Raw genomic sequence first — 58,785 nt, 5'->3', positions numbered from 1 at the left:
TCAGCTCGTGTCTGAGAGTCCCTGCCTGCCCTTCCTGATGGCCTGCCCTGTGGATTTCAGACATGTGTAACCAGCCTCCACAATCACATATGTCCATGCCTTACAGTAAATCCTTTAATATACATCTCCTACTGGTTTGGTTTTTCTGGTTGAACCCTGAATCGTACACCACCCTTGGGGAAGCAAATGGGTGGTACAGTTTACGCTGCCACTTTTAAATAGCATTGCAATATTTCCAAGAAAACATGCCCCCAAATTGTTAGACATAAACATGTAACTTTTTGCGTACACACACAAAAAAGCTTTGAAACGTATCACAGGTGCCTCCAAGAATACACAAGGAGATTCGTCAAGGTGTGGAAAGAAGTTATTAGAACTTACATTAAGCGGGGATTATTTATAAAAGAGAAATTACATTTCCTTTATTTAATATACAGACCAAAACTAATACTTTATTCCTGGCCTCTTAGATGGCAGTCACATATCGCCCAGGTAAGTGGATACGGGAGCTGCTCAGACTCACTATCAAGCAGAGAGGATCTGGTGAAGAATTTCACTCTTGTATCAAGATGTCGGTGAGGAGGGGCAGATAGCACCCAGTACAATTTTGATTATCCATGAGCAAGGAATTTCAGAATGCAAAATGAGTTCCCAAAGGGGATAGCAAAATCATTTCTGAAAGATTTTAAGAAAAGTCAAGCATTTTTAAAAGTGCCAGTGATAAGGCTCTAAGTCCTATCGTTAAAAAATCTATGTTATTTCCCATTTGAGATTTTTTTCCCCCTAAATGCATAGTTGTTAAGTTCCAGAATCTCTTAAGCCAAGTGAATAACAACTATAAAAAGGAGGGGCTGCTATTTCCTTTTCTAAAAAGCTAGTAAACGTAGAAAATGCAATTATTTTCAAAAATTTATCAAGAATTTCAATGAATTCAATAGAAAAGGCATTGCCTTCCCTTTGGTGTGCAGTAAACAATTGTTGAATAATTGACAAATATAATCGTACATTTTTAAAACTTATGATGTGATAACTTGATATACATTGAGAAATGATTACCGAAATCAAGATAATTAACACATCCATCACCTCACATAATAATGCTGTGTGGTGTGTGTGTGTCTGTGTGTGTGTGTGTGTGGTAAGAAGCCTTAAGATCTCAGCAGGTTTCAAGTATACAATACTGTATAATTAAGCTATAGTCACAGCGTTGTACTTTAGAGCCTCAGAACTTATCTAACTGAAAGCTTGTACCTTTTGACCTACATTTCTCTGAAAAAGATATACAAGTGCCTAATAAGCACATGAAAAGATGATCAACAGTGTGAGTCACTAGGGAAATGTAAATCAAAACCACAATCAGAGGAGTTGTGGAAGAGGAGAGAGATTAATAAGCAGAGCACAGGGGATTTTTAGGGCAATGAATCAACTCTGTATGATGCTACAGTGATGGATATGTGTCAAACATTGTCAAAACCCAAGGAGTGTAAAACACCAATCAAGAGTGAACCTTACTGTAAACTAGGGACTTTAGATAATAATGATGTGTCAGTATAGGTTCGTCAATTGTAACAAATAACAAACTGACCACTCTGGTCCAGGATGTTGATAGGGTGGAGACTGGAGGTACAGGGCACAGGAGGTATATAGGAACTCTATTTTCTGCTTAATTTTGCTGTGAACCTAAAGCAGCTCGAAAAATCAAGTCTATTTTTAAAAATTACACACAATGAGATGCCATTTCACAGCCACTAGGATGACTATAATCAAAAGACAGTGACAAGGTTGGTCAAGAATATAGAAAACTGGATCCCTCATACACTGCTGGTGGAAATGCAAAATGGTACAGCCACTTTGAAAAAGTTCGCTCATTTCTAAAAAAGTTCTACACTTACAGGCTATGCTACCTCTCTATATTTACTTAAAAGGAAAAAAAAAAACTAAATCTATACAAACACTTGCACATGAACAGTCTGGTAGTTCTGCGAATTGTTAAACACAATTACCACATCACCCAGCGATTCTACTCTTAGGCATACACCGGTATTAGTCAACTCAGGTTGTCACAACAGAATACCACAAATAAGGGGCATAAACAACAAAAGTTTATTTCTGTTGCGGAGGCTAAAAGTTAAAGGTCAAGGTGTTGGCACGTCCGGCTTCTTATGAGGTCTCTCTCCTCGGCTTGCAGACGGCTGCCTCCCTGCTGTGTCCTCACGGTCTCTCCTCTGTGTGCATGCACCCCTGCTGTCTCCCTTCCCATGAGGACACTGCAAGGTAAGAAACGTCTAAACCTGTAGAGAATTTTTATGATTTTATTTCAGCCAAACTGATGACAATTGCCAGGAAGCAAAATCTCAACGAATTGAGAAAATGCTCCAGAGAATGGCAATTTCGCAACTTATTTTATACATTAGAATCACAGGAGGAGATGTAAAGAAGGTTACATTGGTGGTTGGTGAAGGGGCAGAGAAGGCAAAGAGGGAGGTCCCTGGGATTGGATAAAAAGTGAAATGGAGAGACACATACTTCTTTCACATTGGTGGGTACAGAAAAGTTAATAATTAGCATTTACAGCACACAGAGATGGTGTGCAGGGAACAGGATAACAATGAGGGGTGCTGTCTTGTGCCTTGAGGGGTCTGGAAAGGATCACTCTGACATTTCAAAGGTGTGTTATCTGATCTAAGAGGCAAAATGACAACAGACAGTCTCATTTAGGGTAAAGATTGACTTTCGTCAAGGAAGCAACAGGCCTAGGACTGGACTACCCACCACAAGTTGCTTTCACTTAGGAATTTTTATGTTCAGGCCATCTTGTGTGGTTAGTTTCAGTCTCTGAGTTTGTAGAGCCCACCATGCGGGCCTCCCTCAAGCTTGTCAGGTTTAGTGTGTGGCCTCTTTTCCATCCATTACACCATCATATCAGATTAGGGACCCACCCTAAAACTTGTTCTTATCAGCATTATTTATGGTACATAAAAGTAGAAACAACCCAAATGTCCATCAAATAATAAATGGTTAAACAGAAGGTAGCATACCCTTACAATGGAATACTATTTGCACATAACAAGAAATGAAGTACTGATACATGCTACAAAGAATGAATCTTGAAAACATGCTAAGTGAAAGAAACTAGTAAAAAAAATACTACATGCTTCTATTTGTATGAAATGTCTAGAAAAGTCAAATCTGTAGAGACAAAAAGTGCATTAGTGGTTGCCTAGGCCCAGGGGAGAGGCAGGGGCTTGTGAAGCATCTGCTAACGGGTGTGAGTTTCCTTTATGGAATGATGAAAATGTTCTAAACTTAGATCGTAGTGATAGATAGTTGCATGATTCTGTGACTATTCTAAAAAAACATTGAACTGTACACTTTAGATGACTTGTTTTTGTGATATGTGAATTATATTCTGATAAAAATATTTTAAAACATTTTTTAACAGCACTGTGTGTGTATGTGTGTGTGTGTCTGTGTGTCTGTGTGTCTGTGTGTTTAGTCATTTGGCATGCAAAAGCTTTGGCAGAGCCTATTCTAGATTAAAATGAGACAGATGGTCTTCAAAATATCACATTGTAGAGAATATTGTACTCAGAGCCTGTGAATCTCATTGATATCCCGCAGCCATAGTTAAAATGTTGTAGCATCTGGAATCACTGTCTGTAACTGACAGTTAGTTGAACAGAGTCAGGGGACCAGAATGACAAAACAATGCATAGAGGCAATAGACATAAAACAAAGGTCACTGTTATCTTTCAAAACTCATTAATCCTCATAATATCTTTATGTAAAGCCATAATCTGACACACTGGTTTCCAATGAAGAATCAAATGGTCTTCCAATGCAAGTATCAAAGTCGTATGCTCTTCCCATCCTAGATATATAGTGTCCATCTTCCTTTGGCACTCAAAATTGAGTTGAACAATTGAACAGTAAGGCTCAGTTAAAGAAATGCAATTGGAATGGACTGTGAGCTGTGGCGTGAGACAGATTGTCAATCTCAGCACTCTCAACATTTTAGGCCAGATAACTCTCTCTTGTGGGGACTGTCCTGTGCATTAAAAATGTTTAACAGTATCCTTGGCCTCTGCCTACTAAATGCCAATAATATCCCCCTGCAACCAAGTTTAGGACAACCAAAAATGTTTTCAGACATTACCAAATACCTCTTGCGGAGTTTGGGAGGGTACAAAATTGAGAACCATTGGCATGTATCAAGGAGGACTTAACTATTTTCCATTAACCAAACAATAGGAAAAATCCATACATTTGATTTCTAATTCACTTGTATAAACTATGTTGATTGGAAATATTCAGAATATTGTAAACAAAGCCGTTTCATTGATCTTAGTAAATTTAGGTGATCATATTCTCTGCCAAATTTATTTGGAAGATTTTTATATTTTGCTCTGAAATTGGAACCGTGTATTGAAATGCCAGCTTGGAGCCACAGAAGAAACGAGTTATTTGTATTAGAGTAAAAAACTGTCCTTGGACACTTATAAATGAAAACATTTCAAAGGAGTAGAAATGTAATTTTATAATCAATCTCGCCACATAGTAGAAGATTTGCTATCTCTTGAAAAAGAGTGTGCAAGGGCACTCAATGTATTTATCATTAAGAACACCAAGTCAGCATGGTAGAATCACCTTCATTATCTTTGTGGCCTATCATTTAAATCACCTAAGTATGAAGGATGCAGTCACTTAAGTTTTGACACATTGTACTTCAAGGTTTTCAATGATAATTTACTGCATTCTGAAACCACGTGTGGATGGCATCTGCCCACACATTTTGATATGTCATCACATTAATATGTCACTTTGTGACATTAATTTTCCCACTGAAAAGTCTTCACCTGCTTCAAGAGGACCATAAGTAGACCTGACGCCTTTGCCTTTCATTACATGGTGTTAAATGGTTCTTAACTTACATTCCTCCCTCCCTTCTCCTCTCCTTTCTTTCCATCTTTCCTTCCTCCTTTAGCAAGCATCACTGAGAAGCTAAAGTACTATCCCTACCCACCCTTTGCAACTACACTGCAGAAATTGCAGACATGCTAGCTTCTCAGTAACAGCATGGGAGGCTTTACCATGAACTCTCCCCAAAGTTCGAGTTCATGATATTAGCTACAGATGCCCACTAAAGGAACATATGATCGTAAGCACTAGAGTCTTCTCCCAGGACTTGTTAATTGGAAGTTTTGTTGCTAATGGCATAAGAATAAATCTACTGGCTGTTTTCTGGATCTCAATAAATGGCACTCCATCTATCCCTTGCTTGACTCAAAAACCTTGGAATTATCCTAATGCCCTTTTCTCCTCTGAATTCCAACAATTTTTCATCACCTCCACAGCTACCAGCCACTCCCTGCCATAATCACTCTTAACTGGGCTATTGTGACAGCCTCCTAGAGTCTTTTCCAAATGCGAACACCTGAGTGGTGTCCTTTTAAGATGTATGGCAGATAATGTTCTACCTCTGTGCCAAATGCTCCCATGGTTATTCAACTCCGAGAGAAACCTAAGTTCACATGAAGGCAGGCTGGCCCCGGCTGAGCAGGCTGTGCTGTGGCCTGTCCTCATGACTCACGCTCCCCGTCTATGCCTTCGTTTCAGCCCCAGGGTGCTTCTTGTACCCAGAACATGCCAAGCATCCTTCCTCGGGGCTCTTGACATGTCTGTTCCCTCTGCCCCTAGTGCTTTTCCCTAGATGCTCTCTGGGCCCACTCACGGCCTTGCTTTTTTTGAGCCTCTGCTCCAGTGCCGCTTATCAATGACGACTTCTCAGACATCCCGCACAGAATCGCACCCCCCCTCCCACCACTGTCACCCTAACCCTCCTAGTACTTTCTTCTCTCCAAGCTCTGATCACCATCTGACGTTATATTCATCTCATACATTTTCTCTGTCCTCCTCAGTAGAAATAAACTCTATAAGAGCTGAAATTTTATTTTGTTTACTTCTATAGCCCAGTGCCTGGTAAACAGCAGGAGCTCAATAGATACTTGTGGAAAGGATAAATGACTGAGATCTCATCCTACCATATTATGGATGGAGTGAAGATTAGCACAGTTCTAAAGACGTTCCAAAGAAAATTTTTCGATAATATTAAAAGCTTATAATTTATCCCATTTTTCTTTAAAGTAGAATGTGCGTTACAATTTAGATACCTGTATGTTTCCGTGTTTTGGGCTAGTTGCTGCTAATCAAGGCTATGTCATAGAATTATGGCTTCAGTTTCAGCTATGATATTTATAAATGACCCTTATTTCTACTCCTTAACTCTCTTTATAGCCCCAAACCCTTAATTCTAACCTGCCTTTGAATTGATCCGGCAGCATCTGAGCCTGGAGGAAGGCCATCTGAGCGCTCAACTTAAACTGCCTTTATCACTAATAAGCTGGGCCTTTTTGAACAAAACATTTATTCTTTTAGCTTCCTCGTGTGTAAACAGAGAATTGAGTTAGCTCAGCAGCTCTCAACAACATATTGGTGTGCTTCAGTAACTTGAAAGGGCATTGGGATGGGATCAGAATTAGGTCTAAACAAAACCTTTATCTTCTGTACTCTAGCTAGACACCCTAAAGATGCATGTGAGTGCAGTCAGTAGTCACAAGGGGTAAAACGTCTCTGGAGTAGAGCATCTCTGACTACTCTAGCCTAGAATTCCATGATTCCTCCATTCCAGACAAAATCTTCATCTTCTTCACCCTGTTTGCCTTTAGAGTTAGTTCTCTTCGTCTCTCACCATTTATCAAGGTTCCAGGCTCTTTATAAACCTTTTTATTCCTTACTCCCTACATAAATTCAGTTGATTTTATGTGCAAAAGATGTCTCTCACATAATCATCATCATTCAAGTTCACATTTTCATTTCTTTTCATCTCAACCTCCTCCATTCTTCCCATAAACGAATTCTTCTAAATTATAGCTCCAAACATGACCAACAGTTCCTACCTATAGAATAAAGTTATAATGCCTCAGTTTAGGGTTCAAAGTGCTCAGCGATGTGGTCCCATGCTCCTTTTCCAACAAACTAACCCATGGTATTCGCTGTTTCCCATCTGCCTCTCCAGCTCCATTTGCGCCAGTGAGCTCACTGGTCTTGCTTCTCACTGGGCTTGGCTCATGGAAAGCTTGAGCAGGAGATGAGAGGGAGGAAGGAGAGAGAGGTCAGGACATTTCTCCTCCCATCCCTGCAGGGTCCACAAGGGTTAGCTGTGCTCCTGTACCAAAGGTCACATCTCTCCTTCAATCCTATCTGGTTTCCTGGAACTGTCCCTTCTTCTTTCCCCTTCAGGCTTCATTCAGGATTTTTTTGTTTGTTTGTCTTATTATACTTTATTCTCAATATTTGGAACAATATTTGGCAGATAGACATTAATAAATATGTGTTCAATGAATGATGTGTTTAGAAATTCACCCCCATTAAAATGCAACATTTCAGAACTCAGTCAATCTTTTAAAAAGTATGATGTCTTGTGAAACATATAGAAGAGGCATTATTATTTAAGAAGAATAAAAACTTTTAGGATGTAAGAATGTTTTGCTTTCTCTCAAAAATGACCCTGATAATTCATTGTAGTTGTTTGTTTGTCCCAAAAGTAATTTAATATTTCAAGAAATTTCAAGAAATTGGCTATAAGAGTGGTTGCTTTACATCAGACCTATTTTTTTTTTTTTAGCATTGTCATGATCCTGACTGCTGAGGCTCTACTTCCTTTAGCTTCAGGTTGAATTTACTAAACAAGAAACCAGAGGGGTGAGGTGTAAAAAACAGATAGCTACATTATCTTCTCAGATAGCTAGGTACATTATCTTCCCTTGTTTACTTTTCGTTGGACTCTACATTCTGAAGTATAAACATTAGAAGTTCAACTATGTCATTTTGCCCTTAATTTCGCAATGTTCTCTCCTTTCCATGGACTGTCTTTCTGTGTCTCAGTTAACTTTGGTATCCTTGCCTCAGCCTGACTGAAAACTGGTGACCTTATTAAAACTTTCCAATAAGAAATGATGTTCAACAAAAGTTCATTCTACTCAAAACAATTATTGTTATTATTATTATTATAGTACTCAGTAAAGGAGTCAGAGCAATCTGATTTCAAATCTAAGTTCCTAGACTTATCAGCTCTGTGACATTAAGCAAAGTTTTGGGCTCTGGTTTTTCCTCATCGGTACAAATGTTTGATGATGATGTTACCTTGTTTTATGGACTGAATTGTCTCTCCCTCAAAATTCATATGTTGGAATCCTAAACTCAGAATGTGGCTGCATTTAGATATAGGGTCTTTGAAGAGGTTTTTAGGGTATAATGAGGTCATATGGTTGTCTTTAATTCAGTATGCCTGGAGATAAACGAAGTGATCAGGACTCAGACGTCAGCACACATGGAAAGAAGACCGTGTGAACACACAAGGAGGAGACAGCCATTTATAAGACAAGGACAGAGTTCTCAGAAGAAATCAACCCCATTGACACCTCAATCTAAAACTACTAGCCATCAAAGCTGTGAGAAAATAAATTTGTGTTGTTTCAGTTTCTCAGTCTGTGGTACTTTGTTACATGAGCCCTAGCAAATGAATATACTTGGCAAAGGTTTTTTTTTTTTTTTTTTTTTTTAACACTCCATACATGAGACTCTTTGTATCTTTGTGCAAGTATCTGTATTAGTGTCTGGTGGCTACTATAACAAATTGCTACGTCGGTGGCTTAAAACAATATAAATTGATTCCCTCCCAGTCTGGATGCCAGAAGTTTGAAATCAGCTTCACTGGGTGAAATCGGAGTGTTAGCGGGGCTGCGCTCCCTCTGGAGGCTCAAGGAGAACGCCCTTTCCCTTTCTCATCCAGCTTCTGGGCTGCCCGCGCTCCTTGGCTTGTGGCCACATCGCTCTCTTTTCTGCCTTCCTGGTCTTAGTGGCCTTGTCTCTTCTGGTTTTGTCAAATTTCCCTCCACCTCTCTTATAAAATGTCACTTGTGATTGCATTCTCACTCCATTACTGTTAATCTAGATAATCTCCCTTGTCATGATCCTTTACTTATTCACTTTTATAAAAGACCCCACTTCCATATAAAGTGATTTCTTCGGGATCCATTATTCGGCCTGTTATAGTATCTAAAAGAGGGAAGCTTTTGGATACTCAATGAACACGTTGCCTTCCCGTGAACCCGTGAGTTAGGAACGTTTGATGAACAACTATTACGTGTACCTGCTCATTTTGGAATCAAGGAAAGAGAAAATGTGAAAGAGCGAAGGTAAGAATCCTGAGACTTAAAATCATCACAGAATAGTTGTAGAGAGGCCTCAATTCTGAACATTAGCTTTCTATTTTGAAGTCTTCGATTTTATATTTTGGAACGGAAATAAGAAATTCAAATGTTAAAAAAAAAGGTAGGATACAGATCCAATCACTAAGTCTCAGCAAGCTTTAAGTGTTGTGAAGAATCTTTACATGCCCTGTAAGATTTCACATACCTGCTCTCTGCCCAGTCTGTGTATTGTCCCACCTCAGCCAGCACAGGCAAAGGCCAGGAGGAATGACAAGTAATTGTGTGTTGGAGCAGCTGGTATTTGCGTGGAGAAAGCACCTCTAATGGCCAGGGGCCCAGAAAAGTAGAGGCCACTCAGAGTCACCTTTAACCCTTTTCTGCCACCAGTGGCCTCTTCCCTGGAATCAGAAACCGCCAGTGTACCCCATGTCCCCATTTGCCCTGCACGTGACCTCTCCACCTTACACTCTTTGAGGGCTACCTAAGATGAACCGTCCAGCCACTACCCAAATGAGTCAGAGGTTGCTGACTCCCGAGCTCCCAAGAAGATCTGATAATAATAACAATACCTCCTATTAGTCTAGCATTTTATTATAGAGAGCACTTTGGTACAGATTCTCTTTCCCAGATACCAGGAGTACAAAAGGAAATAAGACACATTTTTAGTCCTCAGGGATCATTTCAACCCGGTTCATTATAACTCATTCAATCCCCGAAACTCAGAGAGTAAAGTAAGAGAGGTATTATTATGCTCATTTTTCAAATGAGGAAGTTGATTGTTAAAAGCTAATTTTCAAAGAAAGGTAAAATTATGACTTTCACAGAGATTTTTAAAAAATGAGCATGCGTTAAAGATTTTGGTTAACTCATTAGATGAGAGTAAATAGATGCTATAGCTGATTTGAAAAAGAAATCAAGAAACACAAATACATTCAGAATAAAAGAATATTGAGGGGAATTGCTAATGGCAATCCCCGCCCCCTGCCCCCAATATACACACACTCTGGGATGAGGGGCAGAGGGAAGTCAATAAAACTCATGCCAGACAGGACAGAATTCGTACAGCTGTCAGTCACTTACAATGAACAGAGTTGTAAAATAGCTCCCATGTAGTCAAAATAACTCAAGGAAAGATGTATAGATCATATATGGAGTTTCCCAAATAGAGCCAGGCTGTGAATCTTATATTCTCTGGCAACCAAATTCAGAGTTTGTTCCTTTCCACTAGTGGTCTTGGCTTCTGACAAAAGCATTCCATTGTTAGGTGAAATACACTTACCCCACAAAATTGCAAAGAACATAAAAGGGGAACCAGTTAGAGACTTCTTGCTATTCCCACTCAGTCCTGCTTTGTCTTGAAGTGCTCATTGAAGCTGCCAAGGAACCAAGGAACAGCTGAATCCGGCTTTGGGGGAGGCTGCCTAGAGCTCCCCTCATATAGGGCACAACTCGCCAAATGAGGGGCTTTGCGTTTTGCTCGGATGTGTTTTGCTTTTCAGTGCGGTTGGAACCGTGGCTTGAATTGGAACAGAAAGTAACCATCTGTTTCCTTCCACGTTCAGGTGGAGAGGTCAAAGGCCCCAATATGTGAACTCAAACAGGGGCTGAAGTCAGGGATGGTTCTAACAATAAGGAAAGAAGTATTCAGCCCAGAAGAATGAAATTATAGCCATTTACAAAAATGTGGCAGTTTACAGTTTTGAACATTTCCTACCAGAAATAAAAATAAAGGCACCGCAGTCCCCAATTTTGTGTTTGTGTTATAAATTTTATTTGATACTATAGATTTATTTTTTAAAAAAACAACAACAAAAGATGAGTGGGCTGGAATCTTAACAACAACAACAAAAAAAACAGAGCGTGGTATTAACAAGTTTGCCCTCCACTAATGACCTAAAAAATGTGGCTACTCAGAAAGAAACAATTATTTCAGTGTAGATTGTCTCAGAAATCTAGGACATCATCAAACCTTGTTCCCTTTGGGCTTTTCACTTGGAAAGAAGTGAAGAAAAGCAGTGCTTTTTTTTTTTTTTACTTGCCTTATGCTCCAAGTCTTTTCAAATCTTGTTCATTAGCTAAATGGCTTTAAAGAACCCATACCTATCTGCACCAGATAGTCAAACGCTACTTCTTTACAATAGGCTTTCTTGTTCTTCCTGGTTTGGGGTGTTTTGTTGTTGTTGTTGTTGCTGTTGTTGTTGTTGTTGTTGTTGTAGTTATTATTACTTTTTAAAAAATCTTTCATTTCTTTTTAGCTCAAAGATGTTTGGCACAAGCGAAAATAGTGGAGTCAGTTCAACAATAAATGTTTTAAGGAATACATGTGAAGAACCCCAAATTAAGGTCCAAAGCAAGGAAGGATTAAAAATGAAGAAATTTAAGAAACAAGGAGATGGGACTGCAGGGGCTATCTCTAAGGGATTTGTCTCAATTATAAACACATGACAAGGAAAGGAAACGAGGCGATCTAATTTGTCAAGAAGCTAGAAGAATCAACTGCTCAGGTAAAGAAATGCTTTGTAGGTTCGTGGAACTACTGCCAGACACGCTTATGAGTCAAGTTACTCATGTGAATAAAGAATAGGTAAAAAAAAGAAAACAAGATTATCGCAAAAGATTTTAACCCAAGCCGTTTAGCAACAGTTTCCCTATAGTACGTCATGAATAATTGTAATTCTCCAATACCCTGCATCCTCCTGTGCTTAGCTCCTGCTTTCTCAAAACTGGCCACGTCACCAGTCACTAAAGGCTGCAAGAGGCAGCAGCCAGAAGATGCTGCTTGTTAAAGTTACTTTCGAAAAATACTTCGATCATGTCCCCTCCCTACTTAAAAGCCTTGCTGGCTCCTTGTTGACATTGGAAACGACCTGAACTCCTAAACAGGACATAATTTGTCCTTTATTAGCGGGCCCAGCTCTACATGTTCAGTCCCATCTCGGTCATCGCTAGGAACTAAATTGTGACACCCCGTCCCCTCCCCCAGCTCACATGTTGAAGCTCGAACCCTACTCCAATACCACTTTGTCTTGCTAATTACAGATTTGTAATACATTTTTATTTCTGGTAGTGTCCCTCAACTTTGTTCTTTTTTATCAAAATTATTTTGGCTTTTCTAGACTCTTTGCAATCCACGAATTTTACAATTAAATTTGCCAATTTCTGTTAAAAAAAAACTTGCTGGTATTTGTTTATTGGAATTGTGTTGAATCTACAGGAAAATCTGGGGAGAACTGAAACCTTAACAATATTAAGTATACCTAACCATAAATAACATATAACTAACTCTCATTTATTTAGACTGTCTTTAATTTTAGCAACATGTTGTGTTTTCCAGTGTTCAGGTTTAAATATTTGACATATTTAGTCAAATATTTGGGGTCTTTGATATATTTGATGCTATTGCAAATGCTATTGCTTTTTTAAATTTCCATTTCAAAATGTTTATTGACAGCTTATAGAAATGTTATTGGTTTCTATATTGTGATATTATACCTGCAACCTTGTTAAACTCACTTATTAATTGTAGGAGGTTTTTTATTGAATATTCCACCAGACAGTCTTTACAAATAGTCATGCTATGTTCAAACAACAGTAATCTTAATTCTTCCATACAATTTGGATGCTTTTTTGTTTTTTGTTTTGGTCTTAATGCATTGACTACAAGGTTTCATGTAAAACTGAGTAGAAGTGGTGAGATTGTACATCCTTATCTTTTTTTCTAAACTTAAGAGAAAAGCATTCGATTTGCATTATTAAATTTTATGTTATCTCTAGCTCTTTTACAAAGACCTTTTATTAAATTAAAGTTTCTTTTTATTCTGAGTTTGTTGAGAGTTTTTATCAGGGATGAATGTTGAATTTTGTCAAAATATTTTCCTTGTCTGTTGAGATAATCATATAGCTTTCCCATGAAATAGAATTAAACTTGTATGACATCTATTCAGTTAATTTCTTATTTTCAAGTCAAATTCTTCACCTGGGTTCAGATCATTACACAAGAAAAAGTTGAGGGTATGGAATATTATTTCTAAAAAATTCAATATGAAACTTTTCATGTTATATTCATTGATTTATTTTGGTCAAATTTTAGGCCTATAATTATCCAATTTGAAAACTCGCTGGAGTACCCTTCTTCATATAATGCCAGTTTTGATGTCATTTTCAAAACTCTACTAGTGAAAGAAACAAAGAAAACAGACAAGTACCAAATAATATATGAAATACTGTAATGGAAGAAATACCTAAATACAGTCTGGGGAGATTTAAAAAGTAGGATATGAACTAGAACCTGAACAATAAGAGGGATTAGCCAGATTTGAGCAAGGTTTGTGGGGAGACAGGAGAATTCTGGATTAGAGGAATAGTATTTGCAAAGATTTCAGAGGCAAGAGAAATCAATTAGCATTTAGGGCTAAGTATAGAGTTTGGAGGGATGAGAGCAGACAATGGTGAAAGGTAAGGTTAGAGAGACAAATGGGACCAGATCATGAAGGAAAGACATCATTCATTGATCTTTAATTTCTAGATATTTTCCACATCTATATTGAATCTTTATTTATTTTTCACACACACACACGCACAATGCTTAGAAAATGTATTGTCATTTTTATAAAAGAGAAATTAAGGTTCAGTGTAAAGTGATTCCTAGTTCTTGCTTAATAAATGTGCTCTATATTCTCTTCAAGAGTCTGTCCCCTTGATGCTGGAATGTTAGGTGGTTGGGGGAAGAATGTTGGTAGCAGGTGTTCTTTTGCCTTTCATTCTGCAACTCACAAGTTGTTCCTAAGCCACAGATTTCCACACCCTTCTGCATTACCCATTAGGAAATTCATCCATGGCTCTTATAGGGTTTAGACCTTAGAGTGATTCCCTAAGGGGTCGTTGGCAGAAATAAAAAGTGACTCATTCACCAGAATTAGGATCCTGGGATTCTTGCTTCTATTTATAAAGATATTAGATCCAGAGAATTCAAGTTATAATGACAAACTTTATGGGTAAGTTAACTGAGTAAGAATGACAAACCAAATTTTCCCTAGAGTGTTTGTGAGTTGCATAGTCACTATAATTTGGCAAGATTAGGGATGATGCTGTATAATGACTGAATAATGTGGTGACCTGACTGTCCTCTCCATATGAATGACTGGTCACCAAGTGAGACATATACTAAGCTTTATCCAGATAAAAGAGTCTTTTAAGTAATATAAAAATAACACAAACCTTGTCTTGGTCTATGCATTTATTGTTCCTTTGTCCAAGGGGCTTCACTTCAGCATTATGAAACAAAGCCTAAGACATTTTAAGGTAGTATGTGGAATAATAAAATCTTTATTTTTGATCAGGTACAGTCCATGGCTTTATGTCTTCTCATTTCTTTCTAGATCCTCTCAAGTGGGGGTGGATAAAATGCTATAAACAATAATAACTGAAAAAAATCTAGAAAACAAATCCAAATGTTTGGATATTTTGAGATTTCTTATAGCAATCTGTACTCCATATCACTGTTTAAATATATCACAGTTCTGCTATTAGTAGACTGCTAAGCTTCTCATCTAGAAAAGGTTAGGAGTTGGGGATGCAAAAAGAAATTAAAATCATTCTTAGAACAAATATAACCGTGTGACACTGCATTTCAATTAAAAAATAATGGACATATTGGAACTTTCTCAAAGTTAGGCTAGAAATCTATCTTAAATCACAGACCTTAAGTAAAAAAAGAAGAGGAGGCGGGGTAATCATTTAAAGGAAATTAACAGTCCATCCTAGGTCAGCTGTGAACAAATTCTGGAAACCAGGCAATGTCACCAGGCTCTTTTCTCCATCTCTGGCTGTGTTTTCCTTTGCATTGTTCCCATTCTTAGTCAGGTTCTTTCAAAGATGGCACCCAGCCACTCTAGGCTCCATTATCTTTGTGGCAGCAGATCCCTGTTAAAGGGAGCACCACTCTTCTTGAAAATTAGAGTTGCAACCAATAGCCTGGCTTGAATTAGCTGCCCATCCTTAAACTGATCACTGTGTGCAGGGCAGTCAAGGCTCTTTGACTGATCTAGCCTAGGCACATACCACCTTGAATTTGGATGAATGGGAAGTGGAAAATGGGTTGGTTCTCCAGGAAGAAAAAATGCAGAGCAAGTAAAAAAATAAATACAAAAAAAAAGTTTCAGATGTCTTCTACATGGGCAAATCAAACAATAATAATAATAATTTCAAGTCAAATTTTCCGCATTATTTTTCATACATTTGAAAGATATGTTCTAACACTGTTAGAAGAAAATGATTATTTGTCTCTTCCATCTACCAACAAAGATTGTTTAAAATCTCAAGAAAATTTCCCAGGATATTGCAAGTATTAAAACATATTTTTAAATTGACTTAGTTACTATGGGAGGTGAATACATAATGTAAATATATATATATATACACACGCATACATATACATATATATATATGCCTTACCTTTAAAATGTATAGCTGAAACTTATTGGATTTCATTAACCAATGTCACCATAAAAAATAAACAAATTTAAAAATAAAGACTATATGAGGAAAAAAATAATTTGACTTATTTAATTTAAATTCAAATGACTATCAATTGACATATTTCCAGTAAAAACAAAACAAAAAAATTTTACTTAATGGAAGTTAACTGGCTGACATAGTAGGAAAAGAAAACAAATCAAATAAGAATCAGAATGACATTTTGGGAGCCGACTACATTTAAAGGCTAGTCTCTGTTTCTGAAACTTAGATATTGTGTGATATGACCAAAACCCACTAACTTATTGCTGACAAGTCTTAGGATCATTCAAAACTTTCTTTACATAAGGTACTTTTGATAAAATATTGACAAACATATGTTTACACATAATTTAGGGGGAAACCTTTATTCCACTATTATTAAATATATATTTACTCTTAATTTGTGGGGGTGAGGGAGAAGCAGGGGTGCAGGAAAGTGGGAGAAAAGTCTACAAAGATGGAGGACAACCAGTATTTCATGTTAGACAAGAAATAAGAGAGAAAGAGGGAAAGGAGAAGGGGGAGAGAAAGAGGGCGAGACAGTGGGTGAGAAGGAGGGAAGAAGGAAGGAAGGAAGGAAGGAAGGAAGGAAGGAAGGAAGGAAGGAAGGAAGGAAGGAAGGAAAGGAGAAAGGGAGGGAGGGAGGAAGGGAGGGAGGAAAGAAAAAAGGAAAGAAAGAAAAGGAATTAGAGAAAGCTGGCACAGTACCAGACTGTAAACAAAATGTCTTCCAGAGAAGACTGTCTAAAAGGCTTTTCGCAAGTAAAACAGACCCTTAACCGTCGAGGTTGTGAAAGAGACCAGAGACTGAAAAAGGAAGCAGTCTCTCTTCCTTCTGTATTGGTTAAGGTAGAAATTCTCAGTGTCTTTGAGACTGAATCTCAAGCTCAGCATGGGTTTGATTCTGTGGCATCCTCTCTAACTCCCCATTTTTTTTTCTAGAAGTGTGATATACTATCTATTTCTTATGAAATTAAAGAAAAAACTTTTAACACATTTCATTTCATGTTTTGATATAATTGTACTACCCTGTGGACTGTCTCCAAACAGAAAGTGAGGTTCATTGAGCCACAAGATGAGAGCTGCCTGGGAAGGAAATGCCTCATGCAAGGTGATCCTTCCCATCTACCCCCACAGTCTATGTTGGATAGACCTAATTACATTAAAGTGTCTTTTCCTTCTACCTTAACTTCTCTAGTCAAAGAGTGATTTCTGGATAAGAAACTATCTATCTATCTATCTATCTATCTATCTATCTATCTATCTCTATAGATATATATATCTTTATATATATCTATAGAGATAGATAGACATAGATATAGATATAGATATAGATATAGATATAGATATAGATATAGATATATATGTACATGTATGGATATATATATGTCGATATATGTCAAAAGATATATAGCAGAAGAGGTTATATATATAATTTAATATATATAAAATCTTATATATTATGTAAGAATTATATTTGCATAATAAAAATTATATATATACCCAATCAATTCTGTTTCTCTGAAGAGTACTGATTAATACTGTGACCTCTGTGACCTTTTATCTTATTTGGTCAGTTAAATCTAAACAGTCACAAGGAGCAATGCTAGGCAGACATCTTTCTTTTACTGATCTGCTTTCATAATGTGTTACAACATATTATATATCAAGGAAAGTAGTTTGTTTTGAGTCAGGAATATTAATTTATTCATTAATGCATTCAAAAAATTAGGCGTTTCTGCTATGGAGCAGGTAAGTGCATGTATACGGACTTATGCTCTTTTTTTTTTTTTTTTTTAGGTTAACAAGTGTTTAATAATCGCATGTGTTTCTTCACTGCAATTCAAAGAATGATCATGATTTTAAAAGTTCTCGTGGTTGGAGTTGGGATATATTCATGTCCCAACTGCAACTTAGCTACAGAATAGATCCATTGACAGAGCTATCATTCTATCGGGAACGTGTTCGCCAAGATTTTCACCTACACGGTTGCACCCAGTTCCCCATCTACTGCTTGAGGTAAGCAGTTGGAGGGAACGGGGTGGGGAACACACGGGAAAGCATGTCATGAATAGTAGGTATGACGTAGAGATTTTAGGGAATCGGTTCATGCAGTTGTGGAGTTTAGTGAGTCCAAAATCTGCAAAGCGGGCCAGCAAGCTGAGGACCCAGGGAGGAGATGCAGTTAAAGTCCAAAGGCCCTCTGCGGGCAGAGTTCCCTCTCTTTCGGGAGTCAGTCTTTTTCTAATATTGCCTTCAACCGATTGGATGAGTAATCAAGTTTACGCAAGATCTACTGATTTAAATGTTCATCTTATCTTAAAAATACCTTCCCAGAAACATCTAGAATAATGTTTGACCAAATATCTGGGTAGAGCAGCCTAGTCAAGTTGAGACATGGAATTAACCATTACAGTCACCGTCCCCACTGTAATAATGCTGCTTTGTTCTCGGTTGGACTTTGAAAGTCCAATTAGCAATGGTCAGAGCTCCATATTTGTAGCCAAGAGAATATATTTTTAATGTAAATAAAAACAAAATGCCTATGGAGAATTATTTGAAACTAGTAACACAGAGCAGAGTTCTTCTCTAAAATAGTAAAAAAAAAAATAAAAATAAAAATAAAAATAACTTAATTCTCTCAAGCTTTTGCCCAGGTTTCCCGACCAACATTTTGGGAGATACAGTTCTAGGAAAATAATTATGCCAATTCATTTCTTGCAACTGAGACATACAATAATGAGAGGTAGATAAATAAGGTAAGCGAAGGTTATATTGACTCATTCAGACTTGTTTCCTCTGACCTAAATAAAAAATGTGTGGTTGATTTTTCTCAGAAAATTGTTGACAGTGTCTGGAATTAGAAAATGCAAAGTGTTTTTTTATAAACCTTACTTGAAAGGATATGAAAATACATTTCACCATTAGAACCTACCTTCTATTTTTAATCAAGGGTAGTTCCTTGGTGTTCAGGAGCCATTACTGTGTACAGCCCCATGGGCAGTCTTGGAGGAGGATGGTGACCAGACAGTGACTGTCCCAAGAGGCCCTCCAGGGGCCAGAATAACTGCACCCCAACCTGAGGCTCCTCAGGTGACATAAGGGCTGACAAAGGTACAGATTACTTTAAGCAGAAAATTGAAAACTTCCATCTTAGAAAAGGATGGAAATTTTCTGGCTTTTATTTTTCTTTCAGAGAAAAATAGGTAGAAAAAAAGATTTCATAAAAAAGAGTTATGGCAAGACATTTACTTAATTCCAGTGTAAGTTATCTCTCTTTAAATGTAAGATATCTACCTGAATTAAGTGTTATTTACAAAGGAAATAAAGTTGATTCATGGAAATGAGACCAAAAGACTATTTGTAGTAAATAATTTCTATTTACATTTTATTTCTGGTTGTAAACGATTATTTCTATATTTTTGCCTCTTGAATTTATATCAGTGAAATATGTGACATATTCATTCAATGACCTTTTCTTGTTATGCTGAGGATCCTTTCAATGAAGATCGTTGTTCGTTTATTCCTTCAGCATATTTTGAAAACTTCGTACTAGCACTGTGAGATGTGCTGGAGGTTGGGAGAGGAATAAAACTCAGCTTCTAATCGCAAAGAGCTCCCGTTGCGGTAGGAAAATCAGGCGGGTGAACAAGTGTGGGTGCCGTGAAAATAGAGGAGCAAGGACACAAAGGAGGGTTCAAGCCGTCTTCAGAGACCAGAGGGTAACGACAGTCTCAGTCAGCAAGGAAGATGGAAATTCTCTACGTGTTCACCGTGTGTCTGGCACCAGGTGTGCCCTTCCTTCGTCCAGTGTCGCCCTCAGCAGTGGGTACCCCACATGAAGCTGAAGAAATATTGACATCGCGGTTATTCTTCACAGATGACAGACAACATGCTGCGTGGAATACGGGGTCTGCAAGTCAGGCTCGCCTCTCAGGAAGCCTGACTGGCAAGAAGAATAGGAACTCCAGGCTGCTGCTGCCGCCTGAGGGGTGATCTTCGGGGACGCTGGACGCATCGTCCAACAACTGTCAAACACGAGGGCTGATACCCTCATGCTCCTGGCGCGGCCAGGCTCCATGCGAGGGATGCGGAACTTGCAGGGGCCTTTTTGGCATTTATTGTTCATCCCCTGCTGCCCACTTCCAGAAAGAATTTGAGAATGCTTACTGAAATAAAAGATACCCATACAGTGTAATCGATGAAATAATAAAAAAAAAAAAAAGTAGAGTAGTTAAGGAGGTGGGAAGTGAGGTAGTAAGCGGATAGTTAGACCTAATTGTGTGCCCGTGAGCATTAAATTTAGCTCTAGTCTCACTGAAGGTCCAGGGGGAAAGGGCGAGACAGAAAGTTGAGGGAGGGTGAACAGGGCAAGTTCATGTGGCTTTCATCATTAGCTGTGAAAAGAAAATTGGCAATTGAGAAATGTCTTTATTCTTCCTCTAGGGAAAAATCCCAAGAAGGATACATTAAGAGACTATTTCTACCAAGGGAATTAGGTAACAGTTGTACAATGGATGCAGATATACACACACATACAGACATATGCACAACTTGTGCATGTGTGTGTTGTAAAAGCAGAAGGCAAATTGCTAAATCTCTCAAAAGGTCTTTCTATAGGAGCCGACAACATGACGATAGCCCCCACACCTTGTGTGTTGACACACACACACATATTTTCTCCAACGACGTTGTGAGGTAAATGCTGTTGTTCTTTCACGAGTTACCGAGGATGGAACCGAGAGAGACTGAGGAACTTGGCCTCAATGAAAAGCTAAGACATGGATCCAGGTTTGTCCCATCTAAAGTCCCTGTTCTTTTCACTCTATCCCCCCAGGCATGCAGAATTTTTATTATTTAACATAGATAGAAGTCAAGCAATCTGGAAAATGTTATGTCATTGCCTGAGTACACTCAGGAAAGCAAACAATTTGAGTTTGAGGTCACTGGCAAATGCGTGCAATACTGGTATTTTGCAAAAGAAAATACAAGTGTTGTGTACACCAGATCTATAAGAGGCATAGCTGAATTTCTTTTAAATGAACATTAGAGCCAGATATACACTTTCCAAGATGAAGAGTAAATCACATGTTTACACAAAGGTAGGCTGTGAGGCTGACTAGGATTACGGGCAAAAGCTTATCTTCATAAGTGAGTAGATACTTCAGATTCTACACAGTAGAGTGAAAGCAACATACATCAGTAAAGATTTTTCTTGAAAGTGACAGAAACTCAAATGGTTCCAACATAGAAAAAGAAAAAAGGAAAGGAAAAGAATTAGTTATCTTACACAATCTAAAGAAGGAGTGAACATCCAAATCATGTGAAAAGCAAAAATTCAGTTGGGTTTTGGGAACTGATAGAACCAGAAACTTGAATGCTGCCAGGTCTCTCTTCTCTCACACTTATTGCTGTTTCTTTGCTCTGTGCCAATTTTTTTTTTCCCCCACAGAGCTAGGCTCTCCATGTGGCAGGAAATATGATCGGTCCCAGTTCCCAAGTTTTACATCTCAGTTCCATCACAGGATAGGATTGCCTCATATGTACTACACTCTCCTCCTCAACAAAGAAACAAACAACCCAAAGAAATGCCAAAGCAGCACAGTTTGGTGTGGCTGCCCGTCTCCGGAGTGCTGAACACATCGTCGGAGGCAGAGTTGGTCATGAGTGCAGTGGAAAGAGGAACAACTTTCAGAAGAAAGAGTTGCTTTTTCCTTAAGAAGTCAGGAGGTGGGTGGTAGGTCAAACAGTAAATATGCTCCACGGCATTGTCTTATCTCAGTGGCTTTAAAGCAGATAGTTCCAGCTGTCAACTCTTCTACACTATAAACTTAGTATTTTATTTAACCGAGGGATTAAAATTTTTATTTCTTAATAGTCTCTCTTATTGAAAAAGACATTTAAGATTACTTAAAGAGATCTGTAAAATATACTAACAAGCTACCTATAAAATATGCCAAGAAGTCATAAATTACAGATTGTATGAGTTAAAAGGGAAAATAAATATGGGATCATAAACATACAATAGAATGTTAATATAATAGAATAGTTAATTGAAAAATGCAATCATATTGTCATTTTGAGCTACAAAGTATGTTCTAGGACATGGAATGGGAAAAGGGAAATCTAGTAACACAATTCACAGTTTTCATAAGATAAAAACAAGTTAATTTCTCAACATGCATAAGACTATTTTTTCTACTGACCAAAAAAGAAACATCATTGAGATGCTTCATAAAATAGAGAGTATAAACTGAATTCCACAGGATAATTAACAGAGCAATTCTCAGCATAATCACAGGACAGCATACCAAATACAACTGAGGAACAACAGTTCTTTAAGGGGAAAAACAATATGTTCTGGAAATTTATCTTTTAGCTCTTAAGAGACAATCCAGGGATAGATGTCATACACTCATTAAATTAACAAATATTGTGGAGTACCTAGTGCTTGCCAATATAGCAATGTTGGGAATACAGAGGGAACAAAATATAAAGGAAGGAATGAAATGTGTATCTTGCTGAAATCACTCGCGGACACTGTTTCTCTTAGTTGAGCTTTTAATAGATACTTGAGTAACAAAGAATTCAAGAATGTGCTTTCTGGCAAGTACCTAGCAACTCTTCTTTGTTGCCAATTAAGGACACAATCAAAGGGCTTCTGCAGGGAAGGGCTAGGGTTAGAAAGGATAACTTGTGAAAAATAAAAGACGTTTTCTTAAAGCCATTCCTCTTCCTCTTGGAGGTGAGTAAGGGAATGTTCCACAGACAGAACCAAGATCATCATACTTAGAAAATAATGAATGTCAAAAGGCCTCAAATAGCTCTACCAAATAATTCTACAACTCTTTTAGTTAATGAAAAACTATAAGGCAGTGTATCTGAATGTCAGTCTCAACATTATAAGATTCCACTAAAACGCTAAAGAACACCAAGGTTTGAACTATTTGCTGATATAGTCCCCAAGAGAAAGTGTTGGCCAAATGTACATGTAGGTCAGTGGGCAAGATGTCATGCTACATTGATTCCTTATAATAGTTTAAGAGCGACCAATAATTTTGAAGAAGAGATTCTTTTTTTCAAGGGAGGCAATAATTACTAAAAATGATTGTCTGTTAAAGATCTTACCTTATGGTTATAAAATTATATTATGTATATCCATAAAAGTGCTTCCTAAAAATCCATAGTGCCCACCTGTGAGGTAGTTCCACTTTGAGGAGATGGGCTTACCTGGAATAGGTAGCCACAAAAATATTATCTCAGAAAACTCACTGTGTTGCTAATGTTAAACTCATTCATCAAAACAGAATTATGTAGCATTGATTGTACAACAAAATGACAGTTTGGGCATTACTGATATTGATAATGGGGTATTATTATTATTATTTTATTATTTTACTGTTACCAATCAATAGATTAAGCTAGTCTATGAAACCACTCCTGTATATTTTATAAAGATATATCCCTTATCATTTACTTTGTCAAGAGAGCGTGCATCAAATTAAAAGAACCATCGTGGCAATTTACTGACCTCACGTAGGAATCAAATTAACCTATCAGTTCCTATCTACTCTTATTTTTGTGATAAAGTCTCTCAATCCACATTGAAAGCCTGTTAGTCTACTATTTATATCGAAATCATGAAATCTGGCCCATGGATCCCTAATAAATCAAAAGATGAGACTAAATCGGAAATGATGCACGAATTCTGAACTTGTTGCTACCTTTTTTTTTTTTTTTTTAAATTCCCTCCAGGAATAGATAGTCCTACCTAATGATTGTCTTTCATGAAGGAGTAGCCACAGTCTGGCATATAAGGGGCACTCGGTGAATACTGAGTGAACGCCATTGGTCAGATAGCAGATGGGAGTTCCTTCTTGTAAATAGATATACTGTTTTGGGGGCCTTGCTGCAGAAATAGAGGGGAGTTATAAAAGGCAATTTGGACTTTCAATTGAGAGTGTCACCAGGGAACTGTGTCAGCCTAAGTTGATTAATCAAGTGCTCTAAAAAGGAATCATTGATCCTGTTTAGAAATAATTTTATCAAAAATTTCCAGTGAAAACGACATCCAGAGATCTCTGGGTATTAAATACTCTAAAAAGCCAAATAAGATAGGTAACTAAGGGTTAGTTACTCTATTCTGAAAATGTTTTGGCTGTATTTTTTGTTTTGTTTTAACCACGTTAAACAGGAATTTTGCTTCTCTTTTCTTAAACAGAATTTGCTGAACACGTCCACTGTTTCTTACATGCTACAGAACGTTACTATAAACACGAGTTACAGCACTGCTATCAAGGCACATCAAAGTGCGCAGTCACAAGACAGAAACTTTTTTTAAAAAAACTTTTTCTGTCTGACTCGTCTACCTTCCTTTTGCCAAACTCTCAGGCATTTATTCCTTGCTGCTTTTAGTGTATGTGCTTATTTCAAGCCTATTACAATTTGTACCCTTTATTCTGTAGTAGGTTAAGATACTAAAAGCCACATTCAAAAGCACTGTGTGTAAAAGAAAAGAATTTAGGTTTAAACAGTTCAAATGTCATCCTCTACAAACAGAACATGTGTGTTTTTTGTTGTTGTTCCTGAGCATTCCGACATATTTCGACTGCTTTTAGAACATCTACTTTAGTCGTTTTTAGTCTCTGGGATATTGGCTGTTTTCCTGATAGGTGAGTTTAAAGATAGCTAAGGTCAGCAGAAATGACATATGGACATATGTGTTAGACAAGTTAAATAATTAGTTAGCCAATATCTGTATCTATATCATCTATCTATCTATCTATCTATCTATCTATCTATCTATCTATCATCTATCTATCTTATGAGGTTCTGTTATTGTTCTTTGTTGAATAGAGGTTATAACTATGTGTTGGGGAAGATATTCCCCTCCAATTTCAAAGGACAGGAAACATTCATTTTGTTGATAGTCAAGGTCAATGTAATATGGTGGGGAGGAGATGAAAAATTATGCTAAACAACAATTTAAGAAGTTTTTTTATTTAAAAAACTGATCAAAAACACTTATAAAACAGAGATAGGAGAGCATTTATCACAAGAGGTAATTATTATGTATTTATTTATCTTATTTACTTACTGTCACAGGAGGTAATTATTATGTATTTATTTATATTATTATTTACTTACTGTCACAGGAGGTAATTATTATGTATTTATTTATATTATTATTTACTTACTGTCCATCTCTCCTGCTAGACCATAAACTGTAAGAGAGCAGAGACAATGTCGGCTTTACCAGCCACTTTGTCTTCAGTGTTTTAACAGAGCTTGACACATAACAAATGCTCAATGAAAATTTTGAAAGGATTCAATGAACAGCATGTAACCAATAAGGAGACTGTGTTTTCATATATAAAGAACATGGAATTCAGATTCAGAAGACTCCCTCATCTCATGTCCTGCATGTAATTCCTGACAAGTCATTTAATGTCTCAGAACTCCAGTTGCTTCATGTGAAAATGTCAATAAGAATAAAGCCTGCTAAGTAAGTTGTCAGGAGGGTTAATCGGAAAGCTATATTGAGAGTGTTTCTTAAATGATAAGCATTGTGATAATATTTTAATGTCAAATTATAGTAACAGATGAATAATAGTCTCACAAACAAACCTGGTATTTAATGACAGCTTGCATTACTTGATAAAAAAATATTAAGAGCCATAATTCTCAATAGCTGCTATTATTCCCAAAAGTCACATCATCAGACATTATGCACCTCCTGGCTGCAGTATTCAAGGATTCTTACTAAATAATTGAACTTATTTCCATCAAGCCTCTAGATCTAATTACCAGTGTACAGGAAATTCAGGCGTAGAGGGGAATCTGTAAATCCCAGCCTAGAGGAAACTCTTTACACAAATGACTTGGTGTCTTAAATCAATACATTTCAAAGAAAAAAGAAAAAGAGAGAGAAGGAGATAGAGATAGAGATAGATACAGAGAGAGAGAGAGATGAAAGAGGAACATGGAAGTTTAAACTGATTTAAGAGATACATCAACCAATTGCAATATATGATGTACAACATAGTTTATTCAAAACAGGAATTTAAAAAGAGAGAGAGAGGACCTAGAGATTAACATGGACTTCATCAAAATTTTAAAAATTTGCTGCTTAAAAGATAATTTAAGGGAATAAAAAGACAAGCCATAGACTAAAAATAAATATTTGTGAAACACATCTAACAGAGGACTTTCATTCAGAATATAAAAAGAATTCTCAATACTCAATATTAAAAAATACAACAACAACTAATTTTAAAATGCCAGTTTAAAGAAATGGCAAGTGAACAGATACTTTATTATAGGAGATATGTATGGCAAATAAACACATGAAAAGCTGTTTGACATCATTACTCACTAGAGAAGTGTGAATAAAAACCATAGTACATACTATTAGAACAGCTAAAGTTAAAAGAAAAAAGAAACCTGACAATGTCAAATACTGGTGAGGATGTAGAGCAACTAGAACTCCCATACATTGCTGCTAAGAATGTAAAATGGTGTATGGGAAAGGAGTGTAGTGGTTTCTTATATAATTAAGCATATACTAAACATGTGACTCAGCAACCATCTGCTTGGGTATTGACTTAAGAGAGAATTAAAAGTTTGTGTTCAGACAAAAACCTGTATGTAAGTATTTATAGAGGCTTTAATAAAAATTGTCCCAAATGGAAAAGAACCCAAAAGTCTTTCAACAGGTGGACGATTAAGGACAGTGTCACGAATCCACACGATGTAATACTATTCAGAAATAAAAGGGAGAAATTTCTAATACATACAGCAACATGGCTGGATCTCAACATACTAAATGGAAGAAGCTAGATCAAAAGGGTATATGATATGAATCCACTAGTGTGATATTTGGGAAAACGGAAATATAAAACCGTTCAGTGGTTGTCAAGACCTATTGGGGAGAGGAGGAGTTGACAACCAAGAGACATAAGGAAGGGTTTTGGGTTATTGAAAATATTCTGTATCTTGATGGTAATTATAAGATTATGTGTTTGTTGAAACCCAGAGAACAGCACACTTAAAAAATTTAATTGTGTTATTGGTAACCTGTAGCACCATTTCAAAAAAAAAAAAACAAAAAAATTAGGAGACATATTGGCCAATGGTAATGTATAGATTTACTTTGTTTCTAATATTTTAAAAACTTTAAAAGTTTTTACCAAACAGTTGGGCATATTTGAACACTGACCTGATGTTTCATGATAATACTGTTATAATTTTTAAAGTGTGATGATATTGTAGATATGCTTACAGAAATAGTCTATATCTTTTAGCGATGCATAAGGAAATAACCTAATGCCTGGAGGTGGCTCCTAAATAATCTAGGTGGGCAGAGCAGGAATACTGATGAAACAAGGTTGTTCACAAGGTTTAATCACTGAGGCTGAGTGATGGGTAGAGGAGGGTTTAGCATTCTAATCTCTCTACTTTTCAATGTGTTTGAAAATTTCCCTAATAAAACATTTATTTTTTATCTTTTTTGTCATGAATCTTTTTTATGTATACCAATTAATCTAATAGTTCAGTAATTCTTACAAAGGCAGGTATATGTTATATATTGCTTAATGTAAGTAAATACACAAATTTAAACAAATTAAATTGCATTACTTTTTATGACTAAAGATTTTTACTAAATATTGAGTAATAATTCAATTATAACCATTTTTGTAACGCTAACAATTATCTTTGCACCCACACTCTGAACACTGCACCCATAGTAAAGAGACATAAAAGTCATGGACTAAATGGAACTTAAGGTGTTTTTTTATCGTGATAAGAACATTTAACATGAGCTCTATCTTTTAACAAAAATGTAAGTGTACAATATAGTAATGCTGTACGGCAGGTCTCTGCAATGTACTCATACTGAAGATCCAAAACTTTATATCAGTTGAACACCAGTTCCCCATTTCTCACTCCCTCAGCCCCTGGCAACCCCTTCCAGGTATATATTCAAGAAAATTGAAATCAGGATCTTGGAAAGATATCTCTATTCCCATGTTTATTACAGCATTGTTTATAATAACAAAGATATAGAAACAACCTAAACATCCATTGATGGATGAATGGATAAAGAAAATGTGGTAGATACATGTAATGGAATATTATTCAGCCTTAAAAAAGAAAGAAATTCTGTCACTTGTAGCAACATGGATGAATCTGGAGAACATTATGCCAAATACAATATTGCAGGACAAATACTGCATAATTCCACTTGTATGAGGTATCTAAAATCGTGAAAAAAAATTTAATGTATAATAATTTGAAAATATAGAACTCCCTCATTCTATGAAACATTTTTAACGTGGAAAATAAACATTGGTTAGAGAAGCAAGGCAAATAGGAAAAGTCATGGCATGAGTTGCTTTTTAAATTCCCAGATGGTTTCAAGAATACCCGCTGACATCTTAATTGGATACTGTTGTGTCTGGCAACAGTTCATACTTTCAGACACTTGATCTACCACTAAGCTAGTTTTAGTGTAATATTAAGGTGTGTAGTCCTGAGCTTCTGAGCCATTATTAACACAGAATCACCATACAGACTTATATTAACCTGAACACTTTAAGTTATTCAGTACAAACTACAGACCACTGTAAATTTCTGTCATTTATTGCTGTCTGTTCTTAAAAATGTTCATCGCCTGCCAGTTTTATATCTTTCTCTTCTATTCAGTATGACAATATTGAATTTTGCATGATTTTTATTTCATGTAGTCTTGCTTCAAATTCTTGAAAATTCAAATGTATTCATAGGGGAAGATAGTAGACGCACACGTAGGATTTTATAACAGAGTATTTAATAATTTCATCCTACAGAGTCTTATTATAATGGAGTCACTTGTATCAATTTAAAAAAATAAAAATCCCCTCAGTATATATAGTCCTCTGGCTTTTGGTATGCCTGTGTTCTTTATTCCCAAAAGTGCCAGGGAAGACAAGAGGCTAAGCAAGGGGACCAGGGCCACAGGCAGAGGGTCATGACCAAACCAGTGGCCCCGGGCCATCCTGACTCAGGCCAAGGCAGGAGGCAGCCAGCAACAGCCATGCCAGAACGCTGGCATGGGAGCTCGGGTCACGCAGACAGAGGAAAACAGGTTGGGGGAGGTCAAAGCAGAGCGCTGCCTCTCAGAGCTTGTAAACCAGAAGTCCTGAGCCTGGCCTCGCCTTTCCTTGTGACCAGTTCTTAAAGCGATTGTGTTTCTGGTGCCGACTCCAATTGCACTGCTTTCCCTCCCTGCCTTCAGCGCCTCTGAATAACGGCAGATTCCTTAGTTTTCGCCCTTTCAGCAGCTCATGCTGAGTCTAAAGTTGATATTAATATTAACGAAATATTAAACAAATATTAATTGGGGCAAATTGCAGAAACAGTATTAGTAAAAAATTTGGACTTACTAAATTCTGTGAGAGATGAGATTTTTTTTTTTTAGTTTAAATGTCTCATTTCTAAACATAGTCAAAAAAGATTTTTTCTTTTATTAAAAAAATAGTAAGTTATGCTTCTTTCCTATGTGGTTTACCATTTAAATAGATTTGTGAATGAAATAGGACACAGAGCCATTGCTTTCTAAATTATAAATCCCACAAAATATTATTATAATACGAATGATTTTTTGAGGTGTCCTTTTAAAAATTTATATTATGCAGTACAATGGTTAAACATTTATATGACTTATGAAGGGATCGCTCGATTATTCCAGCACCCGTCCGGCTCTACACGCAGCCATTACGATAACATTGACTCTGTTCCCTGTGCCATACCCTAAGTCCCTGGGACCCTTTTGTAACTGGCAATTTGTGCTTCTTCATCCGTTCACCCTTTTCACCCAGTCCTCCAAGACCCTCCCCTCTGGCAATCTCTTGAGGAGCCTTTTAATCTAACATTAGAAACAGGATTATCTTTCTAATCCACCTCATTCTGAGCACCACTGTAAAAATATAAATGAAGCATTTCGTTTGTTGCTCCTTCAAGGATCTACTTACCTCCATAAGTACTGTGGTTGCTTCTTCTGTTCCACTGAACCCCCTGTCCTTCACCCACAAATCCCTGATGCCCACAGGATGGGTTCAGGATCTAGTTCCTAATCTTTTCATCACCAAAATCTTCTTTAATTATCTATTACCTTCATCTTTTTTCTATGTATACAGAGACTACAAGTTTTAAACAATTTTACTGTCAGACTTGAGAAGGTATAATAATTTCACTTACAAGCAAGGAAAGTCGATCTTTTATTAGCCTGTATATACTGTGTGGCAATTTTACAGAAATATGGTATACTGGGCCACGTCCTTTGATATTGCTGATGGAGAGCTGCAGAACTCCAGAAACATAACATTCTAAACGCTCTGAAAAAGGAGGTATCAGTTTTACATAGTGTGTCGTTCTTTTTAATGCACGATGCGGCATCAAAGTGGCATGGGAACCAGACGGTAGACTTGCTGACTCTCGGCTGTTCTGACTGCAATGAGTAACACTGTGGCCTAGGACAGGCGTTTAGTGTCTGCATCCGGTGTCTTCACTTATAAAATGATAAGTTAATCTTTGGTAAGGTGCAATTCATTTGGTCATCTTGCTGCTGAAAAGGACAAACACAGAATCAAGAGATCCCAGCTCTGCCTCCAGTTCTGTGTTGTGAGACCGGGAAGCAAAGCTCACACAAATGCTCTTTATTCCTATTTCCCCAAATGCTAAATAGAGACAACTTGAGTAACCCATGAGATGCATAGTGAAGTTACAGTCATTGATTATAAAATAATTTAAAATGCATAATACAGTATAAAAGGCTCTTCACCTTAAATTAGCTTAGTTCAACTGTACTTATCAAAATGAAGTCACTGCACATTTTGGGGTGAATAATTTACATCTCCCAGTGCAAATTGCAAAGCAAAATAATGTTGCCTAAGCCAAGACTTTCAGAGCAGAGGCAAGGGCAGAGGGTCAAAGGTAAGAATATTTTTCCTGACTTGGAATGTGAGCCAGCAGCATCGCTTCTGGCTCAGGACACTTGCTCTTACTGCAGCAAGGTCTGGCTATCAGAGATATACTCAGGGTTGCTTACACATCAGGAGCCCCTAGGGAATGAAGAGGCTTTTCTTGACCAGATCCCCTTCTTGGCCAATCCTTTTACTGTCTACCTCCCCTCCCCCACCCCTAATCCTAAATTCCGTATCTTTCCAGACAACTTAGTTTGCTTTGCTATTGCTGGTCACATTATGCCGTGTCAATGCCCTCTTAACCATGAGCTTCTGGAACAATTAGATCAGGTGCATTAATTTTGATGTACTTTGTATTAAGTCCCGCCCTGGAAAGTCCTCTTTCCCTTCTGCCTCTTTCTGAAAGCTGCTTTATCTGGTTTCTCAAATGTTTATGTTCTTTAACAAATATTAGAAGCATTTGACCAAATGTGGGCAGCACTGGAAAGTTATTTTAGTCTGTCAGTCTAATTTCTCCAAAGAACATTATTCTGTGACCTCACGGAGGAAGGGAAGAGATAGAAGCATATGTTGTTTGTAATATTTCTCCGTATAAATATGCTGAGCCATGGGGTGAGTGGGGGGAAGAACTGGGGTGTGGCCAACTCCTTCAACTCTAAAAGGTCTGGGAGAGACTTGGAAGCAGATTAGGCACCCAAAGATGATGAGGCACTTGGGTTGTTATGATTTAGGCTTTAACGAATGACTTATACTTGCTTCAGATCTTTCCATTTCAGGTTGGGAATGAAATTAAGTATGTGATGTAGCCAATTTAGGGTTAATTTAGTTTTCGAATGAGTGTGTTTGTTTTCAATATCTTGTTGATTAAATCACAGTTCGTGGGAGTCAGGTCCTAGACTCAGGTCCTAGACTCAGTTCCTGGCTCAGAAATTGGATTCACTGTCCTTTCTACTTATAAAATCTAGGTGATATCAAAACCTGTAATGCCTTGGGGAGCACGAAATGCCAGTGAAGATTTCTGCGAAAAGGATATGAAGGGAATTAACTTTGGTTCTTTCTTTATGTCCAGAAACTCAATAAAACTTCTACATGGAACAAAATTTCCCAGTAACTTCAAGGCAAATTGAAAGTGATGATGTCAGAATTGTATCCTATGCATTTTTTATTATATCCCACCTTAATGTGAAATTTATATGAAAAAGAAAGAGAAATAAAGAAAGAAAGAAAGAAAGAAAGAAAGAAAGAAAGAAAGAAAGAAAGAAAGAAAGAAAGGAAGGAAGGAAGGAAGGAAGGAAGGAAGGAAGAAGAAAGAAAGAAGAAAGAAATGCAGACCTAGACTTCAGTTAATTGGGTAGAAGAGTCCATAGATAGGACAAGGGGAAGGTAAACTTTCAAAGTCAAATTTGGAGGCCTCTGCCTTCCTTTCAATTCTTTCACCCTCCTAAGGCCCTGAGAATCTGCAATTCCCATACATCTGATCTTCTGATACCAACTGTCCATAATCCTTCCAAGTAAAGTACCTATCCCAGGGTAATCTGTCTTTCAGCAGGTCAGCAGGTGATTCTAGAAGACCTCATAATCATCGAAGGGACACAATGACAGTTTTATGTCCCACCCAGAGGACTTGTCTTTCACACCTCAGTCTTCTCAACCAAGAGAGAGGACAAGAAGACACACATCTCTCCTAGACTTCTGTTTTCCTCAAGAGAGAGTCAGTCCAGGGAGGAGCCAGCCGATGGGGCATTTGGCAGACACTAGCTTTGCTTTGTAAACGTATAGAAATGGAGAACACTCTCATCTTTTAATTCTTTGAATCCTGGAGGGGAGAATTTGAATGGCACACTCTTGCTTTCTAGGTCTTACGATTCTCTCATCTATACCCTGAAAGACATCTTATTCTCTTTTTAATCAGAAAACTCCCCTAAATCTACATGTTTATTTCCAGGATTTATGTGTTAGATGATTTCCTACTACAGTGACTTGACCCACTTTGAATGATCATTAATATCAGCTCATAATTATTTGCTTACACACATCTCTTTTCCCCAGACCCATTGTCCATAGTCTGAATGCATCCTGAATTGTTTGTAAAATTAAAGAGAAATGGAAGTAATGCTGGTTAATTTATTCAGGAAATATTCTGTTTTAACATGACAAGTTAACTTAGCTTTTTACCTCAGATATGTCAGTGGAGTAGAAAATAATCCACTGACTCTAAGGACATGAGATTGCTGCCAGAAATCTGCCAAGGTAGCTATGGGCATGTGAGGTTCTAGCCCAAGGTCATTATGCATCCTCTTTTCATTACTGTTGAAGGGTGAAGTCAGGCAAGACACAGGTCTGTGAAAACTGTGCTGCCATTTCAAACAATGAAGTAATAACAATTTATAATTATTAGAGTAACATAAATGTCATTTAGCAAAAATGTATGTAACACCAACTGCATCGTATTCCCCGGGGGCTGTGTGGATACAGGAATGAACATGGTAGACAACAGGCCCTGCTCCTAGGCCATTTGGGGTGACCAGATTGGCACTGCAAGTATTAATGGAAGGGTTCAGCTGCCGATCTTAATGGTAGGACTGCCCACTCTGCAGAGACTCATCTCATAGCCTGGCTCACTTGTTTCTGGGGTTTTCTAGGGAGTTTGTCACATGTGCCCAGGAATAAGCCACTGATGCTCTTCTGCTCTGGCTTCTTTCTCCTTGCTCAGTGCCTCAGGGGAGAGGCTGAGCCTCTGCCTTCTGTGGGGACATGGCTCCCCTGGCCTCCAGACATCCCCCCGCAACCCTGTCAGGCTCTGCAGTAAAGTTGCCCAATGACAGCACACAAATGGGAACAAATTTCTCTCTGCCCAACACAATGTCGCAATTTGTGACTCGAACACTGAAACGGCTCTCTTGGCTTCTGCCTACTACACTGCCCTTGCTAAGATGCCTCACTTCTTTTCCGGGATCTGACTGAGGAAAGACACCCAGGACTACTGAGTGTTCATATGTGCCGGCCACTGTTCTAATCACTTTACACGAATTAACTCATTTAAGTTACACGTAGTCTATGTTAGGGGGTGAGTGGGCAGCACTATTATCTTTCCCACCTGAGAGATGAGAAAAGGTGTGGTATATTAGTTATCTATTGCTATACAACATTGCTATGACCACAAACTTAGTGGCTTGAAACAGCAAATACTTATTATGTCACATTGTTTTTATGAAGCGCGGTTGTGTGGGTCTCTGCTTCAAGGTCTCTCAGAGGGTTGCAAGCAATGTGTCGACTAGCAGTTGGGTGTCATCTGGAGTCCCAAAGGGGAAAGGATCTGCTTCCAACCTCATGAACATGGTTGTTGGTGAGATTCAGTTCCTACGGGATTGAATTGAGGGCCTCGGGTCCAAGCTGGCTGTGGACACCCTGACAGTGGACACCCCCACCTCCATGCCGTGTGGGCCTCCTCAGCATGACAGCTTGTTTTATCAAAGCCTGCAAGGGGAAAGTCTGCCAGCAAGAGGAAAGTCAGTCTTTTGTAACCTAATTATAGAAGTTGTAGCCTAACACCTTGACATATTCTGTTGGTTAGAAGCAAGCCACCACCACTGTCCACACTCAAGGGGAGAAGATTCCACAAAAGTGTGTATGCTTGGAGACATGGGTCATTGGGAGCCATTTCAGAGTCTGTGTATCACATACCGAGAGAGTATAAGTAATTTACTATCTTAGCTGCTATAACAAAATACTGTAGACTGAGTGGCTTATAAATAACAAATTTATTTCTCACAGTTCTGGAGGCTGGAAAGTTCAAGGTCATGGCACCAACAGATTTGGCAAGAGCCCGCTTCACTATAACCTCATATGGCAGAAAGGGCAAGGGGTTTCTCAGGGTCTCTTTTATAAGAGTACTAATCTCATGATGAGGGCTCTGAACTCATAACCTCAACACCTCTTAAAGGCTCCACTTCCTAACCCCATCACATTGGGGATTAGGTTTCAACGTATAAATTTTGGGGAAACATAACACCCAAGGATTATCGGCTAATAGACAAGTAAGCCAAAATCTGAGCACAAGAAATCTAGCTCCAGAGGAAGCTGTGAGTCAAATGGTTTGGAAACTAGGCTCTCTGTAGAAACAAGTATGTACTTCTCTTTTATCATCTTTTAGATGAGTCACTAAAATAAGGGTTGCTGGAGATGCAGGCTTTTTTTTGTGGTTGCTGACTTTTTGTCCCCACCTAGGTTTTCAAAAATCTGAAACCAACATTATGTGGCTTTAACATAATAATCTATTTCCAGGAGCTTTTTAAAAATAATTAGAAGATATGGTAACACTATTTCCTCCATTCTCATACCTCAACAGGTATCGACTACAGCTAAGTAACAACTAAGTAGCAAAGTGCTTGCCTGATCCCAACTCCCTTGGACTCTACTTCTTTTTTATTAGCATGGCATTTAGCTGTAGGCATTTGACTGCAACTCAACTGAATAGTGAGCTCATTTATGGGATAAATTAAAAACGGTTTGTACCAAATAGCTAACTTATAATAAATTTCTTTGAATAATGTGAAACCTATACGTAGAAATTAGATCTAATAGTCCCTAAATTGCTGTTAGTGTATTACCTCCACCTGAGAAAAGGCTACCTGCCTATCTGCTGATGAGCAAACTAGTTCCACCTAGTGATAAATACCTGAAATGTAAATATAACACTTTGGTGGCACTCGACAGCCTTTCTGGAAATAGAATTATTAATTTTTTCCTTTATTTGGTCAATGGACATATATTCTGATTGCTAGGAATTATGTTAATAAAGCTAATTATAATATCTCAAATTGTGAAACATTGAAATGCATAAAATAGGTAAGTTCAACAATGTCCTAAGTCAGGCTGGTGATGTCCAGAATCAAAACCCAAGGTCTTCTACTTTTTCCAACATTCCAGGCTTCCTTGGTTCAAATTCCCTTCCTTATTTATATAAAACTGCAAGCTTGATTTGGGGTTATAAATGTTATCCTTGGCAGGCTGTTTCTAAATCACTATATGATTTTGTGTTAATTGTCATATTCCTCATACTTCAAATAAACTTATATAGGATATATAACTACAGCTATTAGATTCTAAACTGACAATTAGGTGATTCTTACTGGCTCCTTCTTTCTTGTAATTCCTTAGGAGCATATTATAAAAGAGGAATGGTATTTCCCACCACAGTCCCATTTGGTAATTCCGATTGTCCCATGATTTCACAGCTGCAAATCATCCCCCACCCTCTCACACTTGTCTCTGGCTAATGATGCTTTCCTTAATTAGCACATGACTTAACTTTAGTCCTGACTTATCTGTTGCCTTGGTCTCTGGTCTAATTGGGAAAGAAAACCTACTTGGGTTTGGACATAATCTGCAAACTGACATACAGGTAACAGTGAAAGAGGTGAAACAAGTAACAGTGGCATGAGGTGCACACCAAAATGCTGAACATAAATAGGATGTGCTAAATAAGTCCCTCGTAGAGGATATGGGATTACTGTTGTGTAGTTAAGAGGAAGGAAATTCAGGCACTATCATTGTATGAGTGCAGACATCTTGGAATTGGACTGTGTATAGTGTTGGTAGAGAAAAGAAGGAAACTAATCATACTACTATAAAAGATTTCCTTTGGGTAATTAAAGACCGGAGTTGAAACTTTAACCCATGGCCATCAGATAGCCATCATAGATATCTGAATAGAGAAATGACAAGATAAAATGGACGTTTTAGGAAGAACTATGTTGGTGGTAGGTTTGAGGTGGGAATCATTGAGAATCACAAAACCAGATTTGCCTAAGACGGTAACTGGGGAAAAAAAAGAAAGGATTTTTTTTTTTTTTTTTTTTATTGCCTGGACATGGAAAAATTATTGAGATAAAGGGGGCAAAGAAGATCGAGAGGTTTACAGCCTGAATGACTCAGCTTGAGGGTGTGGGCAGTGACCGAATATCAGCTAGGTGACTTGTAAAGGGAAAGCCCCAGATTTCAATAAATACTATCATGTAATCATGTAATCATGAGATTTAAGAGCTTGAAAGGGCTTTAGAGATCATCTCTTTTAGCCCCTTCATCTTATAGGTGGGCAAATGAAGCAATCATGCGACTCAATCCAGGACAGCGAGCAGAGTAGGGCCAAGAGTGTGCCAGGACCCACGTCTTCTCCCATTAGGCCATCCTGCCTGCTGCTGCACTATCCTCTCTAACTAGTTCTCCAGACAGTGGGTCTCAAACTCTAGGCTGAGGACCAAGGCCCATCTGCAGACAAATTAGACAAAATAAGAAAAATAGAATTTTTCAAAAAGCTATATTTATTCATTTAAAGAACTGACCTTTACTCTGTGATTATGTCCTTCTTAATAACTGGTATTAAAATCTTTTATTTATGAAATGAGGCACTAATTCGAATGGTTCAATGTTTACTGTCCTTCTAAGCCCAATAAAGAGCTAGTAATCTAAGTACCGTCTTCAGCTTTTTTTTTTTTTTAATTGGCTTTTAAAATCTAAAAGTCTGAGAGTCATTTGTCTTCAGGATGGGAAATCTATCTTTCCCAGGGACACAACAGTTGGAATTAAAAAAATGTAGCAACAAGCAGTTTCCCTGGCTCCGCCCCCAACCACAAGGCCCGGATTACAGCTATTCCCTCTTCACCACAGTTTTTTTTTTGCACTAGGACTGAGCAGGTAAGTACGGGATGGGCACTGGGGTAGGGCTAAGGGGATGAGGGACATACCACCCAGCACTGTGAATCACTGTCTCTCATGTCTCTTGATTTTAGACCAAGGCTTGGTGCTGGTCGCAGGGTAATGAACGCAATTCTTTGAAACGGCCATGTGAAATTTGTTCAGTTCTCAGTCATTTGTAAAGTAGCCTGCAAAAGTGGCTTTTCTCATGTGGAGAACCTCGCTTCTGTGGTCTGTGTGAATTCTGTCCCTCATGGAAGCAGACCTTGGTGGGCTGCCCTGCCAGGGCTCTGGAAAAGTTTGAATCTTGGGCAGAGATTGGTCCTGGGGTACGAATAACTCTACAAATGTAAGGCCACTAAGTCACAAGACTCGGGCACACTGAGTTAGCCAGGAGCAAGGCCTGTGGTGACAAGTAGTAAAGAGTCAGCAAGAGCTTCCCTGTTTTCTTCTAAGGTGACCTAACGGGAAGAGCACTGCACCAGGTTAAAGGATCTGTTGTGCTTCTACAATTTAGGGAGGTAAAGAACTCATTCTACTTGGGATTGTTTCCTAAATCCCAAAATTACGGGTCTAGGGTTCCTTCCAGGAACACAAGATTATAAAATCGAACAGGATTTGGAAGCCCTGCCAGGGAGGGGCCACGCCAGGACCACAGGAAAGCCCCTGCAGGTGGGACTCAAAGTTCAGCTGCCCCACGCCTCGTCGCCTCGGTGTCCGTGAGGGGCGTGCGCGTGCCCGCGGAGCACAGCGTGCGCGCCCCCGCCGGGTTCAACGTGCGCGTCCCCGCCGGGCTTGCTCCTGGCGGGGCCGGGTGGGCGGGGCAGAGCGGGGCGGGGCGCGCGAGGAGGGCGGCAGCCGGGGGAGGCGGCGCAGGACCTGGGAGAGGAGGAGGAGAAGAGAAGAGAAAAGGCCGCTGCCCGGCCCGGCAGAGAGGCGAGGAGGAGGCGGACCGCGCGGGGGTTTGTGGCGCGCAGCGGTGCCGGGACCGCGCGGAGCAGCCGGGCACGACGGCCACAGCAGCCAGGGCTCGGGCCGCGGTTCGGCCGCGCCGGCCGGTGAGTGTCAGGAGGCCCGCGGGCGAGGCCGACGCCGCCGGGCTGTGCCCGGGATGGAGGCGGCGGCCGGGCCGTGCGCGCCCCGCGGCCGGGGCGGCAGTCGGCGGGCCCGGCCCCGCGCGCCCCCGTGGGCCGCGGCCGCGTCCTGGCGCGCAGAGCCGGCGCCGCGGCGTGGGCGGCCGCGCCGATCCGCCCACTGGGCCGCCCGGCCTCGGAGGCGGTCAGCAAATGGCGACCCACACCCCGGGGACCGACCCCGAGCCACCCCGCCTTGCGCGTCGATGTGTTGGGAGGGGAGAAGCAGGAGCTAAACTTAGAAAACCCAGAGAACCTCGAAAACCCGCCTGCTCTCTCCTTTTGCCTTTTAGAAACTTGAGTTCTTTGGGGGAACAAACGAGTTGCGGTGAGACCGGGAGGCATCATCAAACTGTCTTCACGGGATGAGTGAAGTTAGTAACTTTTCCATTCATGGAAGTGAGAGGCTCCTAGTCGTTCTTAACCTCCGTCCTTATTAAAGGGAAACTTCCTGATGTTACGGATCTGAGGAGTTTGACCATTTCCAGGTTATCTGTGTCCCGTCCCGTTGAAGTGCATTGCTTGGAAGGGGGCCTTAGAATGCATATTGAATTCAGAGTAGTCTCCTTCGAGTATGTTTTTAACGTGTGCATTTGGGAGAGTAGAGACTGGCAGAACAGTGTGTTGTTTGCCCTGGTTCTAGCCCTGCATTCCCCTCTGCCCCGCTCTAGTTTTTTTTTTCTGAGCCACGTCCTACGTCTCAGATAAAAGATGCTTGGGAAGAAATTGACCTTTTATTCCATAATTGCTTTGTTGACTCCGATCCAAGATAAAGCTATTTATGGGCATTCTAATACCAATGTAAGTCAACTTAAAACTCTTTAAATACAAAAACTCATACTTTCTAAGCTTTAATTTCTGTTTGCTACGTTTCAGTACTGTGCTGTGCCCTTCAGTAAATTATATTAACAGATTTTTGCATGTGCTCATATTTGTCAGGGTTTTCCAAAGCAATCCAGTTGTTGACGCGGCAAAAGGAAAAGAGTAGGTAGGTTAAAATATATCTTTAGGATTTTTCTAAGGGTTCGAGTTTTCAATCATATGAGATTTTCGCTGAATCACTGTACTTCATGCCTAGTCACTGTTTCTAACATCAGAAGTTTAATTGGGGATAACATGGTGTTTTGCAAACTTTTTAAGTTGCCAGTTTGTTTTTATCTGGTACTTTAATGCAGTGACATAGCTTTTTTCGTGATTCTGGAAATGTGAGTGGGTGGAGTTTTGTGAATGTTGTCAGAGAACCGAATTTGAAGTTTCCAATATAGGCAAACTTTTATGCATTTCAAGTGTACTGGTATTTAATTTCACCCCAGTATTTCTCTATGTCTAGCACTGGAGACTTTTTTTTTTTTTTTAATACAAAGTGTCCTAATATATCATTAAAGAGCAATTATACGTATTCTGAGATAATGTATATGGTTAGAGAGGTACTTTAAGATCTCTAAAATAGGCATTGGTTAATGTGTGTTTACTATTTGACATAATATGTTACTAAAATGTGACTTTTAATGGGATAAGCCTTATGCTACTCTATGGTTTTGGATAAATCTTTTAACTGAGTTCCTATGACTGCCAGTTTCATTAAAAGAAGTTGGCATATGCTCTGAAATGACTTTGTATTCGCAGAATTATTTGATGTTGAAGTCTTCAGTCAAAAGGCCATAAAACATTAATTTCAAATTTGGTGAAGTAGGTGAGATTGGCCTTGGACTAGTGGTTTTTACATTGTAGGTAGCTAGATAGTTAAACATGGGTACGCATGCCTGAATTAAAATCCATTCTGTGGAAATCTTTTACAAAAAGGGTGTATCTTTTTTTATAAGAACGGATACATTAGATTGTTCCTCATATGATTGCTTTTAATCTCGTAAGTATAAATGACCTGATATAAAAATAATTATACATAAAGCTACATGTATGTAAATGTAGCTGTTGTGTAAAGTGAAGAACGTTTGTTGTATGAAGAAAACCTGTTTGTGTCCTACTGGACACACATAATAATAACCAACCTTTGTAGAGTTCTAGGTTGTTTTCACAGTAGAGTAATTGTCTCAAGATCACAAATGAGATTCCTTGGAAGCCCACTCCCCTTTGCCATGCTGCCCATTGTAATAAACTGAGTTCCACCATTTGGGTGGATTATTTGAGTATCAACTCAAATAGGTTTTGGTCTAAGTATTAAATATTAATATTATTTTAATTTCTGTTGTAAGATTATAATAATTTCGTTTGCTTAGTTAGTAGAGAACATGGCAAGTAGTTAGAACTTTCACTTTGGAATAAGCTACTCATGACCATATTTAGAAATGAAAGATGTACATTTTGGTCATATAACTAGGAGGCTAAAACCTTGAAAAAAATTCCATAGGTCATCATTCTATAAAACCAGAATTTAATAAAAGAATGTAGACAGTGTAACCTATTTAACTATTTTGGACTCATCAGGAGGCTGTGTGCTTTGAGTTGGCAGTTTAATGATGGCGTATTTTCAATCCTGTCTAGTTATCCCCAACCCATTTTATAAACCAGTGAAATAAGATGTCCAACTGAAGTTATAGATTTATTACAGTTTTTGAAACTGAGTGCACCTGATCAGCAAATCGGCGAGCAAGTGTTCGTATTCAACGTGTAGTTGTACCTTCAACTATACAAGAAGGATGAGACTTGATGTGGAGGAGGCCACAGCTGATTGCTAAATTTGAAATTTCAGTCATAGACTTGTAATGGTTAACTACTAGAACAAGTCTGTCTATAGTTCTATCTTGCCTTACATTGAAGCAGTGTTTTCTTGTTTAATTCAAATTTCATTTCATCTACTACCATATTAATTATATTATTAAGCAGTAGGTTGATACCACTTCCTTTTTTGAGCTTTTCCTTACCCCGTACCTACTCAGGCTTCTGTTCGTGTGTAGACATCTCTGCCTCTGCTTTTCTTTTTGAACCTGACGCCTCTATATTCAGTAACCAGTAACCAGACTGCAGGGTTGATCAGGGCATTAAAATAGTGGAACAGTATACAGGTAAATGTTTCCTGTGCATTTTATTACTATTATTTTTTAAGATTTAAAAACAATGGAAGATTGAAATTAACTTTCTTTGATTTATTTTTCCCATTGATTTGCTTTTTTGAGGATAATTAATCTTACTCAATATATAATACCTGGAACATGTGACTGAGGTGCTTAATGTTTGAGTACTATTGATTTTTTATAACTAGTGCAGTGAGATAACTTTGATAGTTTGTCATACTAGATCTGTAAAGTCATATCTTTTCATGAAGTGTGGAGTTCCATGAAATCAAGAATCTCATTTTGTTTTGGAACCTATTAGGTTGTTTCTTGTATTATAATTCATTTATTTGTGTTTTTAAGGTAAGCGAGGCTGTGAGACACATTTTTGAATATTGGGAACACAAGACTAATTGAGACAAAGATGGTCCTGCCTCTTTAATGGAGCTTTAGTTTTCCTGTGGAGCTAGATATTACACAGGGTAATGATTTACTTAAGAGTTGGAACTAGTGTTACCAAGGGAAAATGCAATGTGTAATGAGCACGTAGTATAATATAGGACCTATACCTTGCCTTTGGGTATGTGGGAAGGTAACATTTAAGCTGCAACAAAGATTTGAGGCAGCAGTTGGGGAGAAAAAGGGGTGTGTGTGTCTTGGAGGCAGAAGCAGGCCTTAAGTTTAAAATTGTGCTAATTTGCAATATTTTATTGATTTGTTGTCTTATATATTTTAATGAATTTGGAAAAATAAAGAAATGGTTTTTTTTAAGGGCCATCTCCTAAGTCTAGAAATAGCCTTAAATAACAAGGCCTCATTTCATTGTATGGGAAAATGCCATGTCTTAAAAACTATTTTTATGGATTGTCTATCAGCCACAGAGTATGAGTTGGTCAAGAATTTCTGTTAGAGAAAATTGAAACTACTGTAAAGCATTTAATCATGTACAGATATTTTCTAATCTAATGAAACTTTTTCCAGTTGTTTGTAATGTTAAGATTCTTTTTCTAGAAAGTTTTTTTTTTTTAACTTAATATTGAGAAGTTTTAAATTTAGCTCATCTTGAACTCGAAGCTTTACTTTTAGCAACACGTTTTCTCCTGAGCCTGCTCTGTCACTGTCCAACTGATAAATCCGGGATTGACATTTTAAACCATTTCATTGGATTTATGACCAATGTGAAATACTTTATAGAGGCATATTTAATTTGATAATAGTGAAAGAGGATAGATCTGGAATTTTTAAGCTCTGAAAATGAGGGTTGTATCCCCAGACTGCTGTTTAGATATTGTCTAGTGCATTTTCTTCTTAATATATTTAATAGTAAATATATAGTAATATATACTAATGCATATTATTATATAGTATAGCATATATATAGAAATATATAAGATATTATCTAGTGCATTTTCTTAATATATTTAATAGTAAAATGGAATTAAACTTGATTCTTTGTATAGCTATTTTGAGAATTGTTAAATTTATATTCTGTATGTTTATATGAGCATTCTACATGTTAGTTTTTAAAATAATTTAAAACACTTAATATACAAAGGAAAGTAATGTGCTATTATAATTAGAAAGGACCAACAAAGTCTTTCTTGACCATAGGGACGATTGTGTTAGAATAAACTACAAGCAAAGTTGTGTAATCTCCATTCCTCAAATAACATCTTAAAATTGGATTATCAGTAACCGAAGTCTGCTTTATTTTCTTCAACGTTTATAAGTAGACGTATCTAGTATTGTCCAAGTACATTGATCAGATATAGGTTTAAATCCTAGCTCTGCCATTCACTAGGTAGATGACCTTGGGCAAGTATCTTAGCCTTTCTGAACCTGTTTCCTATGAGTTGTTAGGAAGATTGTGATATTAAGTGACATAAAATAATGGAAAGAAGGATGAAATAAAGACATAATTGATGTTTCCTTTTTTCCTCTGTAAGTCTACTTCAGTAACTAATAAACGTTTGGGGCTCATTACTGTGGATGCTTTTTATTTTTTAACATTTTTCTTATGCAGAGTGGAATAGTATGGAAGAGGCTATTTATTTTGAAGCTTGACAGCTTTCTACTTCTTCCTTTCAGAGTTGTTGCTGTTTTGCATTTAACTCAGTTGTTTGTAGCAGTTGCTATTTTAAATGCTTTTGAATTAAGTGACTTTTTTGAGATGTGTTCTGTCTGGTGTGGTCAAGTACTGAGAGCAGTAGTCAGTTGTGTTGGAACTGCTTGTATTTTTAGGTTTCTCTCTTAGTAACAGTCAAGCTTATAACCTTCAACATGTGAGGTGAACTCAGTCTGGTTGCAAAATAACAAAGCTACAGCTGTTTTCACAATCTAATCACTCACTAAAAAATGTCTTAATTCTTAATAAAGTTTCTTTTTGAATTTCTGCTTAATTTACAAATGTTACTGCTGGTCTGTCATTTCTTTTATTAGGGCTCTCTTAGCATGTCTATATTTAATTTATAGGTCTGTTTTTTACCTATAAAATTTATGGGGTAAGTATATTTAACTCATAATTTGCAATTTTTGAACAAAATTTAAAAATACAGTTTTGTTGATAAATGCATGCCTCCCTGCCACCCCTAGCATCATTAGGTACCATATTATCAACTTGTAACTTTTCTACTTAATCAGCAAAAGCTCTATCACTAATTGATTGATTTTATTTTAGTTTGAGGAAAAACAAGCCTGGACTGGAGAAAAAGAAATTGCAATTTGAGGAGTAATTAGTTTACATTAGCCACCTGGAACTGAGAATTTATGTAAAAATAGGTCAGAGCTATCACTCTTCTGTGCACTGAAATAAAGAAAATAGGCTAATCAGTATCTAATCCAGAAAATTATTATATACTGTGATATAATTTAACTATAATGTTTGTTGAGGTGAGTTGCCTGTGCCAAATGTAAGTAGAGATGTATAATAAGTAATTAGCTGTAGAAAGATCTGAAATTTGGAAGAGGGATCTGGGCAGGAGGTACAGATGAGTTTTAGCATATTGGTGATAACTGAATCTTTTGAGAAATTGAGAACACCCAAGGAGAGAATGTATAGAATGGCCAAGAAATGACATGGGCCCCTGAAGAAGAATATTTTAGAAGAAAAGTTTAAGGAATAACCAAAGAGGCAGGAGGAAAACCAGGAAAATGTGACATCATAAAAACAAAGGAAAGATAATAGTTCAAAAAAGGAGGAATTGGGCAACAAAATGATATAATGGCTGAGGAAGGTGGGTCTGGAAAAAACACCCTTTGGATTTAGCACTGAGGGTCTGAGAGCACAGTTTTAACAAGTGGTGGTAAAAAGTAAAAGCTGGATTAGAGGACTGAAGAGTGTGGGAGGTTAGAAGGGTTTTTTGGTTGATTTTTTTTTTTCTTCTGAAAGCTTGACTGGATAGGAAAAAAGAATAGCAAAAAGGAAATATTGCTTTATTATTTAGGTAAAAAAAATAGTCTTTTAAAAGTTTTTACTGCTAGTAGGAACAAGCCAATAAAGAAGTTGAATGTTATGGGGCGGGGGTGGGGGGCAGACATTGAGTAGGCCCAATAATTATAATAGAAATATATGGTGCTGTTGCTTTTCCTTAGTTTTATATAAAACTTTTGTTGATCAAAGCAGGAAAGACCATTAGGTATCTGTAATCCCCTCACGTTATTTTATAGATAACTGTTTCTCTGTTTAAAATCCTCAGCAATTTCCAATTAAAGTTCGAACTCCTTGGAGTAGCATACAGTACATTCTTCATGATTTGCCTCATCTCTCACAGCTGCCTTGCATTTCACATAGTGATCCAGCAGCACTAGGAAACTTGAAGTTCCCCGAACATCTCTTGCCCATTCTTGCTTTTCTGCGTTTGCTTATGTTGTTACTTCAGCATTGAATGCCTCCCTTCCCTACCCTCCTTAGGATTCTTCTCTTTCAAGACTACTATGAATTCTTCTCAAGCCCCTACCAGTACTGATTATTATCTTCTTTGTATTACCGTTTTACTTCTGTCGCATTGATCACATCATAATGTGACGTGATTTTTACTGTCTCTGACCTCCTGTAGCTCCTTCAGAGGAGGAAGTGTGTCTTACTAATCTCTGTATTGGCGCATCAGATGTGGTGTCTGGTACTAGTAATTAAACAATAAATAGATGTTTAATGAGTGAATGTAAACTGGCCCTGAGACGTAAATTATTTACTTACAGCCATAGAACTGGAGCTAGAAATTATATTTTCTGAGTAAATTCTCTGTATTTTTTAAGGTTTACTCTCTTGAATTGTTGTGAAATATATTAAGTCATTTTAGAAGGAGCGGTCAATAGATGAAATCTTAAATTCATATATTTAGAGGGAATAAAGAGAAAATGTCTGATTTAGATTATTCTTTTGGAATATGATGAGATCTCTACAATTTGAGGTGCTTGCTTGAAAATCAGTTTAGTTGAAATTAAAAAGGTAAAAGCTAAAGCATTCTGAAATTTAAAAGTTAAATATTCATTAACTTGTTTTTGGCATTAATTTATATGTAACACAGTATACTAGAATTTAAGTATTATATTTGGAAACTTTTGGCCTTTTAAGCATATTGCTATATGGCATATAAAAATGAACTTTTAGACATTTTAGTTGAAATACTGAATTGTTCAGAATTGTGTAAGTTGTTTCAAGATGGATTGTTTATATGTAAACTTGTTAAATATGTTTATATATTTCGTTCTAAGATAAGCCAGTATACCTTCATGATTCGATTTTCATTATTAAACAGTTTTTAAATATTGACCTTTTTTTGCCTAACTTCTTATTTTTTTTCCATCTCAACAACTAGAGCTGGACGGGCCATTATGGAGGAAGAGCTGCAGCATCCACACTGCGTGAATTGTGTCAGTAGACGGTGTATGACCAGACCCGAGCCTGGGATTTCTTGTGATTTGATTGGTTGCCCATTGGTTTGTGGAGCAGTCTTCCATTCTTGTAAAGCTGATGAGCACCGACTGTTATGTCCATTTGAACGAGTGCCTTGCTTAAATAGTGACTTTGGATGTCCATTTACAATGGCTCGAAATAAAGTTGCCGAACATCTAGAAACATGTCCTGCAAGTGTGGTGTGCTGTACTATGGAATGGAACCGATGGCCAGTTAGTTATGCAGACCGGAAGTCGTATGAGAATCTAAGCAGAGATGTTGATGAAGTGGCACAATTAGATATGGCGTTGGCCCTTCAAGACCAGAGGATGCTCTTGGAATCTCTCAAAGTAGCCACCATGATGTCAAAAGCGACCGACAAAGTATCAGAACCTAGAGAACAAATATCAGTTAAATCAAATATCCCAGAGATACCACATGCTAATGGTTTAGTGTCTGTTGATGAAGAATCTTATGGTGCACTTTATCAAGCTACTGTAGAAACAACCAGAAGTTTGGCTGCTGCTTTAGATATCCTGAATACAGCCACAAGAGACATTGGCATGTTAAGTACAGGTCTCTGTGCTTCCCCAGATGAAACGAATGAAGAGCAAAAATCCAGAGAAAGCTTACAGAATAGAAATTTGAAAGACCAGGACTATCTTCATGAGGATGAGATTGGAGCAGTAGGTGGAATTGACCAGAATGATACAAGTCAAAATGCCCAGTCTGAACAAAATGGTTCAAGTGATTTATTATGTGACTTGAATAGCAGTTCTTATGACACTTCTGCTCTTTGTAATGGCTTTCCTTTGGAAAATATAAGTACACAGGTCATAGACCAGAATCAGAATTTACATGGTGATTCAAAACAAAGTAACTTAACAAATGGAGAATGTGTAGCATCAGATGGCACTTCAAAACCTTCCAGTTCACTTTCGGTAGCTGCACAACTTAGGGAAGTAATACCATCTAATGCTTTGCCTAATGGCACAGTTCAGCACATCTTCATGCCAGATGATGAGGATGAAGAATTGTGTTGGCGAAAAGTAGACTTAGGGGACTTGAAGAACGTGGATGTCTTATCTTTCAGTCATCCTCCTTCATTCAAATTTCTTTCTAATTCATGTTGGTCTAAACCAAAGGAAGATAAAGCAGTAGATACATCAGATTTGGAAGTTGCAGAAGATCCAATGGGCCTCCAAGGAATAGATCTAATCACAGCAGCGTTATTGTTTTGTCTAGGAGATTCTCCAGGTGGGAGGGGTATATCTGATAGCCGCATGGTCGATGTTTATCACGTTGACTTTGGGACTCAGACTTTTTCGCTTCCATCTGCAATTTTAGCTACAAATACAATGGTTGGGGAAATAGCTTCAGCTTCAGCTTGTGATCATGCCAACCCACAGCTTTCAAATCCAAGTCCCTTCCAGACACTTGGGCTGGATTTAGTTTTGGAATGTGTCGCTAGGTACCAACCCAAGCAGCGTTCAATGTTTACATTTGTTTGTGGACAGTTATTTAGAAGAAGAGAATTTTCATCCCATTTTAAGAATGTGCATGGTGATATTCATGCTGGACTCAATGGCTGGATGGAACAGAGGTGTCCTTTAGCCTATTATGGTTGTACCTATTCTCAGCGTAGATTTTGTCCATCAACACAAGGAGCAAAGATTATACACGACCGTCATTTGCGGTCATTTGGAGTTCAGCCATGTGTATCCACAGTGTTAGTAGAGCCTGCTAGAAATTGTGTGTTGGGCTTACATAGTGACCATCTAAGTAGTCTTCCTTTTGAGGTTCTGCAACATATTGCAGGCTTTCTTGACGGCTTCAGTCTATGTCAGCTCTCATGTGTATCCAAATTAATGAGGGATGTATGTGGCAGTCTGCTTCAGTCTCGTGGAATGGTCATACTGCAGTGGGGGAAAAGGAAGTATCCAGAAGGAAATTCATCATGGCAGATAAAAGAAAAGGTTAGTTTAATCTTAATTGTATCAATGCCTTACTTGGCATATAATAAGCCTTTAATAATGTTGCTGAATTAATAATTGTATCTTTCAAAATTGGCCATCCTTAAAACAATATGACTACAAACTTTTTATATTGGTAATTAATGAAAAACTGGGATAGTTAGAATTGTTTGCCATAATTACATATTTACTGAAGATATCCTATAACTAGATTCTAATCTAATATGGCAGAAGCCACTTCTATTTTTTTCAGTCGAGCAGTTCTGTACTCATTCAGTTCTGTAACATCTTCCTTTGAGGCCATGTTAACCACCTTTTAATTTGGGCTCCATCCAGAACATTTTCACCATAGGACAGTGGGGGAAGCAAGAAGAAGGTGTTTTACTGCTTACAATTGGCCGTTTCTTTCAATTCTTAGCATTTTCTTTCTTAGGATTTGCTTGTTTCAGGTAGGACTCAAATAGAAAGAGATGAGAAAAAGTTACAACTGCTGGTACTATTAAATGCCAATGGAGAATTTGGGGTATAGAGGACATAAGAGGATGGATGTGCCTATGTGTTAGGTTGAAGTGAGGTAAGAGGGCAGTAGGGTTTGAGATCGTTGGTGGGGACTCTGGGTTTAGTACAGTGAAAGAGAGTGTCGCTTACTGGAAGCTTGAGCTGGGGAATTGGGCGGAGCTGGGCACCACTTCTGGCGCCACCGTTTTCCTCCTGTGGCAGCCTGCTTTTTGCCCAGCTGCCGTTTGAGGCTCTATCCAGTAGAAACCAGAAGGTATTACAAATATCTTTGATTGAAGGTATTTTTCATTTTGGAACATTTATACTATGAAACTTTACCTTTTATAAAGTGGAGGGAAAGTAACAAGCTCAAATTTTTGACTCCTTTGTTTTTACTGCCCTTAAGTTTTTCTTCCACTCAATGCTCCCGTGTTGAGTCTGCGTCTCCTTCTGTGTTCTGAGGCTTTGGCCAATCAGTGAACACACTCATTATTTTATGATTTATTTTTCAAAAGGGAATTCTGGTGGCAGAAAGTTTCATACTTGCTGTGTATACATGTGTACATGTGTGTATTTTGTTTTCCGGATGATTTGCTATATTCCGTTTGGGATGGGACATTCTGAGTGTGGCCTCTTTTTTGTCCTTGCCCACCAGTAATGACCGGCGAGGGGATATATTTTCTGAAGTTCTGTTCCTGCAGAAAACCTTACCTACTTTTGGAGTTTAAATTGCTGTCATTTATACAGATGTCTCACACATCTGTATGCTGGCCATTTTCTCCTTTGAACTCCAGACCAGTATATACAAGCATTTACTGGACATCGCCACTGTATTATCTCACAGCTTCATCATGCTCAGCATGTCCGAACTACTCCACTTCTCTACCTCTCTAGATCTCAGAAAGTGGCATCATCTTCTATCATATTGCTTAAACTTTGGAGTTAGGGTTGACTCCCTTTCCCCTTTTTTCCCCACGTATAAGTAATCACAAAGTCGTATTGAGTCTCCCTTCTTCCTACCTGTCAGGCTTGCGTTACCATTTCCACTGCCATTCCCTACTCAGCCCCGTCTGTAGTTCTCCCCTGGAGCTCTGCAGTTGCCCCCTCACTGGGTTTCTGCTTCCAGTCGTGTCCCTGTTCAGCATATTCCCTGTATAAGAGCTAGAGGGACAGATATTTTCTTAAATACAGTTCTTTCACTGCAGTGCTTAAAAACTTGAAAAATGTCTCTCCGTTCTGGGATAGAGACTGACTCCTTGATGAAACATTTAACGCCTTTTATAATTTTGTCCTTACTTAACCTCTTCAGTTGACTCTTGTCACTTTATTTTCCAGTCATGTTGTTTTTACATTTGTCCGATATTTTTTTAAAACAATTTTTTTTATTTTTCAATCACAGTTGACCTACGATATTGTATTCGTTTTAAGTGTACAACATAGTTATTCAATGCTAAAGTTACGAAGTGATCACCTTGATAAATTAGCGCCCATCCAATACCATACATGGTTAGTACAGTATTATGGACTGTATTGCCTGACGTTTTCCTTCTTCCCTTAAGGCCTTTGAGTATGCTGACCCTAATACCTACCTTTGAGCACTCATAATAGGATAGGGTAATAAGTAATAAGCATTTTATTTTTGTTGATTTATTTAATCCCTATTTCATGGATAAAGAAATTGAGGGTTAGAGCAGTTCAGTAACTTGTCTACCTACCCTATGGATTCAAGCTTAGGGAACCTAGCTTTGAAGCTTGTGATTTTCGTCTCGTTTCTCTATCTTGCTTACTCTTCATATCTTAACTTCTAGAAATTGACTCTGAAGCGTTCAGGGAGGTTCACTGTGCTTTGTCCATGTGGTACCCCATTATATGCATCCCTATTAAAGTGCTCACCATGCTGTTTTGAAATTTTCTGATACATCGTCATTTTCTTTTATTAGACTGTAAGTTCCTTGATAACTGAGATTCTCTTGGAGCCACAGTATTTACTGCCGAGCATAGCACCTGCCATATAGCAGGTACCAAGTAAATACTTGATGGATACTTGAATGGAAAATTAGTCTATTACTAAGAAACCTTGTCATCAGGAGATGGGAGCCAGCCATTTTTTCCTGAGTTTTCTTCACCAGGCTCTCAAATTGTGTGGAAGTGGGGAGGCTGGCTACCACTGTTGAATCTTTCAGCTACCTGTTTCTGCCAAAGCTTAAGAAGAACACTGAATTCTCCCATACTTTCGTGGGTGTGGGGAATTGTAATCTATAGTGCCTATTGGTAGCTACTCTCTAGGCCTTCACTGATTTCTGGGAAGTGACTCCATCCATGGTAATGAATACGACCCTCAGGAAGATAGTGAGGGCCCCATTGCTGAGCCATGGTGACTTCTGTTGCCAGCTCAAAAGTACTTGTGTTCACACAGAATTCTGAAAGCCTCTGGCCACCCCGGAAGACATTGCCATCCTTTCCCGAGAAGTTCTAGTGAGTACTGAGGGCTTCCCTCAAACCTAGGGCCACGTTCTGGAGTGTGTGCTGTTTTAGCATATGCTCTGTGTCCCCCCAGGCATTTACCTGTGGGTGAGCCTAGCCGGGATGCCCAGGCCTGTCCTGTCCCATTCATGCTTGTTATCCAGGTCCGTCCTGCTCCATTTATGCTTATTAACTCTGTTCAGGTAGCTTTATATTTTGAACTGTAAAAATGTGAAGGAGCCACTACAGGCATTGCTAGACTAAGATGATATTGCTTCAGGGCTTAGAGCTGCTGAGTGGGCCGAGGGTTGGTAGTCTACATTTCTTACCAGGAGGCATATAAACAGAGATAGCAAGTGAATATTTTGCCCAGAAATGCATTTTACAGTGATATGGAGTAAAATAAGATTCATTTTTAAAAAGTCCTTTCTATATAAGTTTTCAGAACCTTTCTTAACAAGTCGAAGCCCCTGTAATCTTTAATATAACTAAGTACTTTTAGTAGTAGAAAGATAAAGTACCTCGGCACAGTATTCTAGACTTTTTTTTTAGTATGCTTCATATAGTGTAATAGGAAAGAGAGAAAAACTTGGAGAGAAAATAACACTTGTATTTTCAGTATCTCCAGACTACGGATAGTTCTATATATAGCCGGTTGGATAGGATGAAAGAATAGTGTGCAATACGGATTATTTTAGGAAGTAGTTCTGAATTCATGGGGTTATGACTTTAAAAAACTGCTTAACAATAAGCCAGTGTGGATGTAATATTTTATGTTGGGTTTTTTTTTTATTAACATTTATTAATGTGTATTTTAGGAAGTCGTTCTGAATTCATGAGCTTATGGCTTTTTAAAAAACTGCTTAGTAAGCCAGTTTGGATGTAATTTTTAATGTTTTTTTTTTTGTCTTTTTGGTTATTATATTTATCGCAGTCATAATTTTAAAGAAGTAATTTATCTTATAAATATTTGATAAACAAGTGGATTTACTCCTTTTCAGTTATGTAGCTAGCTACTTGAAGCTCTAGATTGGATATTTCTCTAACAGTAGAAATGTATGCAGTCAGTATGTTTTGATACCTGTGCCTATAAGTTGACTTGTTTAAATCTTTTAGGTATGGCGATTCAGTACCGCGTTTTGCTCTGTTAATGAATGGAAATTTGCTGACATCCTAAGCATGGCTGACCACTTGAAGAAGTGCAGTTACAATATTGTAGAGAAACGGGAGGAAGCCATCCCGCTGCCGTGTATGTGTGTGACAAGAGAACTCACGAAAGAAGGACGTTCACTTCGCTCAGTTTTAAAACCTGTACTTTAAAAACTGCAACTCCACTTGCATGTACATGCAAGCACCTAGTATAATTTCTTTGTAATATGTGACACTTTATTAATGTATTAAAGATTACAACTAGCTAAATTTATTGTCACTATGTATATAATGTTTTGAAGTGACATATATTTTTATAAAGTACTGTTTAGTTGGAAAAAGTTGCCTTAACGTTTGAAATGTGTGAAATTTTTGGAACTTGCTGGACAGGGTGATTTAATTTTTAGCTACATAATTTTCAGAATTAGTATTTTTAATGGTGTGCATATTTTGGTTCTTAAATTTTTTTGCTTCTTTAACTAACAAGATCCTGACCAAACAATATATTCCTCATGTTTTCTCTGGGTTGCAACCCATGCATTCAAAAAGCAAAACTTTGATTCAAATTTTTGCAGGATAGGTTTTTCAGATTAAAAAATTCAGTTGCTTATGCCCTGCTTAAGAGCATTATAAAGATTTTCTTTTCTAGTGCTCCCCTTATACAAATTTATACAGTTGTTACTATTTAGATGATCTCCAATATATACTTACGTAATATTTAAAATCATGGCTATTTGGTAAGGACATTTATCGTGTTTTAAAAATAATTCACAAAGATGTTTTCACCCTATATTTATAACCCTCATTTAGAAAGTATCCATATGCAACTTTCTGTTTTGTTAGACTCCAAGTCCAAAGACTCATGGCAATGTGACAGGTTAAAGCAAAAACAAACAAAAAGCCTGTGAATTTATTTTCATTTGAAGCTCTTCATGATATTATTTGCTAGGTAGAAGAAAATATACCTCATTTTAAGTATGAATTGGGCATATTGTGTTAATAAATTTCAACTATTCAGAATGCAAAGGGCTTAACTTTTTGTCATAAGCATTTAAAATTTTTGCCTTTTGGTGTTTATAATCACAACTATGTTTTAAGACATTTAAAAATGTGAAAATCGGTATCTTTGTAAGATGACAATCTTGAGATGCAGAAACTTCATGGTTGACAATCTCTTTAAAACATTTCCAGGTTAATTTCCTATGACTTCTCTGCCAAAAAAGTAAAAATTACATCTCTGAGTAAAGATTAAGGTATGACATAAAAATATTCAAAAGCCTATTATCGAACTATTTTATTATAGTTTTCAAGTTGATTAATACTATTATTAACCTGATGTGGTCTGTTTTAAAAAAAATGAATATATCAGTATTTAGAAATAAATTGCAAAGATAGGGACGTGCACTTAAAGAATTTGTTTTAGCTCCCTTCTGGCATTTGGTGATCTGAAATGGTGACAAGTTATCTTGTTATAAAATAGCAAAACTCTTTTTCTTCTCTTCCTGCATTTGTCCCTGAGAGTGCTCTTTTGTTACTAGGTTCTTGATTCCCATATATGGCAATCAGGCTAGGCAGAGGCGTTCCTTGGGCATTAGGAAAGAATTCTAAACTGCCTAAGACTTGTTTTGGTTGAATCAAGTCCTTAGACAGTTGAAAAAATAGTACTGAAGACTAATCAATTGTTCTGCCTCACCTATCATTTTAATTAGTAGACTACTTATTTCTCAGTGCGTAAACTTTCTTTTTCAACTGAGATTGAATTACATAAACAGCCTCTTTATGTGAAGAAGTTGGAAGTAGGATATTAAATACTGTAAAATAGAACCCTGCTTTATAAAGTTTTGCTGAAGAATGTCTGGTTAGGATAGCACAAACATTAACTTCTTGTTTTATGGTTGTGCGTTTTAAAATCTTTGGTTTTTAAGTTTAGATTTCTTATTTCTATACTGGATCATGAGGTACTTAACATTTTTCCACCTTATATTTCTTTTACACATCTTTGGCTGTTTGTTTGTTTGTTTGTTTGTTATGCCACCATACTATTTTGTTAAAATGTGTTCTTTGTGCCACATTTGTTCAAATTCTAATAAAATTAATATTTTCCCTTTATATGGCTCAGTAACTTAAAAACTTTGATTTAAATAAAATTTTAATACTTATTTGACAAATTCCAAACACAGTCATATTGTTTCTATAGAGCGGATTTCTGCATGTTGTAGGAGTTGCTTGTTGATAATTGCTCTCCTGTTTTACTGGTGAGCACTAATCTTCTTTTTTAATATGGAAAACTCATTAGATAGTTTTCTGTGCCTCCTCAGTCTCAGTGTCTTCTTGAAAGTAGTCCCATCTAGGGATATCGAAAGGCTGAAGAGTTTCTGGCAATATTATTTTGTAATGGGAACGGTGTATCTAGCCTTTTAAGTATGAAAAGGTTTGTATGTCCTCCAAGTAAATTGTCATTTGAGAAGTCTTTGATTTCTTAGTATTTGCTAACCAGCAAGATAAAGGGCAAGTATCAGGATGGAGGGAAATATCTAAATTCACTTTTTATCTGTTGCCTCCTTCCCCATAAATGCCTGTTACCATAGCCTGCCTCCCTTCCTCCATTTCTCCCTTTTTTTCTCTTTCCCCCTCTTATTGGCTTTTAAGACTCACAGATCATTTGCAGTAGTGTTTCCCAAAGGGTGGTCCCTGGAATGGTTGCATGAGCATCTCCTGAGAATTTGTTAGAAATGCGAATTATTGGGCCTTCTGAAGATTTAATGATCCAGAAACCCTGGGAATCAGCAATCCGAACAAAGGCTGTCATGTGATTCTGATTCACAGCAAAGTATGAGAACTTAAGGAAAGCCTAGGACATGCCAGCTGTTCTTTTGAATAATATGCTATTGGCGTGGGTAAGTGTGTGTATGTATATACATGTGTAATCTTGAATTAAGAGTAGTGGTAATTTATTATTGAGTTAAATGAATATATTGTCTTAATATTATAGCCATATGACAGAATACATTGGGTACCTTGATTGTTGGACATTTTTTTAAAACTGGTATTTACTAGTGTTTTAAATTTGTTGTTATTACTAGTATTTTACTAGTGTTTCTTCTGTTGAGGTTAATTGTAGTGCAACTCGCAATTCATTAGCACTAACATTTAGCCTAGTAATCATTCATTCTCTTGTTTAGTGGTTGCAGAGTCATGTGAATGTATTAGATTTCTAGGATAAGTAAAGAGAGTAGAAGTAGACAAATAATGGATTAAATCCTACAAAAATATTTGTAGGAATCCTTTCAACCTTATCAATGAAAGATTTTAAAGGTTGAGTTTCTGGTGTATCAGTAGTATCAATAGTTTGGTCTTAAACCCGGTACTGCCTATCCCATCAATATTGTTGCTATTATTAACTATCCCCTAGCAATGCATGTTGGGATCTTAGTACTGTTGAAGATAATGGCATTTTCAACAAAATTTCCATGTCCCTTGAAGATAGCACAATTTATATTACTATATTAACAACTAATTTTTACCTCCAGTGACTTGAATGTAATGTTTAACATTTAGAAACAAATCACCAGGGTCAGGCCTGGTTTGACCTTGGATGGGAGACCACCTAGGAAGACCAGGCGCCGTAGGCATAAAAAATAAAAAATAAGGGATTGTAAACTGGCAAAGTCCTTACAATCCGTGAGGTCAACCAAGGGTTGCCTTGTCTAAAAAAAACAAACAAAAACAACAACAAAAAAACATTTCTTCATGTTTTGCATCCCACCCTAAAAAAAATGAGGCTTATTAATTTTTAAAATTTACAAAGGAATAATTATGCAAGCAGTAAAAAATGTTCTTTTTATGCATGACATACCGTATTGGAAGGTGATGTGATTGGAACCTGTAGAGATGGATATTTAGAATTGCATTAGAAAGAAAGCAATTGGCCTTCATTCTCAAAAGACTGGACAAAGCTTTTGATTGAAAGAATTTCTTTGCTATGTGTTTGGCTGGATAGCTAAATACCACTATAAGTAGTTTCACTTAACATTCTCATGAAACCTAGGAAGCAAAAGAATATTAGTTATGCCTTTAAAGAAAATCAACTCATTAGTGACTTATCCAAAAGGTATTGTTAGGATTTGATCTAAATCTGATTTCCAAACATGTAGAAGTTGAGGCCAACCTTAAAGCATTAAACTTCTTTCTAAATAAGGGAAGAGGAAGGATGGTTTATTTTTAAAGTCACTTTGTATGCAATTATTTTCTTTGATTTAAAAGATCAAATAAGTTCAAAATATAAGTCCTTTCAAGTTTCCATTTTATGGATGAAAAACTGAGGTTCTCAAAGTTTAGATACTGATGAGTGTGGGATGGGTTTTGAGAGAAATGTGCCCAAACATGGTTCACTTTTCTATTTTACTAAAGCAGGAGGAGAAGGGACATTTAGATATAAGGAAATTACTTTGGAAAATATTGTTTCCTAGATTATTTGATTCCTAGTAAGTGGGAAAGAATTATTTGGTAGTATGAAAATGAAGGTAGAAATTAACTAAGTATGGAATGTTGCTCTGAAAATGCTATGCAAAAACTAGGGTCTTTCGCTTAACTTTTACAAGTATTTTACTGCATCTGTGATTGGTAAAGTTGTATAAATTCATTGTTTATACATATATTTATTTGCATGTATAATCTTCATAAGTTGGCCAAGTAAATTTCAATGCATCTTGAGATGTATTAATGGGGATACATCATGTGGTGCTTTTTTACCTTAGAACATTTCATAACTGACATTTTGTACTCAGAATGTTTGACATTTGAATTTATTATGTGGAGAGTGACTTTTCATTAATAAACTACCACAAAGTGGGTTACAGGGATGATTCATGAAATGCTTTATAGAAATGCAGTGAAGCTCATTGATATGAATCTCCTATTTTATAATTTTTTATCTTTTTGACATGCTGGACTGAATTATCTATCCTTCACTGTGAAGAAAAGCATTTCTGAAGCAAACTGAAAAACAAGGGAAATATGTTTCTTTTTCACTAATGCCAATAAAATTTTAAGCATCCCTCAAATCATTTTCTTAACCCATTTGCATGCAAATATTATGATAGGAAGTGATTCTTCAGTACATAGCTAGTTCCAGTGGTGGTGGTAGTGTATGTATATGGAAGTAATAATGAAACTGCATTTCTGTTGGACTCTAAGACTAACCAACTCATCACATCAAATGATCCTTTCTCAGTAAAAGCAAATTCATCCGGTTTAATTTTTACCTTTTTCTAATATAAAATGTTAGGATTTTTTTTTTTTCTCAGACAGGATCCTTAAACAGATAAATAAGTTGCTATCTGTGTTGGTTCATTCCTTGGCAGAGGAGCTGATGATAGAGTTAGATTTCTATTCCCCTTCCAGTCAAAGAGTAACAATAATTGTTAACATTATTATTCAGTGGTCTAATAATATAAGAACAGTAGCAATAATTTGTTATTGCTCAAAAGATCGAAGTTGAAAAAAATCTGTTCTAGATTTTTTTTTCATTGAAATCCTCCTTTCCCTATAAATTGTCATTATTGCTTCTTTATCCCATGACTTCAAATTTCTGACCAGGTGATGAAAAACCTCGATTAAATACATAGTTTTAAAAAACTTGTTCTACTAATCAACCTGTGTTAAGTAGATTTGGTCTTTAAGTTTAGATTTGAGTAAGTAACCTCTTCGGCTTATCTTAAAATCTCTCAGCTCACAAATTTGTAGTATTGAAAAACTGAAGTATCACTCAGGTTTAACCATATTATTTGATTGTAAGAAAAGCCATAGAAATGGGAAACCATAATAGGTACTACATCTGTTTAAGAGGAGAATTACCCAGTGAATATTTAATTATGTCAATTGGATGTCTTTTATGTCATTTGGTACTTTTTAAAAATTGTTACCTGTATTGGAAAGGTTTGAAATAAAGTGGAGAATAGTCCTGATTCCCTAGAACATTGCAACATAGTTTTGTGATGAAAACTCTGACATATGAAAATAAATTGCTTTGAGCGATTAATAATTTGGTGGGCATGAATTCTATAGATTTTTATGCTGCATTTAAACTGTTAAAGCTGTATCGTTCATTTGATCAGTGTTTAAGCACCAATCAGTCCTGAAAACTTGAATTGCATTCTAAAAGGTGATTGCACTGACTCGTTCACTTACCTCAGATATCATTTAGTTTCCAATGTAT

At 37.4% G+C, this 58,785-nt stretch overlaps 1 protein-coding gene across 8 annotated transcripts; it reads left to right on the top strand.

The window, feature by feature from the left end:
* The first annotated feature begins 38,322 nt into the window (after positions 1-38,322).
* Positions 38,323-54,939, top strand: FBXO30 (F-box protein 30). 8 transcript variants are annotated; one of them, XM_016160285.2, is made up of 4 exons: positions 38,323-38,505; positions 39,520-39,568; positions 46,409-48,461; positions 52,536-54,939. In XM_016160285.2, the coding sequence occupies exons 3-4, from the start codon at positions 46,425-46,427 to the stop codon at positions 52,737-52,739; spliced, it is 2,241 nt and encodes a 746-aa protein (XP_016015771.2). In that variant the 5' UTR covers positions 38,323-38,505; positions 39,520-39,568; positions 46,409-46,424; the 3' UTR covers positions 52,740-54,939. The 8 variants fall into 8 exon arrangements, with proteins under 8 accessions (XP_016015771.2, XP_036078248.1, XP_016015769.2 ...); XM_036222355.1 differs by lacking the exon at positions 39,520-39,568 and adding an exon at positions 38,874-39,381; XM_016160284.2 differs by lacking the exon at positions 38,323-38,505 and adding an exon at positions 38,713-38,954.
* The last annotated feature ends 3,846 nt before the right edge of the window (positions 54,940-58,785 follow it).

The sequence above is a fragment of the Rousettus aegyptiacus genome, unplaced genomic scaffold (assembly GCF_014176215.1).
Source record: "Rousettus aegyptiacus isolate mRouAeg1 unplaced genomic scaffold, mRouAeg1.p scaffold_m13_p_1, whole genome shotgun sequence".
Classification (NCBI taxonomy): Eukaryota; Metazoa; Chordata; class Mammalia; order Chiroptera; family Pteropodidae; genus Rousettus; species Rousettus aegyptiacus.
Note: the sequence above shows the minus strand (reverse complement) of the source record. Positions and strands in the feature narration are given on the sequence as shown.

Bases quoted from the DNA above. Each gene is read 5' to 3' on its own strand.
- FBXO30 (XM_016160281.2), top strand. From the start codon at position 39,501: ATGTGCTCATATTTGTCAGGGTTTTCCAAAGCAATCCAGTTGTTGACG. The intron at 39,569-46,408 runs GTAGGTTAAAAT...CTCAACAACTAG, and splicing joins CGGCAAAAGGAAAAGAGTAG to AGCTGGACGGGCCATTATGG. The intron at 48,462-52,535 runs GTTAGTTTAATC...TAAATCTTTTAG, and splicing joins CATGGCAGATAAAAGAAAAG to GTATGGCGATTCAGTACCGC.